Below are 72,089 nucleotides of genomic sequence, written 5' to 3'. Positions count from 1 at the left end.
AGAACCTAGGGTTACAAATCCTAGCCGGTTTTGTCAGTGGACACAGAGTCCTTCACAATTCTGCTATCTTTGTCTTGTATGACTAGTCATCCATGGGTCTTCCTAAATGCGTCACGGGCCGACCAATGTGGCGCAGGTCGGAACCGAACGAAGGGCCTCACCTCGACCCACCGGACCTCACGCGGTGACACACCCTCTGCCCCCATGTCTCATTATCTTCTCACACCCACACATACCAACACAAACACCACACACACAGAAAATTTCTCCTAGTGCCTCTATTCCCTCCCCCCTTGCATATACACACTCAAGGGAATGGAATCTCTTGTCGTGACGTCATATTCATCTCTCTCTCTCTAGACCACTCTCATTTCTCGTGCTATCTCTCCCACGCCCCCCCGTCGGCCCCTCTATCCATGCCTCTCTCGAATACGTTATACACACACATACCTCTCTAGGCCCCGCCAAATGCATCAACTACACATTCACACATGTTACATCACGTACCCCATTGATCTAAAAAGCCCTCTCTTCACGTTTCTTTCGCATACAACATTCCTTTTGAATAAAGTGTGGCCAAAAAATTATTTTAGAGTTTCTACATATATACAACATTACAAAGTTATATGGAGGAGTAGGAACGCTAATTTGCATTGCATGGTGCCCACAATGATATTTATTCCGCACTGTGAATTTGTATATTTTTATACTATATACAAAGTTATTCATAATAAAGAGAAACGAAGAGCATCTCTCTCTCCATCGCATACCCCCTGTACGCCCCTTTCACGTATGCACACAAAACTATCTCCAGGTCCTCTAAAAGTAAGCCCCCAGAAAATTCACGCATGTTTCATCTTTCTCTCGCGATATATGCAATGACGATCATTGTATTTGAAGTGAAAGCACGATACGTTTAGTGGTTATTATACAGTCACGGGCTCACCGTACAACTCTGTATTTGCTCATGACATGACTAGTTGACCAGTTAAACGCTCCACGTGGCACCTCTAGTGTTGCATCACATTATCTCACTACCATCGTGCCCACCTGTCGACTTGTATCTACTCTACATCTACACTCTTATAAAATACATAAAATACACTCTATAAAAAACAGAGTTGGTGATGATGGTGTGCCTGCCATCCTGCAATATAGGCCGTCCGATTTATATCTAACGGATAGGAAAGAAACTATGGCAATTTTGCAAAAGGTACTCACACACCTCTCCACATTTGCAAATAAGGCCTTCCCTCGTTCATCCTTTTCTCTCACAAGATAAACAAGTCTACAAATGCATCTTGATGTTACATGCAACGCACGGGCATCTTGCTAGTAAGGATGAAAACAAATGACAAAAAAATATTTGGACGGTGGTTCGAAGTCATGACCGCGGGCACAGTGGACAAGGTGGCCTTGTATTGGTATGCTGAGCCGTCTGTTTTAACACACATGAGCTGGCGTGGTGATTATACACACACGCACGCATGCGCACGAACTGCATCCACGCAACACTCACACAAACACATGCACCCACGCACGCACGCAACACTCACACGTACACACGCGGCCACGCACGCACGCAACACTCACACGCACACACGCACGCATGCATGCACACACCAGTACACCACACGACCAACACACACTCTCACGCTCTAGTGCTCAATCTACACGTGCATGCGCACACATCAAGCCCTGACAGACGCATACACAACCAGGTGATTCCCGCGCACGGGTTGGAGCCTTGTCGCGCCTGCGTAAATTTGTGTTTATTTGACCTTTTGCCTATGCGAACTGACAGGTGGGACCCACAAGGAATGTGGTCAATTTAACTAGTCAACATGGCTCCATGCAGACTATTTGGCCGGTCAACAGAGTGCAATCCGATGCTGAACTATGAGCAAGTGACCGTATAATCACCGCAAAACGTATATAGTGACCGTAATCAGCTTATTCTGAAGTTCGGTGACCGTATTACTCTTTTCTCTCTGTAGGCCCTTCAAAACTACATCTCTACACGTTCTCGCATGTTACATCGAACAACTATGCAATACAGCACTACTACTACACTCTAACACAATAAATCATATGTGTTTTTAGTTTTACTAGATATCATATTGTTACTTATAATTATTCAGTTTGCATACATTAAAATTGCCTTTGAAATGTATGGCCAGTATCATCTACCGCGCGGGAAAAATCCCGCCCTTTCCTGTTTAATCGGGTTTGTATCGATGGATCGTGCCAAACAGCAAAACTATAGTACTATACAGTACTACAAGTGACAGTTCACTGGCCGTCGTGTCGTCTACTCCTCCGTCGTAAGAGTGGAGCGCTCGCTTTCATAAATCTTCTAGTCCCTTTCGCCGACATGTGGGACATCAAGCTACGGGGTCCACGTGCCATACCGGAATACAGTGCAGAGCAGCCGGGGTGAAGCACCCCAGTCATGGTGCTGGCGTAGTAATGAGCAATGAGGCGTCAAATCACAAGCTGCACCTTTCCCGCAGTTAAGTTGGAGGGACGAAGCAACCATCATTTCACTCGTTGCTGAATCCGCTTCTCCCTCATCTTCTTCAACTTAACCACATGTTGCTTCTGCCGTTGTTCTGCCTCATGTGGGACGCAGATCGGCTTGGTAAAGCACTGACACGTGGGACCGCATGTTAGCAAACCGCCAGGACAACGTCCTCCGAAAATAAGAAGCCTAATCCTAGACTTACAAAGGGCTACGTAGCTGCTACGTATACTTTCCATCTAATCTATATATGCCCCCTGATTTTCAGGTGGGGTGGGCCTAATCCTCTCCTTTAATCCAATCAAATAGTCCCACATCACATCAGTTCGTAACTTTACGTAAACCATTACGTGGATGTAGCATTGCTCAAATAAGAAACCTCCCCCGCCATCCGCGCGGCAAAATCACCTCCTTTTTACTAATCTTGATTCTATAATTTTTTAGATCAATATAATTGAGATTTGTATAGATAGCACATAGGAGCAAAACCAAGTGGTATGGTTAAGGGCATCCACAATGTGTAGCCAAATGTGAAAATAGCTTTTTGCATCGTGGGAACCATTGTGGACGGTGTTGCCAAAGCCAAAAAGATGGAACCGAAGCTCCCTGATTGATTGATTGAAGGAATAGAAAAATTCAACGTCTCTCGTCTTTCTCCCATGCTTGGACGCATGTAGTACAGTATAGAGCACAGAGTCTACTCCCTTGTCCCTTCTATCACAAATCACAAAGCAGTGAGGCGTCAAATCACAAAAGCACGGACGAAGCAACCATCATTTCACTCTTCGCTGACTCCGCTTCTCCATCGTCTTCTTGGAGAAACCATCTCACCGCACTAGTACTCCTAGTAGTACTAGTAAAGGACTTCCTGGATGCAAATAAGGCGGTTGTCTCGGCTTGCAGGCGGCACTTGCGAACGACTTACCGTGGTCTCCCTCAATGGTGTTCTCCGTCGAACGCACTTCGCCAAACCACCAAAAAAAAAGATATCGTCGATGTCACCGCAATGGGGAAGGAAGTCAAACATAGTTACTACCTCTATTTTTTGTACACAAGGCCAGTATATAAAAATTACAATTTGCAAAGGGCCACTAACACTAATCGAGGAAAAATTGATGGGGTTAGCAACCAAGGACATTAATATCCCCTGCATGCATGCGGAAGTGAGAAGGTTGGTTTGCATGGCGCTGCATTAATCAAGCGATGAGGAGTGAGATGGTTAGCTCTTTGGTCTTTGGTGAAAAAAATACGCATTAATTGACACGTGAAACGAGGATTTGTATCGATTAAATCCCGCGAAGGAAAACCCCGCCTTTCTTTTTTAACACTAGTACTCCTAGTACGTACGTACTTATCCTGTTTGGGTCTAGGCCTTGCATTGCCAAACTTCGCCACACATTTTTGCCAAGCTTGCCTAAAGTTTTCAAAATGAGAAGGAGGTACACTTGCGCACGGCTGTCGCGGTCGCACCGCAAACTCACACGGTCGCTCCTGCACGCCGCGGTCGCACCGCACCCTCACACAGTGGCTCCTGCACGCCGCAAACCCAACCAAGGGAACGCACCCTCGCTGACATGTGCTGTCGCATGTGAACAAACCAAACTCAGCCATCCTATCGCTGACACATAATTTTCGTTCATAGAGTATGTTTATCCAACCGCATGTTGGGGAGTATCCGTACGGCCCGTGCGGTGGTCTGTTGGGGAAGAAGAAGAGGTGAGGAAGAAGGAAAGAAGGGTTAGGAGACGTAGGATATTCATCCAACCGCCTAAAATGGTAGACTGACCCAAGTCAGGTGACTTGCATAACAAATATATGTTTTTACACAGCAAAAGATCCATAAAAACAACAACATAAAGAAAAGCTATCACTGCTCGCGGAAAGATACGGCCTCGTCGTCTTTGGCTGCCGGCGCGAACCAGCCGTCGCTGCCGACGTGTGTCTCTGCACCGTGGTTGTCCTCGGCCTCCAGCTACTCGTTCAAGCGGAGCGTGCAGGCGCTCTGCACGGACGAGAGCACAGCCCGGTTCAAGTCGAGGACGTCCGGTTCCGCCTGCAGGAGGGCCTCGATGGCAGCGGCATCCGCGCGCTCCGCGTCGAGTCGAGCCTCCGCCGCCCGGTTCAAGTCCAGGACGTCCGGTTCCGCCTGCAGGATGGCGTCGATGAGAGCGGCATCCGTGCGCTCTGCGTCGAGTCTCTGCCGCCCAGTTCAAGTCCAGGACGTCCGGTTCCGCCTGCAGGAGGGCCTCGATGGCAGCGGCATCCGCGCGCTCCGCCTCAAGTTCAGCCTTCGCCGCCCGGTTCACATCCATGACATCCGGTTCCACCTGCAGGAGAGCCTCGATGGCAGTGGCATGCGCGCGCTCTGCGTCGAGTTGAGCCTCTGCCTCCTGGTCCTCCTTTGGTATCGCCATGTTGAACCGCTGGTCCGCCTGCACCACGGGGGACTCGGACGCCAGCACGAAGTCGACGTCCATCGTCTCATACCCATCGGGGGCCTTCTGCGCCGCGACCTCCGCCATGAACATTGGATCGGCTTCCTCCTCCTCGTAGCTTGGCTCCAGAGAACTCGGGGATTGGCCCGCCGCAAAGCGAGCTTGGGAACGGAGGTCTGTGGTGCCGACCGCCGCCGCGATTTCTGCGCGGCGCTCCGGCGTCAGCATCTTGTAGTAAGTGATCTTGCGGCGCACCATGGCTTTCCTGCAAACTAGGGGACGCTTGATGCGGGCTAGGGGATCGAAAGGTGGGGGAATGGGCTGGAGATTTGGTGTGGTTTTAGGGCAGTGGCTGGCGTAGGCCGAGCAGCAAAGGTTCTGGTGTGAATAGTGGTTCCGGTGATGACCGGTCAATCGGTTTTGACTGTACATCGCTCTTGTCGCGTTCGCGTTGCAGCCCGGCACGCTGGACCCTCCATGTCGCTTACCGAATGGAACGTGCTTCGTCTTGCGTTTTCGCTCGCTTGTGGGACCGTTGTTGAGAGCAAACCGACGTCCCTCCCCCTCCCCCGCCCGCGTCATTTATTATACCACCACTCCCTCCGTTTTATGTGGAGTAAATAAAAATAGAGGGAGTATACTATGGATGAGGATCCCCTGACGTGGCTGAACCCATTGAGTAACTGACATGCGGGGCCTAGCAAGTATGGGGTCCGCCAGTAAGTGACCGACAAGGAGGGTAAGGCAGGGATACCTACGTCAGAGGATCCACTTCCACTATACTACTTTGACCAAATGTTAGAGTAATAATATATGACATGCAACTTACACAAATGTTAGAGTAATAATATATGACATGCAACTTACACAAAGCATACAGGGTCTAATGCGTTTTTCGAGGCTAACTTTGACCAAATGTTAGAGTAATAATATATGACATGCAACTTACACAAAGCATACGGTCAAATTCGTATGTGAAAGGAGTTTCCAATGATATAATTTTCACATTATACATCTCATGTACTATTAATCTTGTCAATAGTCAAATTGGAAACCATCTCGAGTACAAATCTAACAATATTGATTGGGCGTTGTTGAATGTTGATACCTTTTTGATCAAAGTAGAGATACTTTGACTACACATAAAACTTATATGTAAACTAGAAAGGATAGGGGGAGTATATTGTACGTTTCAAAAATGAAACGAACATTGAATACCCTTTATATATGATTTGCGGATGCTATGATCACCGGTTCAAAATTTTGAATCCGCCTTAGGTATCACGTGCCCCCACTCGTTCCCTCTTGATTTCATCTCGGGGTCCGGAGATCTATTGAAAGAGGACTAGGGTGGGTACATGCGAATGATATTCGGCGGAATGTTCAAATGAGGCATGCGGGAGGATGGACTCGGCAGGAGGGCGACATCATCGATGGAGAAGAGGGTTGGAGAGGAATGAGAAATAAGTAAACGCCACATGATTATACTTGAACGGCTCAAATAAACAATAAGTTGTCTCGCTTGTCCTACATAGTGAAAGGCCTAATGTGCAACGCGGAGCACTGACGCTCGAGTATGGCCGGGAAAACAGGGAAACCGAAATGTGGGGCACACCCGTCGGGACGATGTAGCGCAGACTAGTCCAATGGAGGAGCTGGCCCATGACCTCCTCGCCACCGACAACCGTTCATGTGGGTCGTTGGGGCCAACAACGAGGCGCAGCTCCAGCACCGCCTCTGGACACGGCGACCGTGGTGAGCGACACGCTCATATCGTCGCTAGACACGGTCGGTTTCAGTGTGCCGAGGGTGGCATTAGTGCTGTGGCACGACCAACAGTATGTTTGGTTTGTGCCCAAGGTTGCCCCATCAGAGCATTGGGTAGCCAAAATTTTGGTTGAGGTATTGGTTGCCCATGATTTGGCCGACATTGGCAAGAAAAATGAACTAGAGTTGGCTAGAGTTCATTGGCATGCCAAAGAAATGGCAACCATCCAAACAAAGACCAATCTTTGGGTCATGACCAAAATTTTGGTTGAGGTATTGGTTGCCCATGATTTGGCCGACATTGGCAAGAAAAATGAACTAGAGTTGGCTAGAGTTCATTGGCATGCCAAAAAATGGCAACCATCCAAACAAAGACCAATCTTTGGGTCATGACCAAAATATTGGTAAGGTGCACTTTGGCGACAATCCAAACACACCCCAACACCCGGCTCGTCGAGGATGCACGGGGCGCCGCGACGCGTCCGCGGAGTGGTGTAGCGCGGCCAACTGCATCCTCTGGACCTGAGACCATGCCGGGTCGTCTTGCTTTTTCAATGACATGCGGGGATCGCATGTGAGCAAAGGGCATCTCCAACGTTTCCATGACCGCAGCTGACTACCCGGGCACACCAAAACCCTCGTCCCTCGCGCCGTCGCGCGGTGCGTTCCCAGCCGGTGCCAGCTGCCCGCATTCATGTCGTCCATTCGTATGTCGTCGTTAAGAGGCTCGGTGCCCGAGGAACCAACTCCGGCGACTTAATGACGCACCCAGACGCTTGACCTCACCGGAATGCGCTACTTAAAGCGGCAACGCCCAGCTAACCTCCACACCATAGCGCATCGTCCTCCTACCTGGCACCACATCCGCCATGACCGCAAGTGCGAACGCTCTACGGGAGAGCTTGTCTTTGGGGATGAAGCTCGAGGTCGCCGCCCTCGCTCAAGTCACCTCTCGCGACGCAATAGCGGCGTAGCCGGACGCGGACGCGACCGCACAAGCGGTGGCCACGCTGGCGGCTGACGACGGGAGCACCGTCAGCCACGCGTCCTACTTGCCGCCGTCCACCGTCCGGCACCGCTGAGGTCGGGGACTCCTCCGAGGATGAGTAGGGCATGGGAGGCGACAGGGCATGGTGTGCCAACTAGCCGGTCTGTATCCCGTGTTCTACTCTTCCTCGCCGGAGACCGCACCTTCACTTCACGGGTCTTGAACCCCGCCCCCGTACATAGAGATCGCAGATGGAGGACGTCGGTCGCCGCCGTAGAATAGGTTTAGGGTCGGGTTTCTTTTATTTTTCTGTCCTATAAAAGTTCGAAATGTAATGAAAATCTGCCGTGTTTGCATTAATCTCGGTCGGTGTATATGAACTTTCACAATAATATACATATTGTAGGAGTACTAGCAAGATGCCCGTGCGTTGCACGGAAGATCAAGATCTTGTGGGAGAAAAGGATGAACGAGGGAAAGCCTTATCTGCAAATGTGGAGAGGAGTGCGGGTAAATTGTCATAGTTTCCTTCCTATCCGTTAGATATAGATCGGACGGCCTATATTGCAGGATGACAGGCACACCATCATCACCAACTCTGCTTTTTATTGAACCTAGACAAATCTAACATGCGAAGTAAAATAAACACATAGGGTCTATACATACACAAATTATCTTAGGCACTCCAATAGTACGTCCACTACACATTCACGCATTTCACATCTTTCTACATCTACGGGAACCTACGAAAGGGTTAACGTAAATTGCCTCTCTCTCTCCTCCCCTGATTTTCATGGTGGTGGGCCCCTCCCTCCCCCCAATCTACAATCAACAGCTCACACGTTTCACATTACATTAATTACGTAACTGGGATTACGTAGGTGTAGCATTACTCGTCCTAAAAAACCCAACTAAGCCAACCTCCCAGCATATCGCGCGGGAAAAGACCCGGCCGCGCCGTTTTAGTCGGGATTACCGGATTACTAGTAGTAGTATTGATGAATCGCGCGAAGCAACAAATTTTCTTTGAGGGGGCGAAGCACCTAGTTTAAAAGGAAAAAAGGCGGTACACTCACATCACTCCTGTCGCGGTCGCATTGCACCCCACACACGTTCGGTCCTGCACACGGCTCACACAAACGGAACGCGCTTCGGCTTGCCTCTTCACTGACACGTGGGACTGCACTTGGAGAAACCGACCATGTGCAAAACTCCCCCCGCCCACCGCACGAAAATCCTCCCCCCCACACCCAAAAATCCCCCCAAATCCGATTCAACCGCCCTTCGGCCAACTAGCCAATAATATTCCCCAAACCCCCCTCCCCCTGTCCCCCTCCACTCCATTCGCTCCGCCAAAGCCGCCCTCCCCGCCGCGCCGATACGTCGGCGCCGCGGTTCGGCGATCCTCTCGCTCCCACAGTACGCTCTCGTAGACTGTCGTCCTCTAGCCGCGCCGCCACCTCTGGCTACGTTCTTGTGGAGGCGCACGGCGGTCAGCGCCGCCATCGCTGGCGACGTTCGTGTGGAGATGCACGGCGGTCAGCTTCTCCCACGGTACGCGCATTCTAGACTGAGGCCCCGTTCATGTCGGTGTAGCGCTGAATGTTAGCTGATAGACGCTGTTAATCTCACTGTTTGCCGAAGTAGTTTACTGTCAATATGCTCTGCTTAAGAAGCTTCCTTGCCCTATTCTGCACTCAATCTGCTTAGCTGAGATGGCATGCCAAGGCCGATTAGTTGCTAAAATATCCTGCCATATATTTATTGTGATGTAGATTGCCATGGTCTAGTAGCCAATCTGTTAGGTGAAATAGCTCTACACCATTTTATACTCGATCTTTGTTGCTGCGATGGCCTTCAATAGTTCGATGGCTGTGTGCTCGGCCTCATTGACTGCTGAAACAGCCTGCCATAATTTGGCACTCAAATCTGTTTGCTGAATTAGCTTTACATATATTTCATTACTTAGATCTACTCGTCCAAATATCTTGCCATAGCTTTAGACATCGACCTAGGTATTTTTTTCTGGACTTCATAAAAAAGCATATATGTTTTTCCTGTAATATCCAGTAGAAGAACTAATTTGTATGTCTAACAGATGGACAGGACTTGGATAACTTCTGCTCGAAGATTCTCCGCTGCATATGTCGAGGGGGTTGAAAACTTCATGAACTTTATTAGAGCTGAGTACAGTGGTCCGAAATCAGATGTGCTCTGCCCGTGTAGCAGTTGTATGAATTCAGTTACAAGACCCCAGTCAACTGTGCAAAATCATATACTAGGTGGGTTCATCATGGTGAAGCTGTGAACGTCAATGTTATTGACTATGTGGAAGCAGCAGATCACCATCTTGATCTGCCTGATGCTCAGGTGGAAGAGGAGGAGGAGGTGGTGGTGGCGGAGCCAGTGAGTTTGACCAACATTGAAACAATGCTACGAAATGCTCGTGCATTCTGTGAACTTTCACCTGCACAAGAAAAACGGTGGGCCCGCATGTTGGAACAATGCAACGTTGTTGTCACCCCAGGAAATAAGCTGTCAGTATTCTCAGCTATGGTCACCTGTCTTCAGGTGAAGACATCTGAGCGGATGACCAACAAATCATTCGATGCGATGTTGGCTGCTTTCCGCGAATCTTTCCCAGATGCGTCTGAGCTGCCACACACCTACAGTAAAATGAAGAATTTCCTTCGTGCAGTTGGAATTGGATATGATATGATCCATGTTTGTAAGAACAATTGAGTTCTGTTCCGGAAGGATTATGCCAACTTAAGTGAATGCCCGAAATGCAAATCATCAAGATGGAAAGATGGCGATGCTGTGAAGAGGATTCCTCATAATGTTCTGAGACATTTTCCAATTATACCAAGATTGCAGAGGTTGTTTCATGATGCTGAAACAAGAGAGGATGTACTGTGGCATTCTAGGAACCAGGAGTACAGAGATCAGAATGTAATGAGCCATCCATCTCATGGTAGTGTGTGGAAAAGCTTCAATGATAAACACAAAGAGTTTGCTGCTGACCCGAGACACATTAGACTTGGCTTAGCTTCAGATGGATTTAACCCATTTGGCCACCAGAGCGCCACATATAGCATGTGGCCAGTGCTTGTTATCCCTTACAACATGCCTCCAAATGTATGCACCAAAGAATCAAACTACATGATGGCCTTGCTCATCCCAGGTCCAAAAAGTCCTGGAAAGGATTTTGATTTGTTCATGGAGCCTCTTGTGGAGGAACTTCAACAGCTATGGAAGGGTGTTCTCACTCGAGACCTATATAGCAGCCCACCAGCTGATTTCTTTCTATGTGCTGTTATAATTTGGTGCATCCATGATTATCCGGCTTTGGGCACTATGTCAGGGCGAACGACACATGGTTACAATGCATGTGTTCGCTGTGACAGGAATCCGCTGTCATACGCAATACTTAGCAAGATCTGTTACATTGGACACCGCCATTTCCTTGCCAAGGACAAGCCGCATCCTAGAAAATACCAAAGACATGTGTTCAATGCAAAGCATGAAAACCGTGATGCGCCAAAGAGGCTCACCGCCGATGAGTTGCAAGTGGAATTAGACAAGGTCAGGCATATTACACCAGGAAACCATCCTGGTAATGGTAGCGGGAAAAGGAAGCGTGGCAGGGTAGAAGAGAGATTATTGTTTACCCGCGGGTCCACTTTGTGGGACTTGGAGTATTGGAAAGATTTGGATCTGCGGCATAATCTTGATGTGCTGCACATCGAGAAAAATATATGTGACAGCATTATCGGCACACTTCTTAATATTGAAGGCAAGACGAAAGATACCTTAAAATATAGGATTGATTTGACACACCTGGGTATCAGAAAGGATTTGTAGGTGCAAGATGAAGGTAAACCACGGGATATGGCACCAGCTGTGTATGTCTTGGACAAGGTAAAAAGAAAAGAATTATGCGAGGTCCTGTCACGTGTGAGATTCCCACATGGATTTGCTTCCAACTCTGAAAGGATTGTCAGTGCAGATGGAAACAAGGTACAAGGGTTGAAAACTCATGACTGCCATGTCCTACTTCAAAGGGTTTTACCTGTTATCCTTAGAGAATTGGGCCGCCCTGACTTATACAGAGCAGTTGCAGAGTTAGGACAATTCTTCAGGGAACTCTGCAGTAGGAATATTAGGATAGATGCTTTGGAGTGTCTTAGAGACAATATGCCAACTATCCTATGCGACCTTGAGAAGATATATCCTCCAGCCTTCTTTGATGTGATGGTGCATTAGGCTGTTCATCTACCTGATGAGGCACTACTTAGAGGTCCAGTACAGTATGGCTGGATGTACCCTATTGAAAGGCGGCTAGGCACTTTCAAGGGCTATGTTAGGAACAGAGCTAGACCCGAGGGTTCCATTGCAGAGGCCTACATTGCTACAGAAGCGTTGACATTCTACTCAAAATACATTGAAAAAGCTGATCAGCTTAGCAAAGAGGTGGGTGAAGACAATCCCGGGCTCAATGTTTTCGATTATTCTGTTCGAGTTACAGGGAAGAGTCAACAAGAGGACAAACCTAAAGATTTGGACAAAATGGTTTGGTATGTGTTGAATAACTGTCCTGAGATACTACCTTATATCAAGTAAGTGCAATACTGCAGCTTATACATCGTAATCTACTAAACTTGCAGCACATTCTTATATATTTAGATTTTGACACGATCACTATGTTGTGCAGCATCTACAAAGAGGAGTTACTGCCGCAAAATCCAAGAAACATTGACAAACTGGTTATGGCAGGATTTGCGAAATGGTTCAAGAACCATGTAAGCTTTTGAAGTGCACTGTCAGTTTTTTTAATATATTGAGTACATAAGATGATCAGCTTGTCTATTTTCTAACCATAGGTTAAGAAGATGCGGGAGGATGGGCAGGCAGTTGATGATGCCCTTTACTCACTAGCAATGGGTCCTGATACTCGGGTAAGACATTAGGAATATTGCGTTGTTGGAGATGTGCGCTACAACACCCTTGCACGAGACGAAGGCAGGAAGACACAAAACAGTGCCATCATGAGCACGGATACGTATGACAAAGAGACAACTGAAATGTATGCTAACATAACAGACATTGTTCAGTTGCAGTATATCTCCAGTTTCGAGGATCATCGGTGTGTGGTTCTGTTGTGCTGTCGTTGGTATAACCTGTTTTTCAGGATCGCAAAACCCAGAGCTGATGATTATTTCAAATCCATCAATGTCAAGGCGGCGTACCAGACCAATGAGCCTTTTATTTTGGCAAATCAAGCAACACAGATATTTTTCTTGGAAGACACATTTGCACGTAGCGATGACTGGAGAGTATTGCAAAGGTTTGAGCAGAGGAATTCGTTTAATGAAGTTGCACAACAAGATGATGCTTACACTGCTCCTGATGTACAAGATAACACAGATGTTCCTAATATCTTTGAGAACCATCACGTCAATGACGCCGGCGAAAAGATTGCCTGTCGTGCTGTGGACATACAAGAGTTGATCAAGAAGAAGCCAACGTTCGAGGACGTTGAGGACGAAGAAGAAGATGACACCGTGGGGAATTACGATTCAGACTGATACACATGGCGAAGATGTTGACGCTGCTGCTGCGGATGATGATTACATTGCTTTTGTCGTATTTGCCTGTCAGAAGACGTTTTTTTATCTACTATGTGAAATTGCGTTTGCTACGACAACTGAAACCTGATGAACATGTTGTTTAGTATTTTGCTGTGAGAACATCACTTGTTATGTATGCTGATTTGTGTTTGGTGATTGTATGACAACTAAAACATGATGACATTGTTGTTTAGTTGTACTCATATTTGACTGTGAAACTTGAGTTTGATGACATAGTTTGCTGTTGGACTGCAATTTGCTCGACGTCTTCGAATGAGAACAAAGCTGACCCGACAGGGCATCTGCTATTTATTTATTTATATGAGCAAAAGGGGATACCCCCTGATTTTCGTTAATAGAAATCATTAGATGTTCACAACACTATGCCCAGCCTGCTACACAGGTTTCATTCATTACTAGTTTCAGCAAAGTGCTCATGTCGTAGCCACTGAATACATCACGAGTGCTACATACACTGCAAATAAAGAGACAATCATCCTACAGAGCACATCGATTTTGCCCATTATCTTCACAAGATCTTTCATCTCCTCATTGCTGTCAAGGCCGTTCAGCAGCTGTTGCTTGGCCATGATCAGAGGAACTGCATCTTTAACCTTTTGCTCTGCATCTTCCTCTTTTGCCGTTCCTTCAGTTACTTGTCCAACACCCCAACCTGCTGGTATTGGGATTCCTCGGCTAACCAAATAATCAGCGTAGTTGCATTCCCCCACATCAGCAACTTCCTAGAAATACATATCACACGAATCTTCCCTTTTTTGCACGAATCAAATTGGAAGATCATCAACCAAACTATTAAAAAAAATCAGCAACTGAAAGCAGCAGAACAACACTTAAACATATTATTACCCCATGATTCGAGCATTTGTAGAAGACTCGGCCAGGGTTGCGGATTGTGGTTGAGACGCGACGGATGACTCTGCGTGATTTGCAGCAGTGGCACCACACCAATGGCAGCGGGTTGCGATGAGCAATCGGCTGCGGTGCGCGTGCCGGCGGGGGTGTGATGAGACCCACAGGCGATGGTACGGGTGGCGACTTGGCGCATATCTGGTTGTTGCCTACTGAAGAGCAGGTGGACGAGCAGCCAGCGGACATGGGTGCTGCGGCCAGAGCTTCTGATGCTAGGCAGAGTAAGTAGAGAAGAGGAGAAGGGAATGTTGGATATGTCAGTTTCATTACTTGCAGAGTAGCATAGCACCATATACAGTCATAGTCTAGGTTTGGATTCGAACCAGCTACAGGAGGGACCTCCTTGTTTTGCGAAAAAAATATTTCTCCACCTGACAGCTGGGACCCACCGGCTGTATCTTCGCACGGAAGGAAGTGCCTCCTTGTTTTGCGAAAAAACTTATTCATCGCGTTGACAGCTAGGACCCGTCAGATTTGGTGACTGACTTGTGGGCCTACTAAGCGGACGTGTACGCACGGCTTTGTCAACTTAATCAACAAATTATTCTAGCAACTGGACCGTTGGATGTTAATCCAACAGGCATGCTCCTTCTTCAACCTCTGTTCTTTCTCCTGTCTCCCGTGGGCGGCACCGCGGCTGTGCTGCCGCGCACCCGAACCAGTGAAGTTTCCCACTCCTCTCCATCTGCGACTCCACTGCCCCGTCTTCCCCATCTCCGGGTCGTTCCAGTCTGGGTGCGCTCGGCACAGTGTGGTCAACGTGGTCAACAACTGAGGGTCATCGGAGGATGACTGTACGTGAGAGGCTGACAGTGGGGACGCACCACGCCCATGGACGCATGCATGCAACGGAACGCGGCGAGGTCAACGTGGTCAAGGAATGACTTCCATCAGAAGTATACTGTACGTGGAGAGTCTCAGCTGGGTCCACGGCCGCAGCAAGTAAGTGCCTCCTTATTACGCGGAAAATAATGATTCCTCCAACTGACAGCAGGGACCCACTGGACGGGCCACCGTATTTTGCGAAAAAAAACGTTTGCCCCCTGACTGCTGGGACCCACCTGACGGGCCACCGTATTTCACGAAGAAAATGTTCCCCCCGCTGTCAGCTCGGACCCACCTAAAGTGCCTCCTTATTACGCACAAAAAAATGAATACTCCCCCGGCTAGCTGGGACCCACCTTGGTGGGAGGCTGACTTGTGGGCCTACTAAGTTGACGGGAACAAAGGGCTTTGTCAACTTAGTCAATATGAACGATTCTAGCTCCAGTGACCGTACGATGTCCATCCAACGGCCGTAGTGCTTCTTCAACCTCTGGTCTTCTTGCTCCAGCCGCCCAAAGCAGCCCCGGTCATGCCGCATGCTCCTGCCTCCCGTGGCCGGCTGTGCTGCCGCGGAGGCCTCACCGCCCCCTACTATTCCCACCGCTGGCCAGGCCCTGCGGCGACGGCAGCCTCACACCGCAGCCGAACCAGTGAACCCTCGTACTCCTCTCCGCGCGGGCTTCCACTGCCGCGTCTTTCCCGGCTCCGCGTCGTCCCCTTCATAGGCCTCGCCGTCGTCCACTGCCGTGGTGCTCTCCGCGCGGCGTGGTCAACGTGGTCAAGGAACGACTTCCATCGGAAGAGTATTGTACGTGGAGAGGCTGACAGCTGGGTCCACGGCCACAGCCCAGTTTTTTTGTGATTTGCCACTTAAGTCGCTTTGTCAGGCTTGTTGGGCTGCAAATCTTTCAAGACGAGGAGAGCTTTCATTCGGCAGGCCGAGAAAATGGCCCATCAGTAATGGGAAATGGGCTGTACATTTTTAAAACACATCAAACCGGCAATTAGTTTCAAATATCTTTTTTTCATTTTGAGATTTTAAATTACATTAATTTTTATGCGTGGAGAATTTGTTGGATTTTATATTGATATACATTTATTTTTAAAATCAGTTTGAATGTGAGTCGAAATTTCGGGATTAAAAACAGTTCGGACCGCACCGAAATATGCAAAATTTCGTATAATTTTTTAACCGTGGCCATAATATGGGCTGTAATGCTAACAAAAAGAATATGGGCTCCAAAAAACCTTAATAATTAGCAAATGGGCTGTAAATTATTAGAAATAATGGCACATGGGCTGTATGCTGTTTTCCACAGATTTGAGGCTTTCCTAAAAAAAGGTTGACGCACAAGCAGTGACTGTTGGATGGCCATCCAACGGCCGTCGTGCTTCTTCAATCTCTGCTCTTCCTGCTCCAGCCGCTCAAACAAGCGCCGGCGGGACTGCCTGCTCCCTCCTCCCCGCGGCCGGCTCTGCTGCCGCGCAGGCCTCACCGCCCCACCGTACTCCCATCGCTGGCCTAGTCATCCCTCTACTCACCCACACCTGCTGTTATTCTCCGGCGACGGCAGACGAACCAGTAAACCCTGGTACAGTCGTACTCCCCTCCGCGTGGGAAACAACTGCCGAGTCTTCCCTGCCTCCGTGTCGTTCCCTTCCTAGGCCTCGCCGTCGTCCACTGCCCTGGTGCTCTCGGCGCGGCCTGGTTAACATGGTCAACGACCGACATGCATCTGAAGTGGACTGTATGTGGAGAGGCCGACAGCTGAGTCCACGGCCGCACGCAAGGAAATGCCTCCTTATTATGCGCAAAATAATGATTCCTCCACCTGACATCAGGGACCCACCGAAAGGGCCTCTGTATTTCGCGAAAAAAACATTACCGCCGCTGGCAGCTCGGACCCACCAGCTATATCTTCGCACGCAAGGAAGTGCCTCCTTATTACGCACAAAAAATGAATACTCCCCCTGTTAGCTGGGACCCAGTATAGTGGCAGGCTGACTTGTGGGCCTACTAAGTTGACGGGGACGGAGGGCTTTGTCAACTTAGTCAATATGCACGATTCTAGCTCCAGTGACCGTACGATGTCCATCCAACGGCCGTAGTGCTTCTTCAACCTCTGGTCTTCTTGCTCCAGCCGCCCAAACCAGCGCCGGTCGTGCCTCGTGCTCCTGCCTCCCGTGGCCGGCTGCGATGCGGCGGAGGCCTCACCGCCCCTACTACTCCCACCGCTGGCCAGGCCATCCCTCTACTCACCCACACCCCCTGTTATTCTGCGGCGACGGCAGCCTCACACTGCAGCGAACCAGTGAACCCTCATACTCCTCTACGCGTGGGCACTACTACTGCGTCTTCCCCGGCTCCACGTCGTCCCCTTCCTAGGCCTCGCCGTCGTCCACCGCCCTGGTGCTCTCGGCACGGCGTGGTCAACGTGGTCAAGGAACGGCTTCCATCGGACGTGGATTGTACGTGGAGTGGCTGACAGCTGGGTCCACAGCCGCAGCAAGGAAGTGCCTCCTTATTATGTGCAAAATAATTATTCCTCCACCTGACAGCGGGGACCCATCGGACGGGCCACCATATTTCGCGAAAAAGACATTTGCCCCTGACTGCTGGGACCCACCAGCTACATCTTCGCACACAAGGAAGTGCGTCCGGGCAAAAAAAACGATTCGCCCCCTGACTGCTGGGACCCGCCAGCTACATCTTCGCAGGCAAGGAAGTGCCTGACAGTCGGGACCCACCTGGTCGAAGCGTACGTAGCGTTGTCATTCTGGTCGTGAACGTGTACGTACATATATACTGGTGGATGTAGAGGCGCGCACGTGTCGTAGTAGAGGCGCGTACATGTCGTAGTAGAGGCGCGCACGTAGCATGTACACGTACGTACAGCGGCCAGGGTGCAAGAAAGAAAACACAGCCACGTATGTGTACATACGGGCGGGGTCTCGAATGCCTACTCGCGCATACGTATGGGCAGGGCTCGTGTACATGGCTTGGTCGAAACGGAGAAACAGCGTCGTCGTCGTGTTCATGGGGAGGCAACGGAATGCGTCGTGTTCATGGGGAGGCAACGGAATGCGTCGTGTTCATGGGGAGGCAACGGAATGCGTCGTGTTCATGGGGAGGGGTGTGGCGTACCGCAAAACGGAGGAAACGGACCTCCTACGGTCGAAACGGGGGTCCTGTTGATCGGGAGGAGTGTGGCGTACCGCAAAACAGAGGAAACGGACCTCCTACGGTTGAAACGGTGGTCCTGTTGATTGGGAGGGGTGTGGCGTATCGCAAAACGGAGGAAACGGACCTCCTACGGTCGAAACGGGGGTCCTGTTGATCGGGAGGGGTGTGGCGTACCGCAAAACGGACGAAACGGACCTCCTACGGTCGAAACGGGGGTCCTGTTGATCGGGAGGGGTGTGGCGTACCGCAAAACGGACGAAGCGGACCTCCTACGGTCGAAATGGGGGTCCTGTTGATCGGGAGGGGTGTGGCGTACCGCAAAACGGGACTCCACGGGATACTGTTCATCTCCACCGTCGACCTCCTCCAGCCTCCACGGGCTACCGTCGACCTCCTCCAGCCTCCACGGGCTCCTGTTCATCCAGCCTCCACCGCGCGCTACTCCACCGGCTACTGTTCAACCACCCCTCCACGGGCACCCCTCCACCGTCTACTGTTCATCCAGCCCTCCACACCACGGGGTCCTGTTCAACCACCCCTCCACGGGCACCCCTCCACCGTCTACTGTTCATCCAGCCCTCCAACACACCACGGGGTCCTGTTCATCCAGAGGCAACGCCACCGCTCACTGTTCATCCACCCCCCCCCCCCCCGCAACGCTCACTGTTCATCCCAGAGGCAGCATCGATAGGCTTCAGTTAGCGGCAGTAGCGAAGGAATCGCTCGATCGGGTTCAGTTAACAGCCACCGATCGATCGCTCGGGTTCAGTAACGCGTAGCCTGTAGTGCAATCGCTCGGGTTCAATTAGAGCCCAATGCCTCGCTCGGGTTCAGTTAGAGCGAACGCCTCACACACATGCGCGTACGTGTACGAGAGAAATGCGCATCGCTCGGCCCCCGACCTCCCACCGTAACCGGGAACTCCCCGAAATTTTCCTCACCCTCGCTTCTACCACGGTTTTTTCCGTCATGGACGGCCCAAAGAATGTCATGCAGCTGCGTCTCCGGCCCGCCCAGGAAGAAAAGCCCATTTTCTGTCATGATTTTTTGTCATAGAAGTAGGAACCCACCACATCTATGATGATACCGGGTTTTGTCACAATTATCGTCATAGAAGTGTCATATGTATGACAGAAAAAAAATTCGTTCGGCCCAAAATGTCACGGATGTGTCTTTTTTTGTAGTGCTTGGTGAAGGCGCTTGAGGAAGTCGTGGAGGGCATCGGTCCCATGGCTGAGGCAGAGGCTCGTGTCCTTTCTTCAGCTGCGCGGACGCGTGTCTTCAGCCATCTGTACCTTCGCGACCCCAATGCTCGTCTCAACAAGCTGTTGGAGCCTGTAGCTGATGAACATTGTGCGGCCGCAGCCGTGAAAGGTCAGGTGGAGGCCCTGTTGAAGAAGTTCCGCGGCTTCGTCCTCGCGCCCTCGACCGGCGATGCCACCGATCCTGCAGCTGGCGGTGCAGGTGAAGACGACGCTACCAAGGGAGGAGCCCCTTCTACAGGCGATGGCAGTGTCCAGGGGTAACCTGCGGCTGCTTTCCTGTTTCATTCCTGCAATACGCATCAGGCCTCGTGGAGGCGTTAAAACTTTCATTTGATATTGTGAGGACCATATGTCTTGTAATATTTGCTTCGATATTTTGAGGTTTTCTTCCTATTTGCTTTGTGTTCTGCGTCGGCAGAGCCCGGCCCCGCGCATACCTCAACCGCCGTTGGGCCGACCTGAGACCAGGATGGACCAAGGAGTGAGGGGCTATGTGACCAGTTAGGCTCCTGAGTCGCGATGCTCAGGAGTCCCCCTTGACGCGCAAACAGCTTATAGGGAGAGTACGCGAGGATAGGTTAATATTCTATGTCGGCAGAGCCCGGCCCCGCGCATACCTCAACCGTCGTTGGGCCGACTGGAGACCAGGACGGACCAAGGAGTGAGGGGCTACGTGACCAGTTAGGCTCCTGAGTCGTGATGCTTAGGAGTCCCCCTTGACGTGCAAACAATCTCTATACCTTTGCCCTCGCCGAGGCTCGGCTCGGGAGGGGCGTGCGATGACTAGGTCTGGGAGACCTGGTTGGGTGGCATGCGCTTGGGTGTGACCCGAGCGCAGCCCCCAGGTCCGGGAGACCTGGTTGGGTGGCGTACGCTTGGGCGTGAACCGAGCGTAGCCCCCGTGCCCAGCCCCCTCGCGCTGCTCTCCCGAGGGGAGGCGTTGCGGTAAGGCCGGACGCTGAGCTCTGGGGCTCCCTGAGGTTGGTACGACCGTGAAGCCGCCCTCTGTTGTTTATCACCAGCGCGGAGCATAGTGCTTCGCTTGTGCACGGGCATAGATGCTCCTCGGCAGTGTCGACGGCCAGCGCGGAGCATGGTGCTTCCACTTGTGCGTGGGAGGGGGGCTCCCTCTGCGGAGAGCCCCCGGGGCGTGTACAGCCCCGCCCTGACACGTGGCTTGCACGGCAGGGCTAGACGAGGTGTATCTAGGCACTCGTGAGCCAGCGCGGGACTCACGAGGCCCTACCTCAAGGCGGGTTGCGCTGGTCTTGGTTCTTGCTCGCTGTGCTGGTCCTGCGAGGTGGTCAGACAACCTGCGCCGAACGAATCTCCTGAGGTTATCGCGTGAGAAAGCCAAGCACCAACGACCCCAGGAGGTGACGTAAACGGGGCCGGCCCGCCACACAGAGCTCAGCCGTTGGATTTATCGACGCTGCAGGGACGGGCCCGAGCACAGACGCCGTGCTCAACTTACTCACGCGAAGGGTCTTGAAGAAAGACGGCCGGCACGCAGTCCCCATGATGGGTGGTGATCGAGCAAGTAGTAATCATAGGTAGGTTAAGCATGAAAGCAGCAGGCTTAAGTAAATGCAAGGGAGATACATGCCACTGGGTCAGGCCCGAGCGGCTTGGGGATGATGCAGCCCGAGGGGCGCTCCCAACAAGGTAAGCTAAAGACATAAAAAGGGATACATGCCATAGGGACGGACCCACGTGGCCTGGGAATGATCCAGCCCGAGGGGCGCTCCCAGCTAAATGAACTTGGAAAATTTCACCTGGTTCTATTGATGAAGGAGAGTTGGGGCAGCTGAAGGTGCGCAGCGAAGAGGTTGCTCCTCACGAGCCACCGGGGCCCTGAGCCTTAGGAGGCTCTGGGGGCTCTGGTGGTTCCTTGAGGACCGTCTCCATCTCCGTCAGGACGGCATGGTGCCTGGCCTCCTGAGCCGCTAGGATGCGCCGCAAGTTGCGCTGGTAGGCGGACGACACGCTCGGCAGGCCGAAGGGCATGCGAACGTAGCTGTGTGGTGGGCCCTCGCAGCGTCCCACGCGCGAATGCCAGAAAAACTCCTGAGAAGCGGCCCTGTTGAGCCCTGGAACGTCGATGCAGACGCGCATCCCGGCATCCTCGCCTAGATGGGGAGCCGTGCCTTGTGAGCAGCGGTCGCCGCGCATGGCCCTTACGTCTTGCAATTCCTGGGTGGTCTTGGTGATGAACTCCTGAACGGTGGGCGGTCCTTGCCCTGTGCCCTCCTGAGGGAAACGTGCCGCGAAGCACGCCTCCAAGTGGTGCCCGAGTGCCTCCCTTGTGATGTGAGCAAGGTCTGAGGCCTTCCAGAAGAAAGCCCCCGAGCCCTACCCAAGAAGGGCGCTGGGCGCGCCTTCCTATGCGATGGTGGGAGGCGCCCATGGAGCGGGCGCTGGTCCTAACGAGGCTCCGGCTGCGACGCCACCCTCCTGAGGTCCTGCACGGCGCAGCTGCTTCTTCTTCTTGGGGATGACCTCAGGAGGGCCCTCGCCCTTGTTGTCGGGGTCGTCGATTACTGCAGCTTGGAAGGCACGCTCGAGGGAGCACACCGCATCTCTTTCTTCACATGGGACCTTGATGATCCCGCCGCTTCCCGGCATCTTGAGGACATTGTAGCCGTGATGGGTCACCGCCATGAACTTGGCTAGGGCTGGATACCCGAGGATGGCATTGTACGACAGACGGATGTGCGCGACGTCGAAGTCGATGAGCTCGGTGCGGTAGTTCTTGCGTTCTCCGAAGGTGAAAGGGAGGCGGACCTGCCCTATCAGCATGGTGGAACCGTCGGTCACTCCTGAGAAAGGCTTGGTAGGCTAAAGCTGGTCAGATGGCACTTGGAGGTTGTCGAACATGTTGACGGACAGGACGTTGAGCCCTGCGCCACCGTCGATGAAGGTCTTGGTAACTTGCACGTTGCTGATGACTGGGGAGCAAAGCATCGGGAGGGCGCCAGCGGTAGCTGCGCACTTGAGCTGATCTGCCGAGTTGAACGTGATGGGGCACTGGGACCACCTGAGTGGGCGTGTGGCTTCGAGCTTGGGGAGGACTACATTCACTTCACGAGCAAAGTGCTTGAAGATACGCTGCGAGGCAGGGGCCTGGGCTCCGCCCAAGATGCAGGCGATAGCACGCGGTTCCTGGAAGCCCCCAGCCCCCTCGTCTTGATGGTGTTCGTAATTCCTTCTTGGCGGTGGTGGCAGCGGAGGGAGTCCAGCGTTGCCTTGAGGACGATCCTCACGAGGCTGATCCCTCCAGGCGCCCTCGCGAGGATGATCCTGCCAGTGGTCCTCACGAGGCCGGTCGCGCCACTCCTGGCGCGGGCCACGGTCGTCCCAGCGTCCGCCACCACGTCCTCCTCCTCGGCCGTAGCCCCGGTCGCCGCGCTCGGAGCGCCGACCGAAGCGTCCTCTGCGAATGGCTCTGAGCTCTTGACAGTCGCTGGTGTTGTGGGTATTCAGGTTGTGGAAGGCGCAGAACGGGCGGCTGCTCTTGGATGACTCTGGTTGGTCTCTGCCATGCTTGGTGTCTGGTTCCGCTGCGAGCACGGCTACTCCCTTGCGCTTCACGTCCTTGGCCTTGGCTTTCTTCTCCTCCGGGTCTACGGCTGGGAGCTCGAGGAGGGAGAGGCGCCCCTCCTCAGCTCTTGCGCACTTGGTCGCCAGGTTGAACAACTCCAGGGACGTGCATAGCTCCTCGTGGATAGCGAGCTCTTCCTTCATCTTGACGTCGCGGACGCCATCAGAGAACGCAGAGATGATGGCCTCGTCCGTCGCCTTGGGGATCTTGAGGCGGACATTGTTGAAGCGCTGTATGTATTTCTGGAGGGTCTCTCCCGGTTGCTGCTTGACGCGGCGCAGGTCACCCGCAGCCGGCGGGCGGTCACGAGTGCCCTGGAAGTTGGCGACGAAGCGGTTGCGCATCTCGTCCCAGGAGGAGATCGAGCCCGGTGGCAGGTTCAGGAGCCAGGAGCGGGCGCCATCCTTGAGAGCCATGGGAAACCAGTTCGCCATGACTTTCTCGTCGCCGTTGGCCGCTTTGATGCTCAACTCGTAGAGCTGCAAGAACTCCGCGGGGTCGGGGGTGCCGTCGTAGAGAGGAGGCAGATCCGGCTTGAACTTGCCCGGCCAGGCGACGCTACGCAGCTCGGGGGTGAAAGCGCGGCAGCCGGCGATGGTCACCGGGGCCCGCCTTGGGGGTGGAGCTTGGTCTTGATGGGGTCCGCGTCCTGCCACTACGGGTGGCGCGCGGTCTTGCCACAGCAGCTGGTCCTGGCGTGGTGGTGCGAGGAGCGGCGGAGCGTTTTCTTGCGGCGGAGGGACTTCTTGACAGATTCTTTCTTCACGCGCGGGCGCGGGACGCGGCGGGTCACGTCGTGGAGCCGCGCGCCTTGGCGCCAGGGTGCCGTCTTGGAGCAGAGGTGGTGGGGGCGCTCCATGAGCTACGTCGCCCGTAGCCGGCGGAGGGCGAGGCGGAGAGAGGGACGGCGCAGGGGAGCCCCCTGTGGCGCGGACAAGCTCGGTGATGCGGTCGAGCCAGTCCTCGTAGAGGTCGTCGACCGGGCGGTAACGCAGGAGCTCGTGCGCCATGAGGAGTGCGGCCCGTGCGTCCATGGGAGGGCGATGTGCATGGGAAGAAGAACCGGCCGGGGTCAGCGATGGAGTGGCGGTGCGGCCGTCCCGCCGCACCGAGGGGTGCAGCGAGGATGCTTGCTGCTCGTTCCCCGGCGGGCCGGTGGCGGCGTTGGTGGCAGGCGACGAGGAACGACGAGTTGGCCCGTCGACAGGAGCCGTCTGAGCGACGCGGGCGGCGAGGGCAGCCCAGCGCTCAGCACGAGCGCGGCGAGCGTCCGCCATGGACACGATGGAGCAACGGGGCGCGGAGCGACAGAAGGAAGCTTCGGCGCACCCCTACCTGGCACGCCAAATGTTGGATCACAGGTTCCGGCAAAACCCTCAAGGTTCGAACACAGGGGTGCGCGCGACGATCTCCTCCCTACCGATCCACGCCCTAGCTCTCTAAGATCTCGCGAACGTACTCGACGAACTCGCCACACAGATAGACACAAGATTTATATTGGTTCGGGCCACCGTTGTGGTGTAATACCCTACTCCAGTGTGGTGGTGGTGGATTGCCTCTTGGGCTGATGATGAACAGTAGAAAGGAAGAACAACCTCCTGAGGTTGAGGTGTTCTTGTGCTCGGCGAACTTGTGTGGGTGAGGACTCGATGCCTCTTGCTGTGGTAGCTAGCTCTACTTATGTAGGCCCTGGTCCTCTCCCCAAATATTGAGCGGGAAGGGAGCCAACAATGGTCAATTTGAAAGGGGACAACTAGTATAGCTTATCCTGACAAAAGCGGTCTTCACCTGCAAAAGGCTCTCGTGGTGACGCCGTCTTGGGCTCCATGGTGACCTCCATCTTGCCGTCCTGCTGGTCTTGGTCTCGTTGCACCGATATGGAAACCTTTGCTTGAAGCCTCAGTACTCTGCGCCTGCGCTTGCCCCCTTGACACAAAAGAGGAAACAAGGACACTGCGTGCGCTGGCGCCCGCCTGGTCTCGATCGTCATGGCTCACGTCACGAGGATCTCGCGAGGTTTGCCTTGCCTTGATCTCTCCGCCCCTCGTGAGCCTGCCTGGCGAGGCCGCTCCTGAGGAGGTCTTGCGTCGCCAGCCTCGCGAGGCTTGCCCCTCGCGAGGGTCTTGAATGCCTTGTTGATGAAGATGGGTCGTGCAGGCCTGCTCGCTCAGCCACGTCGTGGGCCACAGGCAGGCAAGTCTGGGGACCCCCATTCCCAGAACGCTGACAACGGCGCCAGAAAAAGGTCTTGATAACCCACAAGTATAGTGGATCGCAACAGTTTTCGAGGGTGGAGTATTCAAGCCAAATTTATAGATTCGACACAAGGGGAGCCAAAGAATATTTGAAGGTATTATCAGCTGAGTTGCCAATTCAACCACACCTGGAGATTAATTATCTGTAGCAAAGTGATCAATAGCAAAGTAGTTTGATAGTTTTGATAGTAGTGACAGCAGCAATAGTAACAGTAAGAGTGATAGCAGTAATTTGTAGCAAGTGTAACAGTGATGATAGCAGTAGTAACACAGCAAGATCAATATAAATAAATTCATAGGCATTGGATCGGTGACATGTTGGATGATATTCATCATGTGACAGTTATAAACTAGGGCGATACAGCACTAGCTCCAGTTCATCGATATAATGTAGGCATGTATTCCGTAAATAGTCATACGTGCTTTATTAAAAGAACTTGCATGACATCTTTTGTCCTACCCTCCCGTGGCAGCGGGGTCCATATTGGAAACTAAGGGATATTAAGGCCTCCTTTTAAAAGAGAACCGGAACAAAGCATTAACACATAGTGAATATATGAACTCCTCAGACTACGGTCATCACCGAGAGTGGACCCGGTTGTTGTCACTCCGGGGTTGCCGGATCATAACACGTAGTAGGTGACTATAACTTGCAAGATCGGATCTAAAACATGGATATAATGATGATTTCATGAACGGTTCAGATCTAAGTTCATGGCACCTGTAACGCCCACGATGCGGCTATATCTCCCACGTGTCGAGGCACGACTTGGAGGCATAACCACATGGTGGTTTTGTCGCAAGAAGGGTCATCTTCACACAATCCCATGTAATGAACAAGAATGGGATAAAGAGTTGGCTTACAATCGCCACGTCACACAATACATAAATTAAACATACATCATTCAGAGTACAATCAAGGTCCGAGTACGGAACCAATATAAAAGAAGACAACCCCAAATGCTAGATCCCCGATCGTCCCAACTGGGCTCCACTACTGATCATCAGGAAACAAAACATAGTAACGACCAAGGTCCTCGTCGAACTCCCACTTGAGCTCAGTTGCGTCACCTGCACTAGTATCCTCGGCACCTGCAACTGTTTTGGTAGAATCTGTGAGTCACGAGGACTCAGCAATCTCACACCCGCGAGATCAAGACTATTTAAGCTTATGGGTAGGAAAGGGGGAATGTGGTGGAGCTGCAGCAAGCACTAAGCATGTATGGTGGCTAACATACACAGCTGCTCAAGACCGTGTTCACTTCCCGGACTCCGCCAAAAAGAGACTGCTCAAGCGACGCATGGTCGAGAAGCTAGAAAAGATCAAGAAGTGATCCTGAAACTAATTACGTTCAAGCATAACACAAGACCGTGTTCACTTCCCGGACTCCGCCAAAAAGAGACCATCATGGCTACACATGCGGTTGATGCATTTTAATTAAGTCAAGTGTCAAGTTCTCTACAACCGGACATTAACAAATTCCCATCTGCCACATAACCGCAGGCATGGCTCTCGAAAGATAATACCCTGCAGGGGTGTCCCAACTTAGCCCATCACAAGCTCTCACGGTCAACGAAGGATATTCCTTCTCCCAGGAAGACCCGATCAGACTCAGAATCCCGGTTACAAGACATTTCGACAATGGTAAAACAACACCAGCAAAGCCGCCCGAATGTGCCGACAAATCCCGATAGGGGCTGCACATATCACGTTCTCAGGGCACACCGGATAAGTCAAGCTACGAGTAAAACCAGGCCTCGAGTTTCCCCGAGGTGGCCCCGCAGGCTGCTCGGTTTGGACCAACACTCAGAGGAGCGCTGGCCCCGGGGGGGTTAAAATAAAGATGACCCTTGAGTCCGCGAAACCCAAGGGAAAAAGGCCTAGGTGGAAAATGGTAAAACCAAGGTTGGTCCTTGCTGGAGGAGTTTTATTCAAGGCGAACTGTCAAGGGGTTCCCATTATCACCCAACCGCGTAAGGAACGCAAAATCAAGGAACATAACACCGGTATGACGGAAACTAGGGCGGCAAGAGTGGAACAAAACACCAGGCATAAGGCCGAGCCTTCCACCCTTTACCAAGTATATAGATGCATTAATTAAATAAGAGATATTGTGATATCCCAAAATATCCATGTTCCAACATGGAACCAACTTCATCTCCACCTGCAACTAGCAACGCTATAAGAGGGGCTGAGCAAAAGCGGTAACATAGCCAAACAACGGTTTGCTAGGAAAGGTGGGTTAGAGGCTTGACATGGCAATATGGGAGGAATGATATAGCAAGTGGTAGGTAGCGTGGCATAGCAATAGAGCGAACAACTAGCAAGCAAAGATAGAAGTGATTTCGAGGGTATGTTCATCTTGCCTGCAAAGTTCTCAGAGTTGTCGAAAGCTTGATCCTCGTAAGCGTTCTCAACAGGTTCCTCGTTCACGTACTCGTCTCTCGGCTCTACCAAAGCAAAAACACAAGCAAAGGACCAACAATCAATCACGGTGCAATGCACAAGCAACATGATGCAATACATGGCATGATATGCGAGATGTGATATGCAATGCATATGCGTGCTCCGGAAGGGAAAAGATGAACAAGGCATCAACTTGGCAAACCAAGTATGCCGCTGAAAGATGAGATGATTTCGGTTGAAATCGATATAAAGATCACCGGAATCGGATGCACGGTTTGCGAATGGCAAGCAAAACAAGGATTGCACAATTCTGCAATTAACAGCATGATGCCACTTAGCATGCAACAAGAAACTAAGCTACTGCACTCCAACATATCAATAAGGCATACGACAGTGACGTACTCAAGATGCTTGACAAAATATGAACACTGAGCTACGGCTAAATCACACCAGAGCAGGTGCAAATAAGCTCGGCAAAAGTGCAGAAGATATCAGTTTCACAGACAGTGAAAATACTAACATGCCAGAAATAACATCAGGAAGCCATGTTTAGAGCAAGCAAACAACATGATATAGGAAAATGTCATAGAAAATGAAGGCATGGAATGAATCTACTAAATGCATAGAACAAAAGGACCTTACTGATCATGAGCCAAAAAGGCACAGAAGATATGATGGCACCCATATAAACATAGCAAGTTTTATTATCAGTTCCAGACTTAGCAGAAAACAGAGCAAGGCATAAACAGCATCATGAAGGCAACTTTGCGAGCTCAAACCACTCATCACAACGCCTTGCATGACAAAACAAGCATACTAAAAGCAAGATGACATGTTCATGAGGCTAACCATGGCAAGAGCAAGTTCATAGCATGCATGGATCACTATCAACAACCGTGCCAAAATTGACTAACATGTAAACAAATCTGCCAGGAACATTTTATAGCAAAAGTAGAGAAAGAACAAGACATGCTAGGGCACTCCATAATTGCTAAAAAGGGCATGGATGGATAGAGCATAACCATATGTGCAAAACATCCTTACTTAAGTATCCCAAAAAAATCATGGATTTTGCTGTAGCATAAGGTTTACATGGCATCAAAATAACAGCAGAACAAGGACTTAGCAAAATCCTAAGACCCTGAAATCAGCAATATCACGAAGACTACTGTGCATGCTTGTGCTAGTCACCACAATGATCAAAAAATACATGGCAATCACCCCTGTAAAGATGGCATGGCATAGATAAAAACACCTGTAGAGCTCATGCCCATATGATGCTCACATAAAATGCAACAAAAATGACAAATCACCATAATCTGATAGGTAGCAGCAGTAAATATTTTATAGCGCTCTTGCCTCAATGATTTGGGAATCAAGATGAACTCAAACAAGCATGCCACAATGGAACGAAATTAAGTCATCTCACAATGAACATTTTGATATATCATGCGCATGAAACAGAGCTACGGTCAAGGAGTTATGGCATGAAGAACAGGGGCATAAAATGTATCACAGAAAAGACTGAGAAATTATACCCCTCCGAAATGGATCTAGGGTTCCTCGGACGGAAACCGAGGTTGGCCGGAGATGTCACCGGAGAAGTGAGGGGGGGGCGCCGGCGAGGTAGCTCCGGGGCAGATCCGGGCGCGGACGACGAGGGGGCGGCACTGGGCGGCGAGGTGGCGCGCGGCGAGGCGCTCTCGGCGGCGGGGAGCGAAGGTCGCCGGGGCGGCGGAGGTTGACGGCGGCGCGCGGTGAAGGCGGCGGCCGTCGCGGGATCCAGGCGGCGGCGCTGGGACTCGGGCGCGGCGCAGCGCGGTCGGGCCGCGGGGGCCCCGCACGGGCCGAGCGGGCCGGCGGCAGCGGGCGGCGAAGTGGGGCGCGGCCCGGTGACGTGGCGCGCAGCGATTGGACGAGGGGACGGCGGCGGATGTGTCCGGCGCCGGGCAGACGTGTCCGGCGCGCGGAGGAAGGGGGAGACTAAGGTTTTGCCCGAAATTTCAGAGGAGAAGCTCTTTTTATAGGTAGAGGGAGTTAGGAGTGTCCAAATGGGGTGTAGTTTTCGACCACGCGATCGTGATCCGACGACGGGGGACATGGGAGTGGTTTGGAAGGGTTATTGGGCCGTTTTGGAGGGGTGTTGGGCTGCAACACACACGAGGCCTTTACGGTTCCCCGGTTAACCATTGAAGTATCAAACGGACTCCAAATGCCACGAAATTTGGCAGGCGGTCTACCGGTGGTGTACCAAGGCCACTTGGCAAATCTCGGTCCATTCCGAGAACGTTTAACACCCGCTCACGAAAAAAGATAAGAGGGGTGCGCCAGTGCATGTGGGAGTGTCGGATTACGAAACGGACAACGGGGAAATAGCTCGGATGCATGAGACGACAAATGCGATGCACCTGATGACATGGAATGAAATGCATGACATGAACAAAATGCAAAACGAAGACAAAACCCAACCACGAAGGGAATCTCATAACTTAAAGCCCAAAATGGCAAGAGTCGGAGTTACAAATATGGCAAGTTACATCCGGGGTGTTACAGCACCCGGGCCCAAAGTGACAAGCATTAAGCATAGCAAAGTCATAGCAACATCAATCTAAGAACATAGTGGATACTAGGGATTAGGCCCTAACAAAACTAACTCGATTACATGATGAATCTCATCCAACTCCTCACCGACCAGCAAACCTACGAAGGAATTACTCACTCCCTGTGGGGAGCATCATGGAATTGGCGATGGAGATTGGTTGGTGATGACGAAGAATGAAGACCCCCTCTCCGGAGCCCCAAACGGACTCCAGATCTACCCTCCCGAGACAGAGCAGGGCTTGGCGGCGGCTCCGTCTCATGAAACGCGATAATTCTTTCTTACTAATGTTTTTTTGGAATAATGTGAATTTATAGTATCAGGGGGGTCGTCAGCGGGGCCACCAGGTGGTACAACCCACCTGGGCACGCCAGGAGAGGGGGGCGCGCCCTGGTGGGTTGTGCCCAGCCAGGGGGCCCTCTCTGGTGGTTGTTGGCTCCAAAATTCCTCTTTTATTCCATAAAAAATCCTAACAAAGTTTCACTTTATTCCGAGAACTTTTATTTCTACACAAAAACAACACCAAGGTAGTTCTGCTGAAAACAGCGTCAGTCCGGGGTTAGTTTCATTCAAATCATGCAAATTAGAGTCCAAAACAAGAGGAAAAGCATGAGAAAAAGTAGATACGTTGGAGACGTATCAGTGCATTACCGAGAGGGCCCAGAGATACCTCTCCGATACTCGGAGTGACAAATCCTAATCTCGATCTATGCCAACCCAACAAACACCTTCAGAGATACCTGTAGAGCAACCTTATAATCACCCAGTTACATTGTGACGTTTGATAGCACACAAGGCATTCCTCCGGTATCCGGGAGTTGCATAATCTCATAGTCGAAGAAATATGTATTTGATATGAAGAAAGCAATAGCAATAAAACTGAACGATCAATATGCTATGCTAATGAATGGGTCTTGTCCATCACATCATTCTCCTAATGATGTGATTCCGTTCATTAAATGACAACACACGTCTATGGTTAGGAAACTTAACCATCTTTGATTAATGAGCTAGTCTAGTAGAGGCTTACTAGGGACACGGTGTTTTGTTTATGTATCCACACATGTATCAAGTTTCCGGTTAATACAATTCTAGCATGAATAATAAACATTTATCATGATATAAGGAAATATAAAATAACAACTTTATTATTGCCTCTAGGGCATATTTCCTTCAGTCTCCCACTTGCACTAGAGTCAATAATCTAGTTCACATCGCCATGTGATTTAACACCAATAGTTCACATCTTTATGTGATTAACACCCATTGTTCACATCGACGTGTGGCCAACCCCCGAAGGGTTTACTAGAGTCAATAATCTAGTTCACATCGCTATGTGATTAACACCGAAAGGGTACTAAATGTGATCATGTTTTGCTTGTGAGATAAGTTTAGTCAACGGGTGTGCCACATTCAGATCCGTATGTATTTTGCAAATTTCTATGTCTACAATGCTCTGCATGGAGCTACTCTAGCTAATTGCATCGACGTAACTCTTTACGATGAACTCTTTATCACCTCCATAGTCGAGAAACATTTCCTTAGTCCTCTTAGGGAACTAAGGATAATTTTGACCGATGTCCAGTGATATACTCCTGGATCACTATTGTACCCCCTTGCCATACTCATGGTAAGGTACACAATAGGTCTGGTATACAGCATGGCATACTTTATAGAACCTATGGCTGAGGCATAGGGAATGACTTTCATTCTCTCTCTATCTTCTGCCGTGGTCGGGTTTTGAGTCTTACTCAACTTCATACCTTGCAACTCAGGCAAGAACTCCTTCTTTGTCTGATCCATTTTGAACTCCTTCAAAATCTTATCAAGGTATGTACTCATCGAAAGTCTTATCAAGTGTCTTGATCTATCTCTATAGATCTTGATGCCCAATATGTAAGCAGCTTCACCGAGGTCTTTCTTTGAAAAACTCCTTTCAAACACTCCTTTATGCTTTCCAAAAATTCTACATCATTTCCAATCAACAACATGTCATCCACATATAATATCAGAAATGCTACACAGCTCCCACTCACTTTCTTGTAGATACGGGCTTCACCATAAGTCTGTATAAAACCATATGCTTTGATCATCTTATCAAAGCGTATATTCCAACTCCGAGATGCTTGCACCAGTCCATAGATGGATCGCTGGAGTTTGCACACTTTGTTAGCACCTTTAGGATCGACAAAACCTTCTGGTTGCATCATATACAACTCTTCTTTAAGATATCCATTAAGGAATGCAGTTTTGACGTCCATTTGCCAGATTTCATAATCATAAAATGTGGCAACTGCTAACATGTTTCGGACAAACTTAAGCATCGCTACGGGTGAGAAAGTCTCATCGTAGTCAACTCTTTGAACTTGTCGAAAACCTTTTGCGACAAGTCGAGCTTTGTAGATAGTGACATTATCAGTGCCAGTCTTCTTCTTAAAGATCCATTTATTCTCTATGGCTTGCCGATCATCGAGCAAGTCCACCAAATTCCACACTTTGTTCTCATACATGGATCCTATCTCAGATTCCATGGCCTCTAGCCATCTGTTGGAATCTGGGCTCATCATAGCTTCTTCATAATTCATAGTTTCGCCATGGTCTAGTTACATGACTTCCAGGACAGGATTACTGTACCACTCTGGTGCGGAACATGCTCTGTTCGACCTAGGAGGCCCAGTAGTAACTTGATCCGAAGTTTCATGATCATCATCATTAGCTTCCTCTCTAGTTGGTGTAGGCATCACGGGAACGGATGTCACTGATGTACTACTTTCCTCCCACTCACTTCTTTCTTGAGAAACTCCTTCTCTAGAAAGGTTCCATTCTCGGAAACAAAGATCTTGCCTTCGGATCTGTGGTAGAAGGTGTACCCAACTGTTTCCTTAGGGTATCCTATGAAGATGCACTTCTCCGATTTGGGTTTGAGCTTATCAGGCTGAAGCCTTTTGACATAAGTGTCGCAACCCCAAACTTTAAGAAACGACAGCTTAGGTTTCTTGCCAAACCACAGTTCATACGGTGTCGTCTCAATGGATTTAGACGGTGCCCTATTTAACCTGAATGGACTGTCTCTAATGCATAACCCCAAAATGATAGTGGTAAACCGGTAAGAGACATCATAGATCGCACCATATCTAATAAAGTACGGTTATGACGTTCGGACACACCATTACGATGTGGTGTTCCAGGTGGCGTGAGTTGTGAGACTATTCCACATTGTTTTAAATGAAGGCCAAACTCGTAACTCAAATATTCGCCTCCACGATCCGATCGTAGAAACTTTATTTTCTTATTACGATGATTCTCTACTTCACTCTGAAATTCTTTGAACTTTTAAAATGTTTCAGACTTGTGTTTCATTAAGTAGATATACCCATATCTACTCAAATCATCTGTGAAGGTCAGAAAATAACGATACCCGCCGCGTGCTTCAACACTCATCGGACCGCATACATCGGTATGTATTATTTCCAATAAGTCATTAGCTCGCTCCATTGTTCTGGAGAACGGAGTTTTAGTCATATTTCCCATGAGGCATGGTTCGCAAGTATCAAATGATTCATAATCAAGTGATTCCAAAAATCCATTTGCATGGAGTTTCTTCATGCGCTTTACACCAATATGACCTAAACGGCATTGTCGTAAATATGTTGCACTATCATTATCAACTTTGTATCTTTTGGCATCAATATTGTGAATATGTGTATCACCACGATCGAGATTCAATAAGCCATTCACATTGGGTGTATGACCATAGAAGGTTTTATTCATATAAACAGAAACAATTATTCTCTGACTTAAATGAATAACCGTATTGCAATAAACATGATCCAATCATATTCATGCTCAACATCTTTGATTAATGAGCTAGTCTAGTAGAGGCTTACTAGGGACACGGTGTTTTGTTTATGTATCCACACATGTATCAAGTTTCCGGTTAATACAATTCTAACATGAATAATAAACCTTTATCATGAATAAGGAAATATAAAATAACAACTTTATTATTGCCTCTAGGGCATATTTCCTTCAGTCTCCCTCTTGCACTAGAGTCAATAATCTAGTTCACATCACCATGTGATTAACACCAATAGTTCACATCGTCATGTGATTAACACCCATAGTTCACATCGCCATGTGACCAATACCCAAAGGGTTTACTACAGTCAATAATCTAGTTCACATCGCCATGTGATTAACACCCAAAGAGTACTAAGGTGTGATCATGTTTTGCTTGTGAGAGAGGTTTAGTCAACGGGTCTGCCATATTCAGATCAATACGTATTTTGCAAATTTCTATGTCTACAATGCTCTGCACGGAGCTACTCTAGTAATTGCTCCCACTTTCAATATGTATCCAGATTGAGACTCAGATTCATTTGAATCAGTGTCAAAGCTTGCATCAACGTAACCCCTTACGACGAACTCTTTGCCACTTCCATAACCGAGAAACATTTACTTAGTCCTCTTTAGGTACCTAAGGATAATTTTGACCGTTGTCCAATGATCTACTCCTGGATCACTATTTTACCCCCTTGCCAAACTCATGGCAAGGTACACAACAGGTTTGGTACACAGCATGGCATACTTTATAGAACCTATGGCTGAGGCATAGGGAATGCCTTTCATTCTCTCTCTATCTTTTGCCGTGGTCGGTTTTTGAGTCTTACTCAACTTCACACCTTACAATACAGGCTAGAATTCCTTCTTTGATTGATCCATTTTGAACTCCTTCAAAATCTTGTCAAGGTATGTACTCATTGAAAATCTTATCAAGCGTCTTGATCTATCTCTATAGATCTTGATGCCCAATATGTAAGCAGCTTCACCGAGGTCTTTTATTGGAAAATTCTTATTCTAGTATCCTTTTATGCTATCCAGAAATTCTATATCATTTCCAATCAGCAATATGTCATCCACATATAATATCAGAAATGCTACAGAGCTCCCACTCACTTTCTTGTAAATACAGGCTTCACTGTAAGTCTGTATAAAACCATATGCTTTGATCACCTCATCAAAGAGTATATTCCAACTCCGAGATGCTTGCACCAGTCCATAGATGGATCGATGGAGCTTGCACACTTTGTTAGCACCTTTAGGATCGACAAAACCTTCTGGTTGCATCATATACAACACTTCTTTAAGAAATCCATTAAGGAATGCAGTTTTGACGTCCATTTGCCATATTTCATAATCATAAAATGCGGCAATTGCTAACATGATTCGGACGGACTTAAGCATCGCTACGGGTGAGAAAGTCTCATTGTAGTCAACCCCTTGAACTTGTCGAAAACCTTTTTGCAACAATTCAGGCTTTGTAGATGGTAACATTACCATCAGCATGTGTCTTCTTCTTGAAGATCCATTTATTCTCAATGGATTGCCGATCATCGGGAAAGTCCACCAAAGTCCACACTTTATTCTCATACATGGGTCCTATCTCGGATTTCATGGCCTCAAGCCATCTGTCGGAATCTGGGCTCATCATAGCTTCTTCATAGTTCGTAGGTTCGCCTTGGTCTAGTAACATGACCTCCAGAACAGGATTACCGTACCACTCTAGTGCAGATCGTGCTCTGGTTGACCTACGAGGTTCAGTAGTAACTTGATCTGAAGTTTCATGATCATCATCGTTAGCTTCCTCTCTAGTTGGTGTAGGCATCACGAGAAGGGTTTTCTCTGATGTACTACTTTCCAATCGAGAGAAGGTACAATTACCTCATCAAGTTCTACTTTCCTCCCGCTCACTCCTTTCGAGAGAAACTCCTTCTCTAGAAAGTTCCATTCTTGGCAACAAAGATCTTGCCTTCGGATCTGTGGTAGAAGTTGTACCCAATTGTTTCCTTAGTTTATCATATGAAGATGCACTTCTCCGATTTGGGTTCGAGCTTATCAGGCTGAAGCCTTTTGACATAAGTGTCGCAACCCCAAACTTTAAGAAACGACAGCTTAGGTTTCTTGCCAAACCACAGTTCATACGGTGTCGTCCCAACGGATTTAGACGGTGCCCTATTTAACGTGAATGCGGTTGTCTCTAATGCATAACCCAAAACGATAGTGGTAAATTGGTAAGAGACATCATAGATCGCACCATATCTAATGAAGTACGGTTATGACCTTCGGACACACCATTACGCTGTGGTGTTCCAGGTAGCATGAGTTGTGAAACTATTCCACATTGTTTTAAATGAAGGCCAAACTCGTAACTCAAATATTCGCCTCCGTGATCAGATCGTACAAACTTTATTTTCTTGTTATGATGATTTCTACTTTACTCTGAAATTCTTTGAACTTTTCAAATGTTTCAGACTTGTGTTTCATCAAGTAGATACACCCATACCTACTCAAATCATCTGTGAAGGTCAGAAAATAACGATACCTGCCGCGTGCTTCAACACTCATCGAACTGCATACATCGGTATGTATTATTTCCAATAAGTCATTAGCTCGCTCCATTGTTCCGGAGAACGGAGTTCTAGTCATCCAGCCCATGAGGCATGGTTCGCAAGTATCAAGTGATTCCAAAAGTCCATCTGCATGGAGTTTCTTCATGCGTTTTGCACCAATATGACCTAAACGGCAGTGCCACAAATATGTTGCACTATCATTATCAACTTTGCATCTTTTGGCATCAATATTATGAATATGTGTATCACTACAGTCGAGATTCAATAAACCATTTACATTGGGTCTATGACCATAGAAGGTTTTATTCATGTAAACAGAACAACAATTATTCTCTGACTTAAATGAATAACCGTATTGCAATAAACATGATCTAATCATATTCATGCTTAACGCAAACACCAATTTATTTAGGTTCAACACTAATCCCGAAGGTAGAGGGAGTGTGCGATGGTGATCGTATCAACCTAGGAATTACTTCCAACACACATCGTCACCTCGTCCTTAACTAGTCTCTGTTCATTATCCAACTCCCGTTTCGAGTTACTAATCTTAGCAACTGAACCAGTATCAAATACCCAGGGGTTGCTATGAACACTAGTAAAGTACACATCAATAACATGTATATCAAATATACCTTTGTTCACTTTGCCATCCTTCTTATCCGCCAAGTATTCGGGGAAGTTCCGCTTCAAGTGACCAATCCCTTTGTAGTAGAAGCACTCAGTCTCAGGCTTTGGGTCTAGCTTTGGGTTTCTTCACGGGAGTGGCAGCTTGCTTGCCATTCTTCTTGAATTTCCCTCTCTTTCCCTTGCCCTTTTCTTGAAACTAGTGGTCTTGTTAACCATCAACATTTGATGCTCTTTCTTGACTTCTACCATTGTCGATTTCAGCATCGCGAAGAGCTCGGGAATCATTTTCGTCATCCCTTGCATATTATAGTTCATCACGAAGTTCTAGTAGCTTGGTGATAGTGACTAGAGAACTTTGGCAATCACTATCTTATCTGGAAGATTAACTCCCACTTGATTCAAGCGATTTTAGTACCCAGACATTCTGAGCACATGCTCACTGGTTGAGCTATTCTCCCCCATCTTGTAGGCAAAGGACTTGTCAGAGGTCTCATACCTCTCTACACGGGCATGAGTCTGAAATACCAATTTCAAATCTTGGAACATCTCATATGCTCCGTGGTGTTCAAAACATTTTTGAAGCCCCGGTTCTAAGCCATAAAGCATGGCGGACTAAACTATTAAGTAGTCATCATATCGATTTTGCCAAACGTTCATAACATCTGCATCTGCTCCTGCAATAGGTCTGTCACCTAGCAGTGCATCAAGGACATAATTCTTCTATGCGGCAATGAGGATAATCCTCAGATCACGGACCCAGTCCACATCATTGCTATTATCATCTTTCAACTTTTTTTTCTCTAGGAACATATCAAAAAATAAGGGAGCTATATCGTGAACTATTGATCTACAACATAGATATGCAAATACTATCAGGACTAAGTTCATGATAAATGAAGTTCAATTAATCAAATTACTAAAGAACTCACAATTAAATAGACATCCCTCAAGTCATCTAAGTGATACGTGATCCAAATCAACTAACCCATGTCAGATCATCACGTGAGATGGGGTAGTCATCAATGGTGAACATCTCTATGTTGATCATATCTACTATATTATTCATGTTCAACCTTTCAGTCCCCAGTGTTCCGAGGCCATGTATGTACATGCTAGGCTCGTCAAGTTAGCCTCAAATATTCAGCATGTGTAAAACTGTCTTACACCCGCTGTATGTGAACGTAGAGTCTATCACACCCGATCATCACGTGGTGTCTCAAAACAATGAACTGTAGCAACGGTGCATACTCAGGGAGAACACTTTTACCTTGAAATTTAGTGAAGGGGTCATCCTGTAGTGCTACCGTCGTTCTAAGAAAAATAAGATGCAAATAAGATAAACATCACATGCAATCAAAATATGTGACATGATATGGCCATCATCATCTTGTGCTTTTGATCTCCATCTCGAAAGCATCATCATGATGTCCATCGTCGCCGGCTCGACACCTTGATCTCCATCATAGTGTCGTGGTTGTCTCGCCAACTATTGCTTCTACAACTATTGCTAACTCATAGAGATAAAGTAAAGCAATTACATGGCGTTTGCATTTCATACAATAAAGAGACAACCATAAGGCTTCTGTCGGTTGCCTGATATCTTACAACACATGATCATCTCATACAATAACGTATGTCACATCATGTCTTGACCATATCACATCACAACATACCCTGCAAAAACAAGTTAGACGTCCTCTACTTTGTTGTTGCATGTTTTAAGTGGCTGCTACGGGTTTCTAGCAAGAACCGTTCTTACCTACACACAAAACCACAATGGTGATTCATCAAGTTTGTTGTTTTAACCTTCTTCAAGGACCGGCCATAGTCAAATTTGATTCAACTAAAGTAGGAGAAACAGACACCCGCCAGCCACCTTTATGCAAAACTACTTGCATGTCTGTAGGTGGAACCGGTCTCATGTGCGTGGACATGTAAGGTTTGTTCGGGCCGCTTCATCCTACAATACCACTGAATCAAAATAATACGTTGGTGGTAAGCGGTATGACTATCACCGCCCACAACTCTTGTTGTTCTACTCATGCATATCATCTACCCATAGACCTGGCTCATGATGCCACTGTTGGGAATCGTTGCATGGAAAACAAAAAAAAAATCTACGCACACGTAATGATCTATCTATGGAGATGCATAGCAACGAGGGGGAGAGTGTGTCTACGTACCCTCGTAGACCGTAAGCAGAAGTGTTTCACAACGCGGTTGATGTAATCGAACTTCTTCATGCTTCAACCGATCAAGTACCAAACGCACGGCACCTCCTAGTTCTGCACACGTCATGCTCGGTGATGTCCATTGCCATCTTGATCCAGCAAGACAACGAGGTAGTAGCTGAGTTTCGTCAGCACGACGACATGGTGACGGTGATGGTGAAGTGATCCTCGTAGGGCTTCACCTAAGCACTACGAAACTATGACCGAGGGAGTAAACGGTGGACGGGGGCGCCACACACGGCTAAGACAATGTTCTGTCATTGTGTGGCGCCCCCTACCCATGTATATATAGATGGAAGGGGACGACGCAGCCCCTAGGGCACCCCAAGAGACCTGGCGGCAGCCCTAGAACTGTTGCATTGCCCTGCGCCCCCCTTTCCTTGTAAGAAGAAGGGGGAAGGAAAGAGGGGGGAGGGAAGGAAGGGGGAGTCCTACTCCACACTTTCCTTGCCCTCACCTCTTTCCTTCTCCTCCTCATAGGCCGGCCTGCTATGGGAGCGCACCAGCCCCTTGTGGGCTGGTGTGTTCCCTCTCTTGGCCCATAAGGCCCAGATCTTTGCCAGGGGTGCCCGAAACTCCTTTCCGATGACCCGATAAGTACCCGGTACCCCCGAAACACTTTCGGTGTCTGAATACTATCGTCCTATATATCGATCTTTACCTATTGACCATTTAGAGACTCCTCATCATGTCCGTGATCTCATCAGGGACTCCGAACAACATTCGGTCACCAAATCACATAACTATATATAATATTATATCGTCATCGAACGTTAAGCGTGCGGACCCTATGGGTTCGAGAACTATGTAGACATGATCGAGACACCTCTCCGATCAATAACCAATAGCGGAACCTGGATGCTCATTGTAACACCCCCAGTGTCATGCTACAGTAATCCCGTATTAATGGTGCCATGTCATCATGTTACTGTTGCTAATCTTCACTTGATCCAAATCACAATTCAAATTCAAATCCAATCTAAAGTCATTCATATTTGCCAAACCTGAAAACTAAAATGTTCAAAATGTGGCAAATAATACCTAGGTATTTGTCATGTTGGAACCAACCTCTTTTGGATTCCGAAAGTGCTCCTGGAAATTATTTAGTTCTCCAGCAGCATTCAAAATTGGCCTTTTGAATTTCAAAAAAATGATTACACAACTCCTTTTGGCCTCACCCTTTTTTGTGACTTCTAGAAATAATGTGCTTCAATTATGTGACAAGTCTCATATCTATCAAAACTCTTTTAGTTTTATAATTTAATAGGAAACCGTAGCTAAAATTGAAAACAGAATATAAAAATGTGAAAAAGGAAACGAACCCCCCCGGGCCAACCGGCCCAGCTAGCCAACTGGCCGGCCCAGTTGGCCAGCCCACCCCGGCCGGCCCACCTCTCCCAGCATACCCCCCCCCCCACCACCATCAAACCCCTAGGCCTGATCCCCACTCTCTCCACTTCCCGATCCACGTCTTCCCCTTCCCCACCCGATCTGGATCGGGGGAGCAACCCCGGTCGATCTCCTCCTTCCCTCTCCTCGCCCGACCCGGCCTGGGCGCTGCGTCTCCCCCGCCGCCCGATGTAGCCACCGCGCGGAGCCTCCTCGACGCATCGCCGGACGCCCCGCCTTCCTCCATGGAGCCTCGCCTCGCTGGACGCCCCTGCCGCCTCGACGCGCCGGACCTCCCCATCCTCTCCCTCGCCGGACTACCCCAAGCCTCAATGCCCTCTTCCCGACAACGTGGGTGAGGACCTCGTCCTCCTCCCCTGTCCCACCCTCTTAGCCATAGAGCGCCGCCGCTCACCGCGCCGAGATCGACCTGACCACCCCCCTCTCGCGCGTTGCCTCGTCGGCACTACTGTTGCGACGCCGCGCCCGGCGCCCGTGCTCGCGCCGCCCGCGTAGCCCTGCCGCACCGGTCGGCGCCTCGCCACGACCGCCCTTGTCCTCCTCCGCCCCCGCTCTTCTCCTCGCGCGGCCGCCTGCAACGGCTACCGCCGCCTCCCTGCCCCAGCGCTCGCCTGGCCCCGCTGCCCGCCGCCTCGCCTTCGCTCCACCGGCCTCGCGACGCCCTCGCCCGCCGGCGACCAACCTCCTCGCGGCCGCTACCCCGGCTGGTCGTGCCCGGGTCCAACGCCCGGCGCCCGCGACCGCACCCCGGGGCTCTGCCCCGTTTCGCCTGTTAGCCCGTTTTGGCCTCTGTGCCTATGGCACGTGGGGCCCGTCCCTGTAACAGTAAAGAAAAACAAGAATAAAAGGGGTTAAAATAATAATAATAATAATAATTAACTTAATTAGTCCTGTTAATTAACCTAATTAACTTATTAACTAATTAAACTCTTAATTAGTGTTAGTCAATGACAACCGGGACCCACGTGCTAGTTTGAGCAGTCTAACACAGTGTTGAATGATGACATCATGCTGATGTCATGCTGACACAGTAATGGCTTTTATCTATTTAAATTAATTCTGTTAATTCCGAAAATGAATTAAAACTTTGGAAATTAATAGAAACTAATCCGTAGCTCGGATGAAAATGTTTTCTACATGAAAGTTGCTCAGAAAAATCCAACGAATCCGACAACGCGGTCTGTTTACCTATTAGATGCCCCTAACTATCTGAACATGGAACTTTCCCCCTCTGGTCATCTGTGTGACACAGGTCCGGAACCGGGAAAACATTCTCGGTTGACTTCCCCCTTCACGGGTATCGTGTAGCACCGCGTTAGAACACGTCTAGCTCTGCCTGTTGTCCTGTTATGCTCTTGCTTGCTATGTATTTACTGTTTCTCCCCCCTCTTCTCTTCGGTAGACCCCGTGACGATGCTGATGCCCCTGCGATCGACTACGTCACCGACGACCCCTCCTTCTCGACTGAGCAACCAGGCAAGCCCCCCTTTTGATCATCCCGATATCGCCCATTCCATTCTCTCATGCTTGCATTAGATTTTGCTACTGTTATTGTTTGCTCCTATTCTGATGCATAGCCTGCTTTTGTAACCTTCTTATTGTTACCTACCTGCTTATCCTAAACTGCTTAGTATAGGTTGGTTAGTGATCCATCAGTGACCCCCACCTTGTCCTTGTTGCCCCTGCTTCATCATTGAAGACCCGGTCAACGGGATCGAAGACCAGGCCTCGGCACCGCACATCACTTTCCCCTTAGTTGCTCGACACTACTGGGTTACTATCGAGTGCCGAGGGAGAGACCTCTACAGCACTTCTGATGTTAACCCTGTAGTGTAGCTATTCGTTCGTGGTCATCGAGGGTGATTCCGCCTTAACCACTTCCGATACGACTCTGTCGTGCAACCCCTCAAGTGTGAACCTCGGGGGTGGTTCCTCTTACGTTCACCTTGATGATTACATCGAGTGGAATTCACCGGGGGTGATTCCTCGGGTTTTCCCCTTGATGTTTGGACACACAGTTACTATGGTTACTATGACTTTACACTGAACCATGTTACTAAAGACGGGTCGGCCTTGAGGGGTACCCGCGCGAGCTTAATTGCGAGTGATGTGGAGATGGGTTGACCTGGAAGGTGCCCGCGAGATAATTACGAGGCGTGGCCGGGCATTATTAGCCCTTGCCGCAAGTCCTCGAGACGGGGCGACGGGGTCACATCTTTCGTGAGTCTCTGGTTGTTACCGCGCGTTCCCAATCCACTACGATTTGGATATTTGATCCGAGGGGCCTCTGGCCTGATAGCACTAACCATCACGTGCGCATAGTATGGGCGTTCTGCGTCGTATGCATCAGACGAAGCTTAATAGACGTCAGCGACTGAGCGGCGCGCGCCGGGTTGGATTGCGTAAGCACCAGCCTTGTTGAAGGAGGTAGCTAGGTCTGCTCACCGGCCGCCCTCGCAACGTGCATGAGTTCCCGGGGAGATGGCCCATGACCCCTGGGGGCATAGGTTTTGTCCGGCGTGCTGGCCTCTCTATTAAGCCTAGGTCGGGTTGCGGCGTATTGTTTGGCCGAGGCCGTGCATGACCCAGGAAAGTGTGTCCGGCCGGAGTTAATCGAGCGTGGTGGGTAAGTTGGTGCACCCCTCCAGGGAAGAAAACATCTATCGATAGCCTGTCCTACGGTAATGGACACTTGGAGTTGTATCCCGATCGATACAACTAGAACTGGATACTTGAGATGAGACTTGGATATGAGGTGATAACTGGATAGTATGGCTCTGGGATTGCTTTCTCGCAGGGAGTCGAGAAAGGATCTCTGGCCGAGGTTGATAACACATCTACTACTTTACTTTATGCTACTCGACTCCCTCCTGTTGCTGCAAGATGGTGGTTTCCAGAAGATGCTAGTCTTCGATAGGCTAGGCTTTCCCTTCTCTTCTGGCATTCTGCAGTCCAGTCCACAGATACAACCCTTTTTCATTGATACCGATGCATATGTAGTGTAGATCCTTGCTTGCGAGTACTTTGGATGAGTACTCACGGTTGCTTTGCTCCCCCTTTTCCCCCCTTTCTTCTTCTTTCCAGTTGATGCAACCAGATGTCCGAGCCCAGGAGCCAGATGCCACCGTCGATGCCTACTACTACGTGGAGACCGCCGACGGCTAGGAGTAGTTAGGAGGTTCCCAGGCAGGAGGCCCTGCCTTTTCGATCATAGATGCTTTTGTGCTAGCCTTCTTAAGGCAAACTTGTCTAACTTATGTCTGTACTCAGATATTGTTGCTTCCGCTGACTCTTGTGTTTTCGAGCTTATGTATTCGAGCCCTCGAGGCCCCTGGCTTGTAATATAAAGCTTGTATTATTTTCAATTTGTGTCTAGAGTTGTGTTGTGATATCTTCTCGTGAGTCCTTGATCTTGATCGTACACATTTGCGTGTATGATTAGTGCACGATTAAATCGAGGGCGTCACAAGTTGGTATCAGAGCCGACTGCCTGTAGGTATCCCCCTTTCCAAATCCTTGGCCGAAGTTGAGTCTAGTCACTGAAAAACTTTTTCTAACATTGGCTGTGTGTCTTACGGGCCCACGTCGCCATTGGGTGGTATTAGGATCGTTTACTCCTCGTCTATACTCTAGGATTCTGATCTCTCTTCTATTCGGGTTAAACATTTTACTAAGTCTGACATTACTCGTACCCACTTTCTCCCGGAGAGCCCCTTCAGTCCAGATGATCGCTTGCTGCTTCAGAAGATTTCGAAGATACTCTCCGATATTTCCCGGAAACCCTTGTGCCCTTCGTCGTTGCAATTCCATATCACCGATAAATCCCTCTGGATAACTACATACACCTGTCGTTCATATTGTCATCCCCAGTTGATCTTGTTATTACAAGATGCCTTGTAATACTTTCAGGTATTTCGAGAATCCATTGTGCCTGCTACGTTGCAGCTCCTTTTCCGCCTGAATACGTGTACGAATAATTCCTCACAATTATCGGGGATTCGTTCATCCCCATTTGTTCATGTGTCTCACAAAATTCTTCGAAATACTATTCGATCTCCCGAAATCCTTAGCAGCCTATTGTTGTTGAAATTCTTGTTTGCTAGCATTATGGTTAATTCCAAATTTCTAGTAATCTTCGTTGACATCCTCTGTCAGTATCGTTTCGAGTCCCTTGATCCAATATGTCGTGAATGCTCGTAATCCTCAATCAGATCCTAGCATTCATCCTTCTGGCTCAGACGTCACTCCAAACATGAGCTTGTTCTTGTCAAATCAAACCTTGATTGATTGTCGATCTGTATCAGTTCAACTCAATTATCTTTGATCAGAGCCTCTGCTTTAGATCTTCTGATTTGAAAATCATAATTCCTTTGTATTCAAGCTTTGAAGTTATCTAGTTATATCTATAACCCGATGCCTTGCATTCTTTCTTCTTCTGGGTGAGTATCGATACTCACATCAGATCTTTTATGGACCGCCATATCGTTGGTTGGATTATTATCCGACAATGTCCTTCATATTCATTAAACTTGTGAGTTTTGCCCTGACATATAATGCCTTTGGTAAATTCTATCATCTGCTTTTGTCAACCATGCTCTGCTTTCGAGCTGGTATATTTTAATCATGAAGTTAGTGGTATATGTTCCTAAGATACCCCTACGGGTTGAACCTATGCCTTCCCTAATCCGGGTGAACTCGAAAGAGATGTGAGTAATACTCTTCTGGTGCTTCACCAGATAAATCTTTCGCACTACAATTTCTTCGAAAACGCGGAGTGAATGAAAGGTTATGCATTGAAGAAGTGGTAGTCGACCTTGAACCTTTGTGCTCATGCCCATGGACCCGATGTAGAACTTATCGTGGAAGCTGCTCGTAAAAATGATTACCCCTTGTTATAAGTTCATCTTGTATCGGTGGTTTGATCATTCATAACCGTGGTTCCGACCATAGTTTCTCCTTAATTCCATTTCCTGGACAAGTTAAAATACTTGTCTTCTGCAGATCATTTCATCTATTCAACCTCTATTTTTGATCTACCTCGAGTATTTCCCCTTGTTATCTTGAGGATATGGTGTCATTGCACTACCTCTTATGAATTCTCATTGGAATGATACTCCATCACATCATTCCTAGCCTGATCGGCTATATCATTATCGAGCTAATTTTAACTTTGCTACCCGGTCCTTCTTCCCGGAGCACAACTTCCGACGACGAGCTAAGCTTACGTCGATCTTCCTCATCTTATCATTTCACCTCAAACAACAAGCTTGATTCCGAGCTTGTGTCGCATGCGTGGTTCCAATAACCTTTTGCTTCATCATTCCTTTTGCTTGATGTGGTCGCCGTTCGATGGCCTCTTCATAGTACCTGGACAAAATATGTCATGATCCCCATCAATATACTGACCTGTTTCAGGATATCAATCGAATTCATGATGAGAAATACCATCCTCGCCCCTCTATGATTGTGTTATCATCGACAACGTCCTTGACTTCCTGCCAACACAGACCTGATTGTGTTTGGTTATACCTTACGTTTCGAGATAATCTTGGAAATGTTCCTTTGAATCTCTTATGATCTACAGACCCAATCCATAATTGAAACACCATGTCGGTGCTACCTCGAAGCATGTCTTTGGTACTCCGATTTTCAATAAAACATTTTGAAGTCCAATGCTAAAGGTTTCTTGCTCAATTATCCAAACACCGTTGTTTGGGTAATGTCATGAATTTCTCTCCCCTTACTTAAATGGTTTTCTACTTTCTATCATGTCATGGATATCATGCTCTGCTTGTCCTTGGGAAGGATATACCCCTAAAATAGGTGTCCAAACACATTTTCCTTTCCATTGTTCTGTTTACTCTGGACATCACATTTTCCTTTCCGTTGTTTTGTTTAACCTTTCTTGTGGTCTATATGCTCTAAGCAGTAATATTCTTCTGCTTATGTAGACACCTTGGTGTACAACCGTGTCACTAAGACCCTGTTGTTTGTGTTGATGACATTCCGGTAGCCACCGATGGACGAGAACTTTGCCTATTGGTCCGCCTCGTTCAACGAGCAGGAAAATGGTTCTCTTCGTCCCTCGCCCTTGGTACCAACGTTGATGCCAACATAACTGATAGGCTATCCTATGACATGCCTTGCTATCATATCCGTGCAAGATGTCGCCACTTTTCCTACTCTTAACACACAAGGTGGGCCCATAACCCACAGTTCCACGGGATCAAAGCCTGACTCTCCTATACAACCTTGATGCCAAAGTATCTTATGCTCTTGGCTTTGTGTGTTATCACGAGCCACCCTCCGAGAGATGATCTATTCCCGATGCTCTGAACCCCTTCTCACACTCTGTTCAGGTATCGATCATTTGTCCATTCGCGTGAAACTTCTTATTGTACCTTCATATTTTGCTCTCGATGTTTTCTTAAATTTTAACTCGAGAGATACTTCTGTCACATTCCCTCCATTGTTCACCAGATAATTAACCCTATAAGGGCCAGTTCTCCCGAAGTTACTCTTTACTTCCCCATTTAAATCTCGGGACGAGATTTCTTGTAGTGGAGGAGATTTGTAACACCCCCAGTGTCAAGCTACAGTAATCCCCTGTTAATGGTGCCATGTCATCATGTTACTACTGCTAATCTTCACTTGATCCAAATCACAATTCAAATTCAAATCCAATCTAAAGTCATTCATATTTTCCAAACCTGAAAACTAAAATGTTCAAAGTGTGGCAAATAATACCTAGGTATTTGTCATGTTGGAACCAACCTCTTTTGGATTCCGAAAGTGCTCCTGGAAATTATTTAGTTCTCCAGCAGCATTTAAAATTGGCCTTTTGAATTTCAAAAAAATGATTAGACAACTCCTTTTGGCCTCACCCTTTTTTGTGACTTCTAGAAATAATGTGCTTCATTTATATGACAAGTCTCATATCTATCAAAACTCTTTTAGTTTTATAATTTAATAGGAAACCGTAGCTAAAATTGAAAACAGAATATAAAAATGTGAAAAAGGAAACGAACCCCCCTCCCCGGGCCAACCGGCCCAGCTAGCCAACTGGTCGGCCCAGTCGGCCAGCCCACCCCGGCCGGCCAACCTCTCCCCGCATAACCCCCCCCCCCACCACCACCACCACCCCCAAACCCTAGGCCTGATCCCCACTCTCCCCACTTCCCGATCCATGTCTTCCCCTTCCCCACCCGATCTGGATCGGGAGAGCAACCCCGGTCGATCCCCTCCTTCCCTCTCCTCGCCTAACCCGACCTGGGCACTGCGTGTCCCCCGTCGCCCGACGTAGCCACCGCGCGGAGCCCCCTCGCTGGACTGCCTCCTCGACGCATCGCCGGACGCCCCGCCTTCCTCCATGGAGCCTCGCCTCGCTGGACGCCCCCGCCGCCTCGACGCGCCGGACCCCATCGCCGGACCTCCCCATCCTCTCCCTCGCCGGACTACCCCAAGCCTCAACGCCCTCTTCCCGGCAACGTGGGTGAGGACCTCATCCTCCTCCCCTGTCCCGCCCTCTTAGCCATAGAGCGCCGCCGCTCACCACGTCGAGACCGACCTGGACACCCCCCTCTCGCGCGTTGCCTCACCGGCAGTGCTGTTGCGACGCCGCGCCCGGCGCCCATGCTCGCGCCACCCACGTAGCCCTGCCGCACCGGCCAGCGCCTCACCACGACCGCCCTTGTCCTCCTCTGCCCCCGCTCTTCTCCTCGCACGGCCGCCTGCAACGGCTACCGCCGCCTCCCTGCCCCAGCGCTCGCCTGGCCCCGCTGCTGGCCGCCTCGCCTTCGCTCCACCGGCCTCGTGACGCCCTCACCTGCCGGCGACCAACCTCCTCGCGGCCGATACCCCGGCTGGCCGTGCCCGGGTCCAACGCCCGGCGCCCGCGACCGCACCCCGGGGCTCTGCCCCGTTTCGCCCGTTAGCCCGTTTTGGCCTCTGTGCCTATGGCACGTGGGGCCCGTCCCTGCAACAGTAAAGAAAAATGAGAATAAAAGGGGCTAAAAAATAAAAATATTTTTAATTAATTAACTTAATTAATCCTGTTAATTAACCTAATTAACTTATTAACTAATTAAACTATTAATTAGTGTTAGTCAATGACAACCGGGACCCACGTGCTAGTTTGACCAGTCTAACAGACTGTTGAATGATGACATCATGCTGATGTCATGCTGACACAGTAATGGCTTTTATCTATTTAAATTAATTTTGTTAATTTCGAAAATGAATTAAAACTTTGGAAATTAATAGAAACTAATCCTTAGCTCGGATGAAAATGTTTTCTACATGAAAGTTGCTCAGAAAAATCCAATGAATTCGACCGCGCGGTCTGTTTACCTGTCAGATGCCCCTAACTATCTGAACATGGAACTTTCCCCCTCTGGTCATCTGTGTGACACATGTCCGGAACCGGGAAAACATTCCCGGTTGACTTCCCCCTTCACGGGTATCGTGTAGCACCGTGTTAGAACACGTCTAGCTCTGCTTGTTGTCCTGTTATGCACTTGCTTGATATGTATTTACTGTTTCTCCCCCCTCTTCTCTTCGGTAGACCCCGTGACGATGCTGATGCCCCTGCGATCGACTACGTCACCGACGACCCCTCCTTCTCGACTGAGCAACCAGGCAAGCCCCCCTTTGATCATCCCGATATCGCCCATTCCATTCCCTTCTTGCATTAGATTTTGCTACTGTTATTGTTTGATCCTATTCTGATGCATAGCCTGCTTTTGTAACCTGCTTATTGTTACCTACCTGCTTATCCTAAACTGCTTAGTATAGGTTGGTTAGTGATCCATCAGTGACCCCCACCTTGTCCTTGTTGCCCCTGCTTCATCATTGAAGACCCGGTCAATGGGATCGAAGACCAGGCCTCGGCACCGCACATCACTTTCCCCTTAGTTGCTCGACACTACTGGGTTACTATCGAGTGCCGAGGGTGAGACCTCTACAACACTTCTGATGTTAACCCTGTAGTGTAGCTATTCGGTCGTGGTCATCGAGGGTGATTCCGCCTTAACCACTTCCGATACGACTCTGTCGTGCAACCCCTCAAGTGTGAACCTCGGGGTGGTTCCTCTTACGATCACCTTGATGATTACATCGAGTGGAATTCACCGGGGTGATTCCTCGGGTTTTCCCCTTGATGTTTGGACACACAGTTACTATGGTTACTATGACTTTACACTGAACCATGTTACTAAAGACGGGTCGGCCCTGAGGGGTACCCGCGCGAGCTTAATTGCGAGTGATGTGGAGACGGGTTGACCTGGAAGGTGCCCGCAAGATAATTACGAGGCGTGGCCGGGCATTCTTAGCCCTTGCCGCAAGTCCTCGAGACGAGGCGACGGGGTCACATATTTCGTGAGTCTCTGCTTGTTACCGCGCGTTCCCAATCCACTACGATTTGGATATTTGATCCGAGGGGCCTCTGGCCTGATAGCACTAACCATCACGTGGGCATAGTATGGGCCTTCTGCATCGTATGCATCAGCCGAAGCTTAATAGACGTCAGCGACTGAGCGGCGCGCACCGGGTTGGACTGCGTAAGCACCTGCCTTGTTGAAGGAGGTAGCTAGGTCTGCTCACCGGCCGCCCTCGCAACGTGCAGGAGTTTCCGGGGAGATGGCCCATGACCCCTGGGGGAATAGGTTTAGTCCGGCGTGCTGGCCTCTCTATTAAGCCTAGGTCGGGTTGTGGCGTATTGTTTGGCCCAGGCCGGGCATGACCCAGGAAAGTGTGTCCGGCCGGAGTTAATCGAGCGTGGTGGGTAAGTTGGTGCACCCCTCCAGGGAAGAAAACATCTATTGATAGCCTGTCCTACGATAACGGACACTTGGAGTTGTATCCCGATCGATACAACTAGAACTGGATACTTGAGATGAGACTTGGATATGAGGTGATAACTGGATAGTATGGCTCTGGGATTGCTTTCTCGCAGGGAGTCGAGAAAGGATCTCTGGCCGAGGTTGATAACACATCTACTACTTTACTTTATGCTACTCTACTCCCTCCTGTTGCTGCAAGATGGTGGTTTCCAGAAGATGCTAGTCTTCGATAGGCTAGGCTTTCCCTTCTCTTTTGGCATTCTGTAGTCCAGTCCATAGATACAACCCTTTTTCATTGATACCGATGCATATGTAGTGTAGATCCTTGCTTGCGAGTACTTTGGATGAGTACTCACGGTTGCTTTGCTCCCCCTTTTCCCCCCTTTCTTCTTCTTTCCGATTGATGCAACCAGATGTCGGAGCCCAGGAGCCAGATGCCACCGTCGATGCCTACTACTACGTGGAGACCGTCGACGTCCAGGAGTAGTTAGGAGGTTCCCAGGCATGAGGCCTTGCCTTTTCGATCATAGATGCTTTTGTGCTAGCCTTCTTAAGGCAAACTTGTCTAACTTATGTCTGTACTCAGATATTGTTGCTTCCGCTGACTCTTGTGTTTTCGAGCTTATGTATTCAAGCCCTCGAGGCCCCTGGCTTGTAATATAAAGCTTGTATTATTTTCAATTTCTGTCTAGAGTTGTGTTGTGATATCTTCCCGTGAGTCCTTGATCTTGATCGTACACATTTGCGTGTATGATTAGTGTACGATTGAATCGAGGGCGTCACACCCATATTGACTCCTACATATTCTACGAAGATCTTTATCGGTCGAACCGTTATGACAACATACGTAATTCCCTTTGTCTATCCGTATGTTACATGCCCGAAATTCGATCGTCGGTATCTTCATACCTAGTTCAATCTCGTTACCGGCAAGTCTCTTTACTCGTTCCCTAATACCTCACCTCGTGACTAACTCCTTAGTCATTTTCTTGCAAGCTTATGATGTGTATTACCGAGAGGGCCCAGAGATACCTCTCCGATACTCGGAGTGACAAATCCTAATCTCGATTTATGCCAACTCAACAAACACGTTCGGAGATACCTGTAGAGCATCTTTATAGTCACCCAGTTATGTTGTGAGGTTTGATAGCACACAAGGCATACCTCCGGTATCCGGGAGTTGCACAATCTCATAGTCGAAGGAATATGTATTTGACATGAAGAAAGCAATAGCAATAAAACTGAACGACCATAATGCTAAGCTAACAGATGGGTCATGTCCATCATATCATTCTCCTAATGATGTGATCCCGTTACAAATGACAACTCATGTCCATAGTTAGGAAACCTTAACCATCTTTGATCAACGAGCTAGTCAAGTAGAGGCTCACTAGGGACATAGTGTTTGTTTATATATTCACACACGTATTTAGGTTTCCGATCAATACAATTCTAGCATGACTAAACCTTTATCATGAATAAGGAAATATAAAATAACAACTTTATTATTGCCTCTAGGGCATAATTCCTTCAGTTTCTATAAACACTAGTAAAGTACACAACAATAACACATATATCAAATATACCTTTGTTCACTTTGCCATCTTTCTTATCCGCCAAGTATCTAGGGCAGTTCTGCTTCGGGTGACCTTTTCCTTTGTAGTAGAAGCACTTAGTTTCATGCTTAGGTCTAGCTTTGGGCTTTTTCACGGGAGTGGAAACTTGCTTGTCATTCTTCTTGAAGTTCCCTTTCTTTGCCTTTTTTTCTTGAAACTAGTGGTCTTGTTAACCATCAACACTTGATGCTCTTTCTTAATTTCTACCTTTGCCGATTTCAGCATCGCGAAGAGCTAGGGAATCTTTTCTGTTATCCCTTGCACATTATAGTTCATCACGAAGTTCTAGTAGGTTGGTGATAGTGACTAGAGAACTCTGTCAATCACTATCTTATCTGGAAGATTAACTCCCACTTGATTCAAGTGATTGTAGTACCCAGACATTCTGAGCACATGCTCACTGGTTGAGCTATTCTCCTCCATCTTGTAGGCAAAGTACTTGTCAGAGGTCTCATACCTCTCAACACGGGCATGAGTATGAAATATCAATTTCAGCTCTTGGAACATCTCATACACTCTATGGCGTTCAAAACATTTTTGAAGTCCCGGTTCTAAGTCATAAAGCATGGCACGCTAAACTATCAAGTAGTCATCATATCGAGCTTGAAAAATGTTCATAACGTTTGTATCTGCTCCTGCAACGGGTTTGTCACCTAGCGGTGCATCAACGACATAATTTTTTTGTGGATCAACGAGGATAATCCTCATATCACGGACCCAGACCGCATCATTGCTACTATCATCTTTCAACTTTTCTCTAGGAACATAAAAAAAAATAGGAGCTATATCGCGAGCTATTGATCTACAACATAGATATGCAAATACTATTAGGACTAAGTTCATGACAAATTAAGTTCAATTAATCAAATTACTTAAGAACTCCCACTTAGATAAACATCCCTCAAGGCATCTAAATGATACGTGATCCAAATAAACTAAACCATGTCCGATCATCACGTGAGATGGAGTAGTCATCAATGGTGAACATCTCTATGTTGATCATATCTACTATATGATTCACATTCGACCTTTCGGTCTCTAGTGTTCCGAGGCCATGTCTGTATATGCTAGGCTCGTCAAGTTTAACCCGAGTACTCCGCATGTGCAAAACTATCTTGCACCCGTTGTATGTGAATGTAGAGTCTATCACACCCGATCATCACGTGGTGTCTCAACACGACGAACTGTCGCAACGGTGTATACTCAGGGAGAACACTCATACCTTGAAATTTAGTTAAGGGATCATCTTATAAAGCTACCGCCATACTAAGCAAAATAAGATGCATAAAAGATAAACATCACATGCAATCAAAATATGTGACATGATATGGTCATCATCATCTTGTGCTTTTGATCTCCATCTTCAAAGCATCGTCATGATTTCCATCTTCACTGGCTCGACACCTTGATCTCCATCGTTGTGTCGTGGTCGTCTCGCCAACTATTGCTTCTACAACTATCGCTAATGCATAGTGATAAAGTAAAGCAGTTACATGGCATTTGCATTTCATACAATAAAGAGACAACCATAAGGCTCCTGCCGGTTGCCGATAACTTTTACAAAACATGATCATCTCATACATCAACGTATATCACATCATGTCTTGACAATATCACACCACAACATGCCCTGCAAAAACAAGTTAGACGCCCTCTACTTTGTTGTTGCAAGTTTTGCGTGGCTGCTACGGGCTTCTAGCAAGAACCTTTCTTACCTACGCATCAAAAACCACAACGGTGATGTATCAAGTTTGTTGTTTTAACCTTCAACAAGGACCGACCGCAGTCAAATTCGATTCAACTAAAGTAGGAGAAACAGACACCCGCCAGCCACCTTTATGCAAAACTAGTTGCATGTCTGTCGGTGGAACCGGTCTCATGAACGTGGTCATGTAAGGTTGGTCTGGGCCGCTTCATCCAACAATACCGCCGAATCAAAATAAGACATTGGTGGTAAGCAGTATGACGATCACCGCCCACAACTCTTTGTGTTCTACTCGTGCATTGATACGTCTCCGTCGTATCTACTTTTCCAAACACTTTAGCCCTTGTTTTGGACTCTAACTTGCATGATTTGAATGGAACTAACCCGGACTGACGTTGTTTTCAGCAGACTTTCCATGGGGTTATTTATGTGCAGAAACAAAAGTTCTCGGAATGACCTGAAACTCCACGGAACGTCTATTTGGAAATAATAAAAAATCCTTGCAAAAGATGAAGACCAGGGGGCCCACACCCTGTCCACGAGGGTGGGGGGCGCGCCTCCCCCTAGGGCGCGCCCCCCTACCTCATGGGCCCCGTGGAGCTCCTCCGACCTCAACTCCAACTCTATATATTTGCTTTCGGGGAGAAAAAAATCAGAGAGAAGAATTCATCGCGTTATACGATACGGAGGCACCGCCAAACCCTAAAACCTCTCGGGGGCTGATCTGGAGTCCATTCGGGGCTCCGGAGAGGGGGATTCGTCGCCATCTTCATCATCAACCATCCTCCATCACCAATTTCATGATGCTCACCGCCGTGCGTGAGTAATTCCATCGTAGGCTTGCTGGACGGTGATGGGTTGGATGAGATTTATCATGTAATCGAGTTAGTTTTGTTAGGGTTTGATACCTAGTATCCACTATGTTCTGAGATTGATGTTGCTATGACTTTGCTATGCTTAATGCTTGTCACTAGGGCCCGAGTGCCATGATTTCAGATCTGAACCTATTATGTTTTCATGAATATATGTGAGTTCTTGATCCTATCTTGCAAGTCTATAGTCACCTACTATGTGTTATGATCCGGCAACCCCGAAGTGACAATAATCGGGACCACTCCCAGTGATGACCATAGTTTGAGGAGTTCATGTATTCACTATGTGCTAATGCTTTGTTCCGGTACTCTACTAAAAGGAGGCCTGAATATCCCTTAGTTTCCATTAGGAACCCGCTGCCACGGGAGGGTAGGACAAAAGATGTCATGCAAGTTCTTTTCCATAAGCACGTATGACTATATTCGGAATACATGCCTACATTACATTGATGAATTGGAGCTAGTTCTGTGTCACCCTATGTTATGACTGTTACATGGTGAACCGCATCCGGCATAATTCTCCATCACCGATCCAATGCCTACGAGCTTTTCACATATTGTTCTTTGCTTATTTACTTTTCCGTTGCTACTGTTACAATCACTACAAAACACCAAAAATATTACTTTTGCTACTGTTACTTTTGTTACCGTTACCACTACTATCATATTACTTTGCTACTAAATACTTTGCTGCAGATACTAAGTTATCCAGGTGTGGTTGAATTGACAACTCAACTGCTAATACTTGAGAATATTCTTTGGCTCCCCTTGTGTCGAATCAATAAATTTGGGTTGAATACTCTACCCTCGAAAACTGTTGCGATCCCCTATACTTGTGGGTTATCAAGACTATTTTCTGGCGCCGTTGCCGGGGAGCATAGCTCTATTCTTTGAGTCACTTGGGATTTATATCTGTTGGTCACCATAAAGAACTTGAAAGACGCTAAGACAACAATTTATCCCTCAACTACGAGGGGAGGTAAGGAACTGCCATCTAGCTCTGCACTTGATTCACCTTCTATTTTGAGTAAGCTGGCGACACCTAAACCTGCTTCTGCTATTCGTTCTGATATGTCGCATGTTATTGATGATGCCACTTCTGCTATGCATGATACTTATGATGAGACTACTTCTATGCTTGATACTACTGTGCCCCTTAGTGATTTTCTTGATGAAGAAATTGCTAGGGCTAGAGAGAAAGAAATTATTGAAACTGGTTATATTGATGAAAGTGATGATGAAGATTTGCCTGTTATTCCTGAGGGTTATGTTTTTGATAAAGAAGCTTCTTTAGCTATTTTAGCTTGCAAAGATAGATATGAGCTCAAGAGGTTATTAGCTAAATGGAATCAGCAATCTCTTAATGATAGAATGAGACCTGACCCTGCTTTTGCAACTTCACCTATCTGTGTTACCGATAAGGACTATGAATTCTCTGTTGATCCTGATATAATTACTTTGGTTGAATCTGATCCTTTTCATGGCTATGAATCTGAAACTGTTGTGGCACATCTTACTAAATTAAATGATATAGCCACCCTGTTCACTAATGATGAGGGATCTCGCTACTTTTATATCCTTAAAATATTTCCGTTCTCATTAAAGGGTGATGCTAAGATATGGTTTAATTCTATTGATCCTGGTTGTGTCCGTAGTCCCCAGGATATGATTTATTACTTCTCTGCTAAATATTTCCCTGCTCATAAGAAACAAGCTGCTTTGAGGGAAATATACAACTTTGTGCAAATTGAAGAAGAGAGTCTCCCACAAGCTTGGGGGAGGCTTCTCAAGTTACTTAATGCTTTGCCTGATCATCCTCTTAAGAAAAATGAAATACTTGATATCTTTTATAATGGACTAACCGATGCTTCCAGAGATTACCTGGATAGTTGTGCTGGTTCTGTTTTCAGGGAAAGAACACCGGATGAAGCTGAAATTCTATTGAATAATATGTTGACAAATGAAAATAATTGGACACTTCCTGAGCCAGCTCCTGAGCCAATTCCTGAGCCTATTCCTAAACCAACTCCGAAGAAGAGAGGTGTTCTATTTCTCAGTCCTGAAGATATGCAAGAAGCAAAGAAATCTATGAAAGAAAAAGGTATTAAAGCTGAAGATGTTAAGAATTTACCTCCTATTGAAGAAATACACGGTCTTAATTTACCGCCTGTTGAAGAAATATGTGATCCTAATCCATTACCTATTGAAGAAACTCATGGTCTTGATAACCCGACACAGGTAGTAAAGGTAAATTCTCTCTATAGATATGATAAAGCTGAAATCCCTCCTACTAAAATTGCTAGCCAATGCCTGGATGAGTTTGATAACTTTATGGTTAAGCAAGAAGATTTCAGTGCTTATTTTGTTGACAATTAAAACAAAATGCTTATATGATTGAACACTTGGGTGATTACATGGCCAATGTTAAAGGTGAACTTAAACTCATTACTAAACATGCTTCTATGGTTACCACTCAAGTAGAACAAGTACTTAAGGCTCAAAATGATTTGCTCAATGAAATGAATAGTAAGAAAAATGATTATGTTGTTAGAGTGGCTACTCGAATTGGTAGAATGACTCAGGAACCTTTGTATCCTGAAGGCCACCCTAAGAGAATTGAGCAAGATTCTCAGAGAAATAATATTGATGCACCTAGTCCTTCTAAAAAGAAGAAAAAGAAAAATGATAGGACTTTGCATACTTCTAGTGAACCTGTTGCTGAAACACCTGAGAATCCAAATGATATATCTATTTCTGATGCTGAAACACAATCTGGTGATGAACATGAACCTAGTGAAAATGTTAATGAAGATGGTCATGATGATGCTCAACCTAGTAATGATAATGATGTAGAAATTGAACCTGTTGTTGATCTTGATAACCCACAATCAAAGAATCAACGTTATGATAAGAGAGACTTTTTTGCCAGGAAACATGGTAAAGAAAGGGAACCATGGGTTCAGAAACCCATGCCTTTTCCTCCCAAACCATCCAAGAAAAAGGATGATGAGGATTTTGAGCGCTTTGCTGAAATGATTAGACCTATCTTTTTGCGTATGCGTTTGACTGATATGCTCAAAATGAATCCTTATGCTAAGTATATGAAAGATATTGTTACAAATAAGAGAAAGATACCGGAAGCTGAGATTTCCACCATGCTTGCTAATTATACTTTTAAGGGTGGAATACCAAAGAAACTTGGAGATCCAGGAGTACCCACTATACCATGCTCCATTAAAAGAAACTATGTTAAAACTGCTTTATGTGATCTTGGAGCCGGTGTTAGTGTTATGCCTCTCTCTTTATATCGTAGACTTGACTTGAATAAGTTGACACCAACTGAAATATCTTTGCAAATGGCTGATAAATCAACTGCTATACCTGTCGGTATTTGTGAGGATGTGCCTGTTGTGGTTGCAAACGTTACTATTTTAACGGACTTTGTTATTCTTGATATTCCCGAGGACGATAGTATGTCTATTATTCTTGGAAGACCTTTTTTGAATACTGCAGGGGCTGTTATTGATTGCAACAAAGGCAATGTCACTTTTCATGTTAATGGTAATGAGCATACGGTACACTTTCCGAGGAAACAGCCTCAGGTCCACAGTATCAACTCTATTGGAAAAATTCCATCGATTATATTTGGAGGTTTTGAATTTCCTCTTCCTACTGTCAAGAAGAAATATGATATTCTTATTATTGGGGATGTTCATATCCCCGTTGAGGTAACATAGTGTTATTCAAAATTTCTCCGGTTCCATGTTATTCGGAATGAGTTTGTTAACAAGACCTGATCAACCTTGTTAGTGGATTCCTTTTGATGAGCATGAGATGGATGAAATTAGAAGGCACAACCTTCTGTACCCTCCTTCTACTTTCTATTATTTAATTGAAATAAAGTAAAATTAGTATTTCCCTGTCTGTTTTCTGATTTATCTATGCAATATAAAAATACCCCAAAAATAAAAGTTCTTCAAATGCCCTGAAAATGGAATATGATTTTTTCTAGAATTTTTGAGAATATCTGGCATTGAGAACACAGCATGAGGGGCAAGCATCTGGCCACGAGGGTAGAGGGCGCGCCCTACCCCCCAGGGCGCGCCCCCTGCCTCGTGGGCCCACGGTGGCCCTCCTCCACTTATTCTGCACCCACACATTCCTTCTTCCTCCCACAAACACCAATATCCAGCTCAAGCACGAGTTCTAGCTCATTTTGCTGCGATTTTCGATCTCCTTGCTCAAAGCACCTCTCACAAAACTGCTTGGGGGGATTGTTCCTTGGTATGTGACTCCTCCATTGGTCCAATTAGTTTTTGTTCTAGTGCTTTATTCATTGCAAATTTGTGCTGCCTAGGTGACCATGTTCTTGAGCTTGCATGTCAAATTTATGTGGTTCCAAGTAGTTCTAATGCATGATATAGTCTCTAGGCACTTGTAGGAGTAGTTGCTATCGATTTTATTAAGGTTGGTTCACTTTTGTTTGAAGTTACTAAAAAATTTAGAAAAAATTTAGAGGAAGAAATATGCTTAGGAAAATGTTCCAAGGTGGTTCTTCAAGGAAGCAAGGACCCAGGCTTGCAATGCGTGATGCTGACGAGGAGCCACCAAGGGACGCTCCAGTGCGGCCCTGTGAATGGCCTTCAGAAAATTTTATGGATCGAGCGGGAATCAAGGAAGAATTTAATGCATATTTGCGTAATGCCGATCTTGTGAGCTTTGAGGCAGACAAATGCCGCCAGTACCACTATCTCACTAGTACATTTGTGAGGAGGTTTGAATTTTCATATTCACGTAATTCTCCAACTGTCCGGTTTGATCTTTATGAAAAATCTTATACCATGGACTTAGAGGATTTTACTTCTTCCTGCAAACTTCCACAATGGGGTAGTGTTAGTGAACCCCGTAAATCTGAATTTAGAAACTTTCTTGCTGGCATAACCATGGGGGAATCTAGAGATATAGCACAAGCTACCATAGGGAGCATCCATTTTCCTGCTATACATTATTTTGCTCTCTTCATAGGTAGGTGCATAAATGGTAAAGATGAAGCATGTCATATGTGTGTCCCTGACCTTAGTATTCTTAGGAGTGCTGTGTTAGGAGACAAATCTTATAATTTGGGAGGCATTGTTGCACGTAGGTTGCATAATAATAGATTTAATGGAGATTTCTTTGGAGGAATTTATGCAACCCGCTTAGCTGATTTTCCTGGTGTGGACGTTCGTGAGGATGACATTGAGTTGCCTCCTACTTATTTAGACTATAATTCTATGGTCTACCACCAGTTTGTCGAGAGGAATGAATCACCTCTCCGATATCGCTTAATCTTTGACAGACGTCATGCTGTCTGTATTACTCTCCCTGCTCCTGCCTTCTTTGATTATCGGGCAAAAGGAAGACATTTTATTACCAGAGAGGAGGCAGATGAGTACGAGAGGAGGGCGGAGGCAGCTCGCCGCCACGCTGCAGCTCAGGAAGCGATAACCGCTGCATCTCAGTACGACCCCAGCTACACCTACGAGTATCCGCCAGGTCATCCGTGGCAATAAACCAACTTAGGCCAAAAGCCTAAGCTTGGGGGAGTACATATTTCCCACCGACATTACATTTATGTTTACACACTCATTGCTAGATGTCGGTGCTCATACTCTTTCACTGTAATATCCATGCTAGTTTATTTTTTCTTTTTCCTGCTTTCTTCTTGTGTGTTTAATAAACCTTAAGAAAAACAAAAAAAATTAGTGTAGCTTTTAGTTAGTTTACTTTTCTTGCTGTAGTAGTAATAATCAAAAAGAAAACCCAAAAAGATTTCCCGTTCTTCTTTTGCTTGTTGGGAGCTTTCCCGTGTAAATAGTTTTATTTCTTTTCTTTTCTTTGGGGGTCGATAGGAGAAGACCATGATTAAATTGTTGAAGTGGCTCTTATATGCATTATTGTTGATTTAACCAAGAGCCCATATTGCCTTGTATTCTCCTGTTTATTGAATGCTCGCAGATTCCAGCTTAGTCCAATGCACGTGCACTCTTATTATTATTCACATCGTTCGGTCGTGCAAGTGAAAGGCAATTATGACGATATATGATGGACTGACTGAGATGAGAAAAGCTGGTATGAACTCGACCTCTCTTGTTTTTGTAAATATGATGAGTTCATCGTTCCTGATTCAGCCTATTATGAATAAACATGTTTGCCATGACAATTAGAGATCATAGTTGCTCGTGCCATGCTTGATTAGCTATGAGTTATAATGGTTTACCTTGCGTGCCAACATGCTATTAAAATGGTTGTGATGTGGTATAGTGGGGTGGTATCCTCCTTTGAATGATTTAAGTGACTTGACTTGGCACATGTTCACACATGTAGTTGAAACAAATCAACATAGCCTTCACGATATTTATGTTCTTGGTGGATTATATCCTACTCATGCTTGCATCCAATGTTTATTAATTTTAATACATGTTCATGACTGTTGTCGCTCTCTAGTTGGTCGCTTCCCAGTCTTTTGCTAGCCTTCACTTGTACTAAGTGGGAATACTGCTTGTGCATCCAATCCCTTAAACCCCAAAGTTATTCCATATGAGTCCACCATACCTTCCTATATGCGGTATCTACCTGCCGTTCCAAGTAAATTTGTATGTGCCAAACTCTAAACCTTCAAATAAACATTCTGTTTTGTATGCTCGAATAGCTCATGTATCAACTAGGGCTGCCCTTATCTTCCATGTTAGGCGGGTTATTCTCAAGAGGAGTGGACTCCGCTCCTCACTCACGAGAAAATGGCTGGTCACCGGGATGCCCAGTCCCATGCTTTATGCAAACTAAATCAAAATAATTGCAAACAAAACTCCCCCTGGGACTGTTGCTAGTTGGAGACACTCGTTGTTTTGAGCAAGTCATGGATTGATGCTTGTTGGTGGAGGGGGGGGTATAAACTTTACCATTCTGTTTGGGAACCGCCTATAATGTGTGTAGCTGGAAGATATCGCCATCTCTTGGTTGTTATGTTGACAATGAAAGTATGCCGCTCAAAATATTATTTATCTCTATTTCAAAACCGAGCTCTGGCACCTCTACAAATCCCTGCTTCCCTCTGCGAAGGGCCTATCTATTTACTTTTATGTTGAGTCATCACCCTCTTATTAAAAAGCAACAGCTGGAGAGCACCGCTGTCATTTGCATTCATTACTGTTAATTTATATTGGGTATGACTATGACTGGATCTCTTTTACCATGAATTACAATGTCTAGTCAGTCCTTGATCTTTAAAGGTGCTCTGCATTTATGTTTTGCGGTCTCAGAAAGGGCTAGCGAGATATCATCCTGTTATATCATAATATGATTGTTTTGAGAAAGTGTTGTCATCCGAGATTTATTATTATCGCTCGCTAGTTGATTATGCTATTGATATGAGTAAACATGAGACCTGAGAGTTATTGTGAATGTGGCTAGTCATAATCTTTGCTGAAAACTTGAATGCTGGCTTTACATATTTACAACAACAAGAGCAAACAGAATTTGTAAAAAAATTTCTTTATCACTTTCAGTTTGTCAACTGAATTGCTTGAGGACAAGCAAAGGTTTAAACTTGGGGGAGTTGATACGTCTCCGTCGTATCTACTTTTCCAAACACTTTAGCCCTTGTTTTGGACTCTAACTTGCATGATTTGAATGGAACTAACCCGGACTGACGTTGTTTTCAGCAGACTTTCCATGGTGTTATTTATGTGCAGAAACAAAAGTTCTCGGAATGACCTGAAACTCCACGGAACGTCTATTTGGAAATAATAAAAAATCCTTGCAAAAGATGATGACCAGGGGGCCCACACCCTGTCCACGAGGGTGGGGGCGCGCCCTCCCCCCTAGGGCGTGCCCCCTACCTCGTGGGCCCCCTGGAGCTCCTCCGACCTCAACTCCAACTCTATATATTTGCTTTCAGGGAGAAAAAATCAGAGAGAAGAATTCATCACGTTTTACGATACGGAGGCGCCGCCAAGCCCTAGAACCTCTCGGGAGGGCTGATCTGGAGTCCGTTCGGGGCTCCGGAGAGGGGGATTCGTCGCCATCGTCATCATCAACCATCCTCCATCACCAATTTCATGATGCTCACCGCCGTGCATGAGTGATTCCATCGTAGGCTTGCTGGACGGTGATGGGTTGGATGAGATTTATCATGTAATCGAGTTAGTTTTGTTAGGGTTTGATCCCTAGTATCCACTATGTTCTGAGATTGATGTTGCTATGACTTTGCTATGCTTAATGCTTGTCACTAGGGCCCGAGTGCCCTGATTTCAGATCTGAACCTATTATGTTTTCATGAATATATGTGAGTTCTTGATCCTATCTTGCAAGTCTATAGTCACCTACTATGTGTTATGATCCGGCAACCCCGAAGTGACAATAATCAGGACCACTCCCGGTGATGACCATAGTTTGAGGAGTTCATGTATTCACTATGTGCTAATGCTTTGTTCCGGTACTCTATTAAAAGGAGGCCTTAGTATCCCTTAGTTTCCATTAGGACCCCGCTGCCACGGGAGGGTAGGACAAAAGATGTCATGCAAGTTCTTTTCCATAAGCACGTATGACTATATTCAGAATACATGCCTACATTACATTGATGAATTGGAGCTAGTTCTGTGTCACCCTATGTTATGACTGTTACATGATGAACCGCATCCGGCATAATTCTCCATCACCGATCCAATGCCTACGAGCTTTTCACATATTGTTCTTTGCTTATTTACTTTTCCGTTGCTACTGTTACAATCACTACAAAACACCAAAAATATTACTTTTGCTACTGTTACTTTTGTTACCGTTACCACTACTATCATATTACTTTGCTACTAAATACTTTGCTGCAGATACTAAGTTATCCAGGTGTGGTTGAATTGACAACTCAACTGCTAATACTTGAGAATATTCTTTGGCTCCCCTTGTGTCGAATCAATAAATTTGGGTTGAATACTCTACCCTCGAAAGCTGTTGCGATCCCCTATACTTGTGGGTTATCATGCATATCATCTACGCATAGACCTGGCTCAGATGCCACTGTTGGGAAATGTAGCATGCAATTTCAAAAAAATTACTACGCTCACGCAAGATCTATCTAGGAGATGCATAGCAACGAGAGGGGGAGAGTGTGTCTACGTACCCTCGTAGACCGAAAGCGGAAGCATTTGACAACGCGATTGATGTAGTCAAACTTCTTCTAGCTCCGCGATTCAATAGAAGCCCAAAGAGGTGCATATGGTACCCAAATAGAATAGGATAGATATGTCAAAAGCAGGTCTGATTACACCTATTCCTAATCCTAAATAGAATGTAAGGACGTAGGGATTTCTATGTAAACAGAGTATCCTATTTCCATAGGCTCGAATGACCCCTTCTCATAATAAGAATGTGCACGGTCTGGTTCGGTATGGAATGAACTTATAATCTGATGATCGAGTCGATTCCATGATTATAAGTTCATAACCCTAGCGCCCATTCCCATTTTGGGCGGAACAGATCTACTAATTCTTTTATTCCAGTTAGTAAGAGGGATCTTGAACTAAGAAATAGACCTAGCAGCTAAAAGAGGGTATCCTGAGCAATTGCAAGAATGGGGTTCCGATCAAGTACCAAACGTATGTCACGTCCGAGTTCTGCACACGTTCAGCGCGATGACGTCCCTCGCCTTCTTGATCCAGCAAGGTGTCGAGGAAGTAGATGAGTTCCGTCAATACGACGGCGTGGTGACGGTGATGGTGAAGTGATCCGCGCAGGGCTTCGTCTAAGCACTACGAGAATATGATGGGGGTGTAAACTGTGGAGGGGGGCGCCGCACACGGCTAACAATTGATGTTGTGTGCTTGTGAGGAGCCCCTTCCCCACATATATATAGGTAAGAGGGGAGGAGAGGCAGCCAAGGGGCGCCCCAAGTTGGAGGAATCCTACTTGGGGTCCTCCCCAATTCGGCCTCCTCCCTTTCCTTATAGGGATTTTTACATATGTGCCCATGGTTCCTTAGCCACACTCATTCATCCCCATGCTCTTAACTTTTGCTCACTTTTCCCCACTCCCTTGCCCGAAACCCTCAGAACTAGTCACAAACGATGGATGTCGTCGGGTCAGTGCTTTGACCGTTAACTCTAATGAGTGGGGCCGCGCTGACTGTGTCGCCCGTTGGACCTGATGAGTGGGGTCGCGGCGGACGGTGCCGCGGTTAGCCCATTGGGCCGTGCGCACGCCACAACCATAGAAGCCTGTTATGCATGCACGACATGTCCAGCTAGCCTGCATGCATGCACGTAGCTATCCTACCTGCATGCGCCGCCGCCCGCCGCCACTATGCGCTGACCGGCCTCTTTTTCATGCGAGCCGCCACAGACGCTGACCGGCCTCATTTTCACGCGAGCCGCCACGGACGCAGGGACGGTTGCTGCCGCTGGTTCATATCATCTCCCACGCGTGTCTCCTCGATGTAGAGCATTGTTTCACACTTTTTGATCCACTCGCATCTATCCAACGTGGCAATTAAAGTGGCATCGATCGACGTGGCTCGTTTGAACGTAGCAAATCCAAAGCGCGGCCGGTGTCACTCCCCTTCCCTTCCCCTTTCCCTATTTAAACCACCACCCCTCCACCTATTCTCCACACATCCATTTGCGCCGCCCCCTTCTCTTCTTCACGCAAACCCAGAGCACTCTCAAAGCGAGGCGAGGATGCAGTACAACGGCCCCACCTTCGAGCTCCCACCGACTGTGCCGGAGAGACGGTATCCGGCCGGCGTCGTCATGGAGAGGACGCTCCGCGAGTGGGCATTCTCACGCTGGAGGGGTGGAAGGCATTTTGCCGAGTGGTTCCTCTGTGCGGGCTTCGCCCACCTCCCGGCGGGCTCGCCGGTGATGTTCCGACTGGAGGAAGTGCGTCCAAACTCAAGGACTCCACCGATAGGGCTCACCGTCACCTTCACCAACAGATTTGATGCGTACTACCTCCTCGGCAAGGTGTTTTGGTGTGGATGCGAATTCATCGCATTCACAACCCACAACATCTTCACAAACTTCGACTGCATCTTCCCCACCCGCGATGGTATGCACAGCCTCCCCTACTACATCGGCCAGGACGGCATGGAGAGGAGGAGCAGTGAAGAGAAGGCGTAGTGAATATGGTGGTGAAGTCCCGGTCTCGATCGTGAGCTTGTCTTGCCCTAGGGTGTTAGGGCTTTTTATCTTTTATATATTTCTATCTTAATTATGTCGTTGGTTGTACCGTGAACTTCTAATCTCTGTCGTATTATCCCCTAAGAACTTTGTTATGCTACCCTTATTTGATATGTCGTTGGTTATCAGTGTTTTTGCTTGCTATTTCTATCTTATTTGACATGAGATAAATCGCTAGATGGATATGGTGCCGTACACGAGCCCTTCTGCTAAATTAATCAATGAAAGGGTATTCCTCAATGAAAACCAGCAAGTTTTGCCCATTTAGAGTAGGGTCAAGTTTTCGCACGCGCGCATAATGGAGTAGTTGAACACGAGCCCTTCTGCTAAATCAATCAATGAAAGGGTATTCCTCAATGAAAACCAGCAAGTTTTCACCCATTTAGAGTAGGGTCAAGTTTTCGCATGCGCGGATAATGGAGTAGTTGAAGTGTCAAAAAGGAAACTAAAGCTAGAAAAATGAGCCATGTTGATGTTGAAAAGAAGAAGAAGAAAAGCTAATTCTTTTGAATTGTTGGTGGCCCTATTCCGTATATTGTATGAACAAAAACAAGCTAATTTTTGAATAGTTTGTGGACTATGCTATGGTTTAGGGCACCCTATGTTTTATGTAAGAAGTATGCTATGGTTGCTACTTTTTATGTTATGGATGTATGCTTGCTACATGAGATATCGGTCGATGGATATGGTGTCGTAGCCGAGCCGTAGACAAGCTCTCTAGATGGATATGGTGTCGTAGCCGAGCCCTGGACATGCTCTCTAGATGGATATGCTAGCTAATGGTGCCACCGGACTTTATTTTAGACGTGGTTTCAGATGGATATCATGATCTACATAATTAAGTCTGACATGTTCTTAATAATAAAAAATCATGTATACAATACTTTTCTTGCAACAAAAAATTGTTTATAATACCCGCATGTCAAAAAATGAAAGTGTTGTGCCGTAGGCTATATACAAAAGGAAATTGCCATGATGTGTACAAATAAATTTGACATGTGCAAGTCCAACAATAAATCGATTTACCATCATGCACTATTTTTGTTCGGCATGGCAATAAATGGATTTACCATGGTAATAATCAAGGAAAAAACAGAGCCAGCGCGTGGGCCTTCGACACTCAACGCAATGAGACGGCCCAACCAGAGCTTAGTTTCAATTTGGGCCCTAGAACTACGGCTTTTTTCGTAAGCGGTCGGTGTTGTCTGACGAAACTGAAGAAACTGAAAGTGTACAAAACTGACAAAACTGACATGATCCACAAATTAAGCAACACAGAGCATAGAGCACATGATCCACAAATTAAGCAACATAGAGCATAGAGCACATGATCCACAAATTTAAGCAAACCGTAGAGCACAGGATCCACAAATTTAACCAAATCCTAGAGCACATGACACCACACTAATAACATCTCTAACGAGTGATGACCAGCAAGTAAGCAAATCCTAGAGCAACTACACAAAAATAAAAGGGATAAAATCCTAAAGCTATCAGATTCGCCTGCTTGTTCAATTGAATCATCTGCTTCAAGTTTTTGTTCATCTTCTTTATTTCCCCCTTCAGATCTGCATCCCCAACTGTCAGAGCAGCACTTTCATAGACCAAATTCATTGTTGCTGACGGCAGATTGAGCTCCCAGGTTGGGGCCCCATTGAATTGAATCCGCTTAATGTAGTCATCCAGCCATTCAAAATGTGTGCATTTCTTCACGATCTAAAACGAAAACATGAACCCTAAATCCCAGATCGAAAAAGAATTAAAAGCAAATAGAAAAAGAAATCAGAGAAAAATCATGAGATCTAACTTGCCCCTCTGGCTTGCTCTCGCATTTCACGAACTCGCGCCCATAGTTGCCATTCTTGACCTCCTTCGAAGTCAACCGTATCCGTGGCGCTGTGTGGGCAGTCAGGACATTGCTCCATGGGAAGTGGACTATACTAGGTCCACGAGGGGCGGGAGGCTGAAGTGGATCTTGACATATCGCCCAAAGTCGCCGGAGAAGAAGAAGCAGAGGAGTGGCTCCTCTCGTTGCCGGAGAAGAAGAAGCAGAGGAGGAGTGGCTCCTCTCGTCGCTGCAGAATAAGCACCAGAATAAAGGGGGTACCCGAAGAAAGGGGAGGCACAACCAACAAGTCTCGCGGATCGCCCCACGATCCAACGATGCGGAGCCGTCCATGTGATCCAACGGCGCGGAGCCTGCACGCAGCTTGCCCTCGAAATTACTTCTAGAAGACCACATCTGAGGGTTGTCGCTTGGCGCTAGGGTATAATCGGACGGCTGCCGTTCGGAGCTACGGTTAGGCGAAACCCTGCGGGGTTTTGAGGGGTTTTGAGCTGGTCAACGGGGTTTCAAAGGCTTTGACTGAGCATAAATAATTTTAAAAAATCGAAAAATATGAAACCTTCGCCGTTCGTCGTTTTAAAGGACACACTAACGAGGAAAAAATACTAAACTTGGTATACGTACATTTAGAGAAAAAAACCTAGCTAGCGCGATCGAGGTAAAATGAGCACCATTAATTAAAAAAATCAAAAATATATAAAACCTGCACAATGTTGTTTGTGTGACATGTTACCAACCAAAAATCATAAACTTTGTCTATGGACATTTTCATGAAAAAACTTCCACACATATGAGCTATCATGTACAACATTTCATAGTGACCAAGGAGAGGAGGTAGGGTTTCCATTAGGTTTTTGAAAATTAAAAAAAATCAAAAAAATCACCAAAGCTTGATTTCAAAGTGAATAAGAAGGATCTGAACTTAGTTTTCCATTTTCATATGGTAAACGTGTTTTTTAATGGTTTTTCTATTAAAGTATATTTTTTTGAAGAAAAAAATGTAAAATAGAAAGACTAATTCAATAAATAGTGATTCTTCAAATCTACACTATATAGGTTGATTTGGTGTTAATAAAAAATATTTGGCTCATTTGGAGTAGGTCCAAAAAAACTTGATTACAAATGGGGTTGTTTACCCTAGCTTGGGAACTCATTTGGAGCACATTTCTCATGACTACAAGTTTTGTAGACGCAAAAGAGATCGTATTGATCACCTAATGTTTATAATAGTTCAGCAAACTGTGCAACTCACACCACAGGGGAATGGACTTCAAGTGTTGGTTCAAATTCAAAGTTTGCCTAAAATTCAAAGTTTGCCTCAGTAGTTCAAATTCAAAGTTTACATATAGAATTATTACACCTTACAAGTTTTCACAGTACTTCAAATTGATGACAGAATCCTTATTACAAATCTTTAAAGTTCAAAGTTTATGACTTGCATTCAAGTTCAAATTCAAATCTTTGCCTTGCTCCTTGTGTTCCGGGATGGGTTAACCGTCTTGCTTCTGATTTCCCTGGCTGGGATATTTTGTGCTTTTGAAAGCTTTGTCTTGTTGCTTCTGATCTTCACTTCTGGTGGTGGCGGTTTTGTTGAGCTTTGACTCATCGAGCAAGTGATGACCAGTTGACGGTCATCTGTGGGCTCACTAATCTTTAAAGGAACTTCAGACAAAATAACTTCCTCCTCTCTTATAGCTTCAAAACCTTCCTAAGCCATGGTTTCAAATTCCGCATCAGATGATGGTTCAACCAAAGTTTCTTCCTCTCTAGGTCTTTTCTGTCTTGTGCCTCTAATTATCCTAGAGCTAGGTCAAACATAAATAAGCTTAGTCATCGATAAAAAAGAGAACAAATGCAAAAATAATGGAAAGATTGCACACATACCAAGCTGCTACTTCAGTTGCTTCATTCTCTAAACTTGCTGCATTATCCTCTAAACTTGCTGCATTCTCCTCTGCTGCTGCATCCTCCTCTGCATTTGATGCTACCCATTGTTCCTCTTCTCCAAATGATGCATCAACTGGATTGGTACAATGCCTAGCAATATGCCCTAAGATACCACATCTTTTGCACTTATGTTGTTTTTTTACACGACCCTCTTCACCAGCTCTTATCCTGTTTTTCCTTGGTCTTCCTGGTGGTCTAGTTAGTACAGGAGAATGGAGTTTGAATCCTGGGTCTACTATGTTCCATTGGTCTTTTCCCAAGAGTGCAGGCACATTTTCAGCATAAGCAGCCCTAAATTTGGCAACAACGAAATATTCAGAGCAATACTGATCAACTTCACCATCTTCACCTCCAATAACAGTCATGAGATGTAGGGCACAGCTTCCCGCGGATCTGCCATTGCCTACAGCTACATTCATTGGTTGCAAGGTTCACTGGATATCTCCATTCCCTATTTTTTTACTATTAGTGTATGTCACCTCAGCCTCGTATGTCGACGATCAAATGCATTTCATCCTTAGTCCTCTTGCCTTGGCATGCAATGCCTTAATCAAAGATGGGAGCATAAGATGGCCAATATATTGTGTTTCTGCAATTCTTTTACGAAGAGCCATCTTTACCATGATCAACTGCCTGATCTTGTCAAATGCTTGCCACAACAAAAGCCCTTTCACTGACTTGAACTTTGCATTGAAACACTCAGCGAGGTTATTGGTCACGTAGTCTACTTTGCAGATTTCATTGAAGTTGCTTCTTGACCACAGCTTTCCATGATGTTCATCCATGTACTCCTTCACCAAAGGATTATGAGCATACAACACTCTCAAATGTGCTCATGCTTCCGCAAGCTGCATGTGTATGATGCTGGCCATAGATTCTCATCATAAACTTTGCCTTCGAATTTCTTTTGAAAATTCTGCGCTAGGTGTCGCATACATTCCCTATGTTCCACTCCAGGGAATACAATTTCTACAGCAGTTTCTAAACCCTTGCAAGCATCTGTGTGTATAACTAAACCTGAGGGTGTACCTATAATGTTGCGCAAATGCTGCAGAAACCAGACCCAACTCTCCTCACTCTCTACCTCCAACACACCAAATGCAACTGGGAATAGCCAGCTGTGTCCATCAACTGCAGAATCTGCTGCTAGCTGGCCTCTCCATCTTCCATTCAAAGCAGTTGCATCTGATGAGGACATGTACCTAGGGTAGGGTCGCAGGCCTGACCTAAATACCCTCCCCAAGGACATCACTCTAAAGCCAGAAGCATTCGAGGGGTACCATCACCCACTCGACCAGAAACATTTCCACTTGGAGGAATCAAGATCACTCGACCGTAACAAGAAACACTCGACGGACAAAAGACCTAAAGTCACTCTACACAGCAACGGTCGAGGATTAACTCCTAGACTTAATAGCCATTTATAACACTTTATTACGGACGTTACCAGTAACGCCCCCCTCTTGATGTACCTTAAATCCCTTGTAACATGGGCTGGCCGGGGTCCTGGCGCACTCTATATAAGCCACCCCCCTCCACATGCACAAGGGTTCACACCCCCTGTAACACACACGCATATAATCCAGTCGACCGCCTCCGGGCTCCAAGACGTAGGGCTGTTACTTCCTCCGAGAAGGGCCTGAACTCGTAAAACTCGTGCGTATAGCTTCTCCATAGCTAGGATCTTGCCTCTACATACCTACCCCCCATTCTACTGTCAGACTTAGAACCACGACAGTTGGCGCCCACCATGGGGCAGGTGTCTTAGCGACTTGTTGGAGAAGTTGCAATTTTTCCCATCCCCATCAGCATGGTTTCAGGCGGAGGATTGGCCGAGGGCCGCGAGATCCGTCTCGGCGCGCTCGTGTTCGTCGCCGACGACTCCGCTTGGCTCCAAGAAGCTCCACTCGACGTCGAGGCGCTCCCCGTCCGCAGGGCAACGCACTTCCGCGCGTGCGTCCGCGGC

Source organism: Aegilops tauschii, chromosome 1 (genome assembly GCF_002575655.3).
Source record: "Aegilops tauschii subsp. strangulata cultivar AL8/78 chromosome 1, Aet v6.0, whole genome shotgun sequence".
NCBI lineage: Eukaryota > Viridiplantae > Streptophyta > Magnoliopsida > Poales > Poaceae > Aegilops > Aegilops tauschii.
The sequence above is the reverse complement of the archived record's forward strand: the minus strand, read 5'-3'. Positions refer to the sequence as shown.